The sequence below is a fragment of the Phoenix dactylifera genome, chromosome 10 (genome assembly GCF_051530095.1).
Source record: "Phoenix dactylifera cultivar Ajwa chromosome 10, Ajwa_hap1_PhDact_Kaust_v1.1, whole genome shotgun sequence".
In the NCBI taxonomy this organism is placed as follows: Eukaryota; Viridiplantae; Streptophyta; class Magnoliopsida; order Arecales; family Arecaceae; genus Phoenix; species Phoenix dactylifera.
This window is the reverse complement of record NC_143199.1, coordinates 21,851,918-21,924,006: the sequence shown is the minus strand read 5'-3', so window position 1 is coordinate 21,924,006 and position 72,089 is coordinate 21,851,918. Positions and strand designations below refer to the sequence as shown.

Genomic DNA, 72,089 nt, shown 5'->3' with positions numbered 1-72,089 from the left:
GCAATAGGGGGCCTTCTTGATGTCTATTGCCGTGGCTTTGGAGCAAGTGCAAGTGTCTATGAAGCAGAGCTGTGGCTCTCAAGAAATTCCAGCCATTAAAAAATGTAGAACTACTCAATGATAAGGGATAAACAAACAAGATGCATACATTAACTGAAAAGCATTGCAACATTGTGAAGCTCTATGGTTCTGTTTGTATTTTGAATTGGTGCTTCTTTGTGTATGAATACACTGAAAGAGGAACTTGCCAATATCTTTTAGACAACGATGAAAGGGCTAGGAAATTGGATTGGCAAGAAGGGTGAGGTCTATAAAAGATGTCGCAGATGCCTTACCTACATTGATCATTACTGAACCCATCAATGGTACATCAAGGCATATCGAGCAAGAACACATTTTTTGATTTACAGTTCATTTGATTTTGGTATTGCAAAATTCCTGAAATTTGATTCATCTAACAGGTCAATTCTTGCAACCACTTGTGGATACCTTGCTCCACTCGAACATAGCTCGGTGCCAATACTTTGTCAATTACTTCTCTATCACTTTGCACATCACTATTTAGTTTAGTTATTTTAAGCAAAGGAAAAAGAAGAAAGAGGAGAAGAAGATGCAAAATGGTTGTGCCCATATGATCAATGCAATTTCCATGCACTAGCTTGGATGGTATCCCTCCTTTCAATTTGGGCAAAAGGACAATAGTTCGATTCTTGTGGGAGTTGGATTTAGAGATATAGGTTGGATATAGGATTGAAGACATGGATTAATCTCCTCTTAATAAAATTAAATTCTTACTGTGAGGCATCTCTGAAAGGTAGTGTAAAGAAGAGAATGATCTCTACATCAAGTTCCGATCAGATTTTCCTTTCCATTTTTTCATTTCTTTTGTTCTGTTGACAAACTTTATTTTTGTTACTTTGTGCATTAGAGAGCCATATTTCAATCAAATTCACATCTATTACTCTACCTGATTTTAACAACCTTCTGTCACATGTGAATTTTTTATTTGCAAGATCTTTGTTTGAAATTGATTTCTACAAGCAATGGCAAGAATCATTTAGGACTTCCTCAATGATTACTTTGAAGCTAAATAGTTTAACAATTCATCATGGTCAATCACCAAAAGTAAAAATCATGAATTTTCGGTTTGCGGAGAGCTTGCTTATCCATTGAGGGTTGCTGAAAAATGTGAAGTTTATAGCTTTGGATTGTTGTAATAAAAGTGATGATTGGTAGAAATCCAGGAGAACTCATGTTTATCTTCATCAGGTGGACTGTTTACCATTGTAAAAGATGTGTTGGACCAACTTCTCCCACATCCCAAAATTCATGCCATAACGGAAATTGTCACCATGCTTATGCTAGCATTAGCATGCTTGTATGCTGATCCAAAATCTAGACCAACAATGCGATGCATATCTCAAGAAATCTCGAAACTCGGATGGTTTTTACTTAACCGATGAAGGTGATTACTTTGAGCCATTTAATGAATCTTGAAATATATATCTGATGATCGCAAGGATGCGCAAGAAGCTGAAATAATAATGATATATCATCTCATTCGAAATCTCGAAACTTGGATCGTTTTTACTTAACTAATGGAGGCAATTACTTAGAGCCATGTGATGAATCTTGAAATATGTATCTGATGATCGCAATGATGCGCAAGAAGCTGAATAACAGTGAGATATCATCTCATTGTTTACTCATCTATTTCCCAGGAAAAAGATGTAATAAACTAGCTGGATCATATACTCTTACCGTAAGAATGGCTGCATCATTTAGCAGCACCCCCTAATCAAATGCAGCAGTGAAATTACTAATTCTTTCAAAAGAAAATTAATTGTTGTTTTTACAAGAGTATCATTTATGCAATGGCTGCCAAAACACCACAATCAAACGCATGATTCAAGCAATGGTATTAGTTGTTGTTGCATAAAGGTTGGTCCAAAAAAACATGTATTGCTTTGTATTATTTAAGTTGTCCAATTTTTTAACTTCATATCTAGGCTAGGGAACTCCAAATCGCATGATTTTTGTTATGGAATTAGTTAAGTGATAGTAAATTACATCAAATAGCTTTGAGCGAACAATCATTCATCATTCAAGTGGAGCCAAATCTCTCTCTCTCTCTCACGCACATGTTTATGCTTTATCTTAACTTGATTTGTACATAAACTTAATTAAATTGTCATTTTGAATCAACTTGGAGTGTGTGTGATCCAACCTGATGGAGAATAAGGCTAAATCTCACCCTATTAAATGACACTTTAAATTGAACGATGAATTACTTGGATAAGTTGATCAATGCCATGAGAAGTGGAATGATATAGGCTTTCTTTGTAAGTGCCAAAAAGCTCTTTAGCAAGAAAAGTATGAAAAGCTCTTAACCATTAAAAAGTCATCTCTATTTGTCCACAGCTAAAATGGTTAATTCCTTGCCATCAGTGGAAGTGCTAAATTTCTACAATTATATTGATGGATATCCAATCTGAATGTTGTTGTGCAAAACATCCACCACTGGATCATCATCAGGTTTAAACTTAAAAAGTTACTACAAACAAATAGTTGTTATCAAATGGTGCACTAATGATGGTCCATCATTCAATGGGTGTCGGATGATCATAAATAATTGAATTGGCTTAAAATTTAAACACAGAGAACTTGATGAGTATATTACCATATGTTTTATGGATCACTGACCAAAAGACAAGTGTATCTGAGAGATCATTAGATCGACCTAGAATCGGACTTCTCAAAAAGGTGACTGCAGAAAGGGGCAGCCTTTGAATTTATGCATGATCTTAAGTAGATTAGTTAATTGGTTGTCCAGATTAAGGAAGACCTTTTCTTTGGAGAAAAAATGTTGGCTTTGGTTGCTTCCACTGTTCATTCCTTTACCATTGGAATGTTGACCGACAAACGGAATGAACTTGGACCATTGTTATGCCCCTAAATTGCAAAATTTATGATCTAGTAATAGAGTGATGAGATTAAGGATGGAATAGGCAATTTTGTCAAAGTTGTATAAAACTTTCATACAAAGGATCAAGGCCATTGGTTTTGATGTAGAGAAAACTTTTTGATTGGATTTAACCAATTACTAATTATCTTGTTTTGTCTCAAATATCTCAAATAGTTAGAAATAGAGGTGGCTTGGCTATGAGCCTATGAGGCCAAGGTAGTGCTAGATTGGATCGCAATTGCAGGCCAGATCTGGCCCACCATAGCCCATGTATCTATGAGCCCCGCACAAAATTAAGGGTGGCAATTGGGTCGGATCGGATCATATACGAGTCGGGTTTAATTCTGGAGCTAATACATGTAACAAACCTCAACTTCCGCAAGGGATGCATTTAGTAGATAAAAGATCGGTACGAGCTCTGCTCGGCATTCCGATGATTCATGATAACTTGACGAACGGCACGACCTATGTGCTAGCGGCGCATCATTCAAATTTCTGCACTATCAACTTTCGATGGTAGTATAGGGGCCTACCATGGTGGTGACGGGTGACAAAGAATTAGGGTTCGATTCCGAAAAAGGAGCCTAAGAAACGGCTACCACATTCAAGAAAAGCAGCAGGCACGCAAATTATCCAATTCTAACACAGAAAAGTAGTGACAATCAATAATAATAGTGGGCTCTTTGAGTCTCGTAATTAGAATGAGTACAATCTAAATTAATTCAAATCCGATCTATTAGTTAAACAGATCAAAATTTTAGATCCGAATCCAACCTATTTAAACAGATAACTTGATTCGGGTTATATAGTCCCACGTCAAGTGGGGTTAAACAAAAATTTAACAAATTAAATAGATTTAAGCAAGTAGAACGATTTTAGCGGTTCAGGTTAAATCGTTCAAAAAAAATTAAGCATGTTAAATAGGTTAAATAGCTTGGATTTTAATTTAAATTAATTATTAAATAGGTTAAGATATATTAAACGAGTCAAAAGCCTGCATCTGAATCCTATCTATGTAATAAATAGATTTTTATGATTCAAATTCTCAAAATGGATCATTCGCCTTGTAAGTGGGGTACTTAGGGGTGCAAACGGGTCGGGTCGGGTCGGATTCTGGATGACCCCGATTCGATCCGGTTTTTTGTTCGGGTCCTAATTTTGGACCCAGATCCGATTCGGTTGAAGATCGGGTCGGGTCAGGTCCGAGTCGGGTCCGGGTCCGAATCGGATTAGGTTCGGTCTAAATCGGGTCCATTTTTTTGTGCTTTTGGGAAAGAATTTGGGCAAATCTAATTTGGTCATATCATACTTATGAGGTGCTGGGCAACCCATGACTCGAAAGACTTGCAATTGACCTCCAGTCAGAACAGATGACCCCTGATTAAGTCGGTCTACAAGGCAAATTTCATATCACACTATTTTTTGTCCATATGACTGATTGGACGGAACCTGGTGTCTCCCGGCTCCCCTCTCACGAGGACAAAAAAAAATCCCAAACCTTCTTCCAAAATCCAATTCCATTGCAGAAAACTGGCACATGACCCATATTCAGTTCGGTGTTCCCTCACTTCCTCCCTGCAAAAGTTAAAAAAAACAGAAACCAAAAAACAGAAGGAAAAAAAGAAAAAAAAAGCCTGCTACGGAGACACCAGAGGTATCAACAATGCAATAGACCGAGAGAGAGGATCCTCACGACCAATAGTGCCACGAACCAAAAAAAAAAAAAAAAAAAAAAAACTCTCTTTTGTTTTTTTCCTCCTCTTTCTTTCTCTCTTCGGATCCATTCGGGATGAGTCGGATCCGTTCGGTGAAGAAAATAATTCAGGTCCAATTTTAGAATCCGACCCGGACCCGCGGGTCCTAAAATTTGGGTCGGGTCGGGTCTACGCGGGTCAGGCCGGGTCGGGTCTCGGATCGACCCGACCCATTTGCAGCCTTAGGGGTACTAAGTTATAAATTGCGGTTCCTTAAAATTTTTTTATTAATCCTCCCGGTGCTACAAAGAAAGAAAAAAAAGTTTCACCCTTTGCTCCGAAATATCTGAACAATGGTGAGGAATGGAGAGACTTTTCAGACCACGCATGTCTTCCGTGAAGCTAATGAGGCTACGGACTGGATGGCTGCTTATATAGCCAGTCATTCAGATAGTATCCTATGGGTTGGAGATGGAGAGTTGCTCATGGCGGTTTGAGGTATTTTGTTTTTTAATTTTATTGGATGCATTTGCACTTATCCGTCTTAGAAAAAAAAAAAAAAACTTTTTTATTAATCTTCCCGGTGCCAAAAAACAAAACCCTAACCACAAACTAAGAGTGAGCACCGGTCCGGCACGCATAAATCCTTCCATCGCCGCCAAAACCTCGCCTTTCTCCTGCTGTCGAAACCCTAGCTTTTTTCCGTCTCAGATCTCGGGTAACCTCTCTTTCTCTCTTTTCTCTTCCGTCTTCTTTTCTTGCCTTCTCTCTAGTTTCTTGCGGAATCTTAGAGAAACCCCTTCGATTTGCTCGTAGATCGTTCCGTCTTGGCGCCATGTCCACCGCAGAGCTCGCCTGCACCTACGCCGCCCTCATCCTCCACGATGATGGCATCTCCATCACGGTTAGTCTCCCTCCCCCTTTTTCTCTATGGCTTCTAGGATTTTGATGTCGTCCCAGTTTGTAAAACTAGGGTTTTTGATCGATTACTTATTTTGTGATGATTAGGCGGAGAAGATTATGACCCTGGTGAAGGCCGCGGGCTTGAAGATCGACTCCTACTGGGCGCCCCTCTTCGCCAAGCTCCTCGAGAACAGGAACGTCGATGACCTCATCTTGAGCGTTGGATCCGGTATCACCCTATTTCTCTTCCATTCGTCATATATTTCTTTCTTTTTGCAACAAAAAAATCCATTTTTTGAATTGATCTTGTATATCTGTTACTTGTATATTCGTAGGAGGAGGCGGTGCTGTCGCTTTCTCTGCTGCCCCGGCCGGTGGTGCTGATGGCGCTGCTGCCCCTGACGCTGCCCCTGCGGCCGAGGAGAAGAAGGTGAATCTTTCTTCTTTTCCTATTTTGTTATTGTGTTATTGTAAGATGTGTGTATTGGGATTCTCGAAGTTTTTAATTCTAACATGTGTTTTCATGTTATCGCAGGAGGAGCCAAAGGAAGAGAGTGACGACGACATGGGATTCAGTTTGTTTGATTAGAGAGAGAGAGAGGCGTTCCGGCTTCTTTGTTATGCTTTTCTATATGAAGATTAGGTACTGATATAGGTGGTAAATGTGTCTTTCTTTTAGGTTTTTTTGGTGTTAAAATGTTTGGTTATGGTTGGATACCTTTGAATAGGACACTATGATTAAGCATGGTTTTGTCTAATGGAAGTTTCAATTTATTTCTGTTGGTCTTTTATGTCTCTTCTATTGAAGTTATGTGCATGAAAATGGCTGCTCTTGGGGTTTATAAACCATATGAGTGCTGACAGAAAGCCACTGTCTATTGCTTTATATAGTGCTGTGAAGTTCCTTCTATTTTTATTTCAGTGTGATTATCAACTTATCGTAAGCATTGCACAGTTCAAACTACAGGTGGGTGATGTTCTTACTTGTGATAGATTATGTTCCCCTGAGTAGTTTTTTTTTTTTAATAATTAATCTCATCAGCATATGTAGTTCAGAATGGATGGTTAGTGTTTATTATCATACTTGTCCCTATTTGTTCTTTTGTCTGGCGCACATTTGTAGAAATTTGCTCAATTCTGACATTATATTTTAGGACCTCATATTTTTGGAAGAGGCTTGGTGGTGTTGATGTTTTCTCAAAATGATTATTATGATTTATGAGAACAATGTCCAGCATTGCACATGCAGTGTTGTTCTACGAATCAGAGTCATCCTTTATGGTACTGTGAGTAATGATATCTCAATCCTAGACATATAGAATTAGGTTTATTCATGAAAATAGAGAATTCATGTATTAGAGGTATCTATAGACAATTGAAGTGCTGCTAATGTTAAGAGGAAGGAAATTGAGTGTTTTGCAGTTAGGTTGTGTATGTTCATGACTTAGTATTGTGTGAGTTAGCTTTCAGGTCTCTCTTCTAGTGTTATAGAACTAGTTTACCTGTTGATCTTAAATTTTTATTCGTTTTGTTGAATGCTGATGTTGTGTTAGGATTTGTAACATTGAGTATGAAAAATGTGCCTAGTAACAAAAACCACCTGTACCTTATTTCATTGAGTGGGTATTTGTCTAACCTAGAAGTTCTAGGTTACTTTTTCCTTTTTTTTAATCTTTATATTTATTACTGTTGTTGGAAATATTTAATGGACTAGGTGCTCTTGAGATTTGTAGCAGGAAAAGGCCACTTGCTGAAATCTGTGCACATAATACTCGGTCAACTGTCTTGATTTGTCTGTTTTTTGCTCTCCTTTTAGTTTCTTTTCTTCCTCTGATGATGTGGGAGAGTGGAATGCTTGAAATAAGTTCAGAATCTATTTGACAGAACCAAATTATTGAGACAAGACTGGATGGATATGATTATGGTTGTCACACTGGAGATTTATGCAAGTCCTTATATGTTATAGTTGGGGTATTACTGTGTGTTTGTTGGCTTCACATCACCCTCCAACCTGTTAACATTACTGCCACCATTTCTCTAATTGTGGGTGGTAAAATTTTCTGCATTCTATTATATTTTTACATAATGCGGTGCTCACGTGTTCTATTTTTTGGATAAAAGAGAAGCCAAGGAATTTGGAGTTCTGGTGCTTTAATTTCATTCGCATCTGTGCTGGACAATCTGCATTCATAGAAACAAAGTCTTTTTATCAATGAAACTACTTTGGCCAGACACTTTTGTCCTGCTATGAGATTGGTCAGGCCAATGTTTACTAATAAAACTAAAACCAGTACTCTCTTCTGATTGTGCCTAGTTTTCTCTCGTCCTCTCTTTTTGTTGGTCCTTTGTAGTGCTGCTTTTATCTTGTAAATTGGCCTCAAATTTGTTTCCATGTTACTTGTACTTTCTTTTACTTAATCCGGCCTTATCTAATCTCTCTCTCTCAAAAAAAAATTCACATCTGTCCATGTGTTTAATTTTTAAAAAAATCTAAGAGGTGTGTGCCTAGAATCAAAGCGATTTTTGTCTTCTACTTTCGTATGTGCTTCACCTCCATCCAACATTTTCTGAGGACATTCAAAAGCAGTCCTCGCATGCAATTTGATTTTATTATATTGACTGGTAAATTTGTGTTGTTGGTTGAATATTTTTTTTGTATCCTGAAACATCAGGTTTTTTTTTGGGCGTGTTCAATTTCAATTTTTTACAGCTCAATAGTTAGATTTGTTATTGATGATTGGGAAGCGTAAAGTCTAAATTCAAGGTTTGATATGTTATGACTACTATAATGAGATGATATTGGAGAAAGACGAATGGAAAGAATTTGTTCCTTGTTACTGTTTATGCCTCCAATTTTTATAATAAGTTAAATTTAATCTTGTTCCTGTGCGCAGGTAAGTTGAGAGATACAATTCGTTGTTTCCATCATTCTCAGACATTGGCATGTTCTGTAATTTGCAGGAGATGCCATGCACCATTGTGTTTAATTAAAAATTAATCTATTGCTTAAATTTCTTTTTGTTTTTGTTGAAGAATATAGGATTTGATATTCAAATATTATCAATTAAAGAAAAATAATTTAATATTAAATATTTGAACGAGGTTGTACCAAGAAAGACATTTAACAAAAGGACCTATAGGAGTATCAGAAAGGTACCCAAACTAATGCAGTGGAATGTGGAGAAATTGGAGCATTTAGATGTGAACAATTGGAGCAAGGAAGTAAAGATTTCAGCAAATGTAGTGTGAGATCTGTGAAAAGAATTGAAGAATGCCTGGAGCTCTGGAGTTGGAGATACAATACAATTTAAGCAGTATTGCAATTTAAGTTGCAGGAAGCTCATTTTTTGTTTTTGGAGGAGGGTTTTGGCAAAAGAGGAGCCTGTTGGACAGACATTCCATTGACACCTTGCGCGCAAATGATAGGTTGAAGCACTCATTGTACATGATAATAAGAATGGTTAAGATGAATTGGTTGGCATTGAAGCTACAGGTGGTGAGGGCTCAGTTGCTTAGGGCCTGGTGCTTGTTAGATGCCAGGCCTTGAGTAGGGCAGAGAAGACGAAGGAAAAGAGCTAGGTTGGTTGTTAGAGGTGGTGCATGGTAGTGTCGAGGTGAGGATGGGTGATTGACTATGGATCAATCTATCACAAGATAGTGCAAAGTTGCAGTTTAATAAGCAATTCAACTTATTGTGCAATTTAAGTGGTAGGCATCTAAGTATATAGGTTGACTTATACTTGAAGCTTGTGTTGCATACAACTCCACTTATCGAACTCCAAATAGTCTAATATTTGCATTATAGAAATGAAAAGTCATTAGACACTTGCACAAAAAAAGAAGGCCTATCTATTGATCTACTCACCAACTATAAGTACCATGACCGGCTCGCGGTCTATCCGGAAAGGTTCTATGCTTCATTATCCATAGTCGCACGCATGGGTTATAGGGTAGGTTGACTCGAATACAATTTATAATGGCTTAAAATCTTATCCAAAAAAGTTAATTAGAAGATATTATTTAGATTTCTTGATCTTGTATATATATTCAATATCTCTTCAATACACAACTAATGTGAGATTAAATGTGTGCCTGTTTAGGTTGTTACATACTCTGTCCGTTTAAATCTTATTATTCTAGCTAGGCTAAGATTTAAAATTAAATAACAAAAGCTATGATCAGCTTGCGGTCATTTCTAAAAGGGATATGTTGTATCCATCCTCTAGTTTATATGGGCTATAGGTTAGTTTTGCGTTGATATTATTTGCCACAACACAGTATTTCATTTAAAAAAGGCTAGCTAGAAGTTATTATTTTGATTTTTTGGCTTTGTGCTCAAGATTTTTCTGGCGCACAGCTAATGTAGGACTTAATATGGTGCGAACACTAGTGCTAGGTCACCCGTCACTCGGGTCTACAGTTGCCGCAAGAGGATGGTCCAGTCAGTTTAATTCTATTTTGGAGTGATCTTATGTTATTTTATTTTATTTTATTTCATGTTGATTGGGCATATTTGCATATTGTTATTTTATGGCCTTTATAGAATTGTTTTCTTTGTAGGGGTCTTTTTGTTATTTCTTGTCCCTATATATATGGGTCCATGCACTTATTTAGGGTTATTGAATGATTGAAAAAAATAGTCTCCTTTTCTTTGAAACGCAGGTGAGAAGTCTGGTTCTTCTACTTCCCCCTTCTCTTCTGTTTTTCTTTCTCCTTCCCTCTCCTCCCTGTAGTTGTCCCCCATCAACTTTGGTATCAGAGTAGGGAGGAAATTTTCTGGGTTCCTGTGACATTGTTCTTCACGTGAGGGCTCAGACTTCACACGTTTGGGTGATTTCTTCCTCGGCTGAGAAGGGTGCCGATCCCTCCTTCGTCTGAAGCATACTGCCACGTCGCCTCACTGACCGTCCCGTGGGAATCAAGCCTCATAGGGAAGCAACAGAAAAAAAAAACCCTAGCTGCTATGGGCTGTGGCCACCCCGTGGGCCTCAGGCTTCATAGAGGAAACAAAAGGAAAACCTAATCTTTCAGTTCTCGTGGACAACTGCTAATCTTTTTCCCCTCCCCGTGACCCAACAAAGAAGACCGCTGCCGCAGCCTGATCCCTAGCCGCAACCACCATCCGAGGTCGGGTTCGGGAAGAGGAGTGTTCCGTGTCCGAGGCCGCCGCGTGCCACCTGTAGCGCCGCACTCGGCCACCACCGCAGGTAATCCTTCCCCTCAAATCCCACGAAGGAACCCAATCCAATTTGGATTGGAAAAAAAAGAAAAAAAAAAGAAAAAAAAAAAGACAAAAAAAGGAGAAAAAAAAAGATGCACGTGACTTGCACGTTGTTGGGAATTGTATCCTAAATGTCAATCGTCAGCATATTGATGATTGAATTTTGTAAATGAATTGATAAATTAATAAAGTATTATTTGGCATTATTCATCATTTCATCTTCAAATGAACTCTTATATATTGAAGTCTTTAGAACTTCTATTATGATAAAGAAGGATTTATCTTTGAGTCCTTAAATTTGTTCGCGACCAAATGATATGTTGTTACTAGGATGACAACATTATCGAGATTAGGTCGTTATGTGGCATATACGTTGGTTGTCCTCTTAACCAAGGAGTATGGAGACACTGATATGCCATACAGGTGAAGTGTAGGAGTACATTTCACTGAACGTGACCAATTCCGGAACGCTCTACTGTCAAGAGATGTTCCGAGTGGATATGGGTATAAGTTTGGCCCTCTGACCGTGACTAGCAAACAACTCACTGTACTTTGGTATCAGACTACCTGAATTTCTAATTCAGTGACGGAAGGTCACTGGGTGCAGTCAAGTACTTGCGTAGTCAGTTCTGAATCGAGATGGAATTGACGCCTCCTGTAAACAGAAGATAATGTCTTGTAATTAATTTAGCAAAACCTTGGCCAGGGTAATCCCAGTGAGGAGTCACGGGATATCTAAAGTTAATCACATAATGGATGTACTAATTATAGGGTTGACAATGAGCTCTAAGTCATTCTGGCATCAGGAGTCAAAGGGATTGAATTATACGGTAACCATAGTCCAGGGTTCCAGAATATTTGCTTCGCATATATTCGGCCTATCCGGATGTCGGGTACCATTGCTAGATGGTCACATCGATTAGTATAGGAAGACGTTCCTATACTACCGACTTAGGTTCGAACCTATGAGGTCACATGCATAGAAGTTTCTAGGTTGATCAAATGGCTGATTGATGATTAAGAATCATTCAGGGGTAATTTGGTCAATTTGATTGACAAATTATCCAAAGCAAAAGTTGCATTAAAATAATTATTGAATTATTGGAGGACTAATTAGCAATTAGATTGCTAATGAACTCAATTTAATTGAGTAATTGGGCTTAGGTTGAGCCAAATTGAATAGGATTCAATTTGGGCTGCATCAGGGTTTGACCTAATTGGATTGGGTTCAACCCAAGTAGATTGAGCTTGACCCAATTGATGGAACTTGACCCAATTGGATTGGGCTTGATCCAAATCAATTAGAAGACCTTATTTGATGAGGATTATTGTTGCCCAAGGTGACAAGCCAAGAGGGGGGGGTGAATTGGTTTCTTCTTTACTTTAGTGCTTTTAAAACTTTCTTAGTTAACTGCGATGGATGCTTACTTAGGTTATTAGAGTGAGTTAAACTAATGCAAGAATAGAAAGTAAAGCAAGAGAGAATGAAAGCACAAACACAATCCAAACACAACAATATATAGTGGTTCGGTGCTCTCCTTAGCACCTACGTCCACTCCCCAAGCGTACCCTTGGGAATTCACTATAATCTCGCGGATTACAGTTGGATTGTTTTCCGGGCTCACAATCCAAAAACCTTGTTGGTTTTATGGGATCACCAACGAACCTATACAACTTTGGTTTTCCGGGTTCACCAAAAACCTTGTTGGTTTTGCGGGCTTACCAACGAACCTTTACAACTTTGGTTTTCCGGGTTTACCAAAAACCTTTGTTGGTTTTGCGGGCTCACCAACGAACCTTTACAAAGTTTTCAAACAAATGAAAAGAAAAGATTTAAACTCCTAAATGAGCATATAGAACAATATGAGCAATGAAGAAGAGTTAGAAAGAAATTATCGCTTTGAAGTCGCTTGGCTCTTCTTTGTCAAGGAAGCTTCACTCTTCAATGGGGGAAGGAGCTCTTGATGCCTCTTTGAATCTGCTCAATCCCTTTCTTTGATTTTTGAATGAAGCTCTTGATGAAGAAGATTAGGGCTCTTTGGTTTTCTTGTGTATTCTTTGATTTCCCACTCAAAAGTTATTTATTCTGATGAATAGTGCCCCTTTAAATAGTTTTCAACCTTCCTTGGACAAGCCCCATTGGTCAGATTTGAAAAACTAGCCGTTACTTGCCTTGGGAAGGACAAAAAGTACATCTGCAGAACTAGCCGTTACTGTTCAGCCCGTGTTTGGGTCGGCTCAACCTGTCCTTGGGTCGACCCAACTTGGCCTTGGGTCGACTCAAACATTCCTTGGGTCGACCCTCTCAGAGAACACAGAAACATGAATTTCAAACTTCCTTCACTTGGGTCGACCCAACCATTCTTTGGGTCGACTCAAAGTTCACTTGGGTCGACTCAACTTCTTCTTGGGTCGACCCTCTCAGTAATTCCAGAGAGCCATTTTCTGTCTGTCTTTCTGTCTTCCATTTGGGTCGACCCTCTCAGGGTTTGGGTCGACTCAAAGTTCACTTGGGTCGACTCAACTTCTTCTTGGGTCGACCCTCTCAGTAATTTTAGAGAACCATTTTCTGTCTGTCTTTTTGTCTTGCCTTTGGGTCGACCCTCTCAGGGTTTGGGTCGACTCAAGCTTGGGTCGACTCAACCACTGTGTGGGTCGACCCTCTCAGTAAATCCAGAGAGCATTTTTCCTTTGCATTTTGAGGTTCTTTGGAGGTTGGGTCGACTCATGCCTACCTTGGGTCGACCCAACTCACTGTTCATTTGTGCTGTTTTTGCAGGAGTGTGCCAGATGATTCCTTTAAGTTCCGGGGTCGACCCAATCAACCTATGGGTCGACTCAATTCACACTTTGCTGCATTCTCAAGATTAGATCCATCCAAATGAACAAGACCATATATATATTTTCAATTAAACAAATATACTGAGAGTAATGAACTTATAAATGAAGTATCAATTTAACTTATAGCAAGCTCTAGATAATTGCTTGTTAATCATCAAAATAACACTATCATCCTCAATCTCCCCCTTTTTGATGATTACAAAATAAAGAGTATAAGCCTATTGATACTTGTCTTTAAAATCAGTTTATAAAAGGGATTGAATTTCTGAATTTCAGCTTTTCATATATATAAGTGAAATCTCCCCCTATATTATTCAAAATTTGCCAATTTGACTTTTTGAATGGCTCCCCCTTTCATTTATAATTCATTAGCAATGAAACTTCAAAAATTTGAGATAAAATATGAGTTTCAGCTTATGTATCGGGGTGAGAGAGGAGCGTGCCAAATTTTGAATTTATATGTGCCAAATTCTGAATTATGATAGAAATTTTTGATTTGATGGTTTTCATTGTTACAAATTGCTCCCCCTTAGATATATAAGCTTTCTTATATGATTTTCAATTTGTTTGCCCATTTATTTCTCTTTTCTTTTCATAACTTCTTTACTCACTCTTTCTCACAAAATTAATATTTTTTTTTTTTAAACACTATCTTTGCTTCTCCCAAAATCAATACTCTTTCTTAACTTGTCAAATGAAATACTCTTTCTTTTCTCGAAGTGAATACTCTATCTTTTCTTCTCCCCCTTTATATACTCTTTTCTTCTCGTTTCCTTTATATACTCTTTCCTTCTCTTCTCCCCCTTTTTGTTATCATCAAAAAACATATATATGGGAAAAGATGCAATAAAGAACAAACTTCAGACTTCATTGATCAAAATAGGAACATTTTCATACAATAATGCCCAAAATAAAGATAAGTACAATGTTCCTCAATCAAGATTTAAAGATATAAGGCAAAAGCAAGATACATATGAGAAAAAGCAAGATACATATGAGAAAAAGCAAGATACATATGAGAACTAGATTTCTAGCCTAGGCTCTAAACATAGATACTAAGATCAGCCTAGGGGGAATCTAATGGCTGGGATCTAGTCCTCATCCTCCTAGCATACGTGGCGAGGGGAGGTCGAGCCTGGTGAGACTGAGTCTGGCGTGGAGCACGTCGAGCTGGATGACTCTGTGCCGATATCTCTGACTCAGCAGCCTGTGGCACAGATGGTCCATGTGTCTCCCTCTCTCTCCGGAGTGCTCCAATCTGCTGCCTCAGATCACTGATATCAGCAGACATGACATCCAACCGGGCGTCTAATCGGCTCGTGAGCCCGTCAGTAATAGTCCTCGCCTGAGCTGACATGAGCTCTGTCATCCTGCTCCAGAAGTCATCCGTATCTGTCGGAGGAGCAGATGACGATGGTCCAGCCTCTGAGGGTGCAGTAGGATGATCCATAGGCTCCTCATCCTCACCCTCTGGTGCCTCTCCCTCTGGTGCTTCACCCTGAATGCCTGCACCAGTATGTATCCACTGCCCGTTCACTTTCTCATAACCCATGCGTATGAGTGACCGTGCAGTGTACGTGTCTGTGGGTTGCAGATTCTTGAATGCTTCCTCCTCGAGAGGTAACCCGTGCTGACGGAAGATCAATGTAAGTATCATGCCATAAGGCAATGATACCCTGTTGCTGCTTATTACCTTTCTCATTTGCCTCAATATCATGGCCGGAAGATTTAGGGGAATCCCCCTAATCATGCACTCCATAACTGCAAGATCTCGTTCTGAGATGAGATCGAATCTCCCGGTCTTCGGAAATAAAATTCTATTTATCATATTAAGCAACAACCTCATCTCGGCGGAAAGAGAACTAGCTATTACCTTCTGAGAGAAATCGAAGTTCTCATTTTCCATGATCAGCTGAAGAGCTCTCATTTTGTTATCTGATCTTTCCGGAATAGCTCCCGTGCAAGGTAGGTGTAGAAGCTCACTCAAGCTCTCCTCGGATACACGGATCCGAACCCCTCTAACATCTGAAACAAGCCCTCCCATACTAGTCTTGAGGAAGGCGTAGAATTCTTGGACTAACCCGGGGTATATCACCACATCAAGGGAGCAAAGATACTCCCATCCTTGTCTTTGGATCCATTCCCAAATTCGAAATCCTTCTTGGTTGAAAAACTCCGAATGGATCCTTCTTCCGGTAGTAACCGGCCTCCCCGCAAATCTTGCAAGGAGCACTGAGGGGGAAGGAGGAGGAGGGACCTCCGCACGTGCCTCACGCGGTGGAGACACGGGAGAAGGCTCGGTAGGGCGCCTTTCCTCTTGTTGGACTCGGCTCACTCTTCCGGATCTTTTGGCTACGGCTCGTTTGGGACCCATTTCTCCAAGATCTTAAAGAAATCTACTGTTTGGAGGAGTCTAGTGGAGATTGGAGAGTGGGGACAAGGATTTTCGGAAGAAGACAAAGGGCAAACAGTGCCCTAGATGAGCTCTCGGGCCCCCTTTTAACAGTGGGGTCCCGACGTTGGGTCGACTCAAGAATTTTCTTGGGTCGACTCAACGTTGGGTCGACCCTTGTTCTGGGTTGGGTCGACCCAAGTGCAGAACTTGGTTTTCTCTCCCTTTTTGCTTCTAAAAAGTTTTCCTCGCTTTTAATCCTTATAAGCTCCTTATGGGACATTGATACATGAGTGAGAAATTTATAGACAATAAATTTGACTCATGTTTCATGGGATTTTTGAAGTTAGAAGAATGTATCATGAGACTACTAACTTCCTTTCATATTCATTCAATAAAAGGATCACATATACCTAATTCCCTTCTGAGCATACAGAATCTATCTTCACTCAGTGGTTTTGTGAATATATCGGCCAATTGTTTTTCCGTGCATATATGCTCAATGCATACATTTCCATTTTGCACATGATCCCTAATGAAATGGTACCTTATTTCTATGTGTTTGGCCTTAGAGTGCTGAACTGGATTTTTAGTGAGATTGATAGCACTCGTATTGTCACACTTAATAGGAATATTTTCTAGTTTAACACCATAGTCCTCTAGTTGTTGCTTGAGCCATAATACTTGAGCACAACAGCTACCAGCAGCTATGTATTCAGCTTCGGCTGTGGATAGTGCTACTGAATTCTGCTTTTTACTAAACCATGATACTAAATTGTTTCCTAAGAATTGGCATGTGCCACTTGTGCTATTTCTATCTAATTTGCATCCGGCAAAATCTGCATCTGAGTATGCGAGCAAATCTAGACATGAGTCTCTCGAGTACCATAATCCAATGGTGGTGGTTCCTCTTAAATATCTAAGGATCCTCTTAACTGCACTTAAATGTGACTCCTTAGGATCCGATTGATATCTAGCACATATCCCTACACTAAATACAATGTCGGGTCTACTAGCCGTAAGATAGAGCAAGGATCCAATTAGTCCTCTATAGAGCTTAATATCTACACTTTTCCCTTTTTCATCCTTGTCTAGCTTATTAGTGGGATTCATTGGAGTGCCAATTCCCTTATGATTTTCATTACCAAACTTCTTCAGTATTTCCCTTGTATACTTAGTTTGATGAATGAAAATACCTTCTTTGGTTTGTTTGATTTGTAATCCTAAAAAGAAGCTTAATTCTCCCATCAAACTCATCTCAAATTCTCCATGCATTAAATCAGCAAATTCTTTGCATAGAGTATCGTTAGTGGCACCAAAGATTATGTCATCTACATATATTTGTACCACTAGTAGATTTTTGTCCTTTCTTTTGAGAAATAGAGTTTTATCTACATTTCCTCTACAAAAGTCATTATCAATGAGAAACTTACTTAGTCTATCATACCAAGCCCTAGGTGCTTGCTTTAATCCATATAATGCCTTATGCAATTTAAACACATGATTTGGTAATTCATGATTTTCAAATCCTGGAGGTTGTTCTACATATACTTCCTCTTCAATAATACCATTTAAAAATGCACTCTTCACATCCATTTGATATAATTTAAAGTCCATAAAGCATGCAAATGCTAGAAGTAATCTTATAGCTTCTAATCTAGCTACAGGAGCAAACGTCTCATCATAATCTATTTCTTCTTCCTGATTGTATCCTTTAGCTACAAGTCTAGCCTTATTTCTTATAACTACTCCATTTTCATCTAATTTATTTCTAAATACCCATTTTGTTCCAATTACTGAATTATGCTTTGGTCTTTCAGTTAATGTCCATACATTACTTCTTTTAAATTGATTTAATTCCTCTTGCATGGCATTTATCCAGTTAGTATCTTTTTCAGCTTCTTCATAAGTTTTAGGTTCTAATTGTGAAACAAAAGCAAGATAATCATTTAAATTCCTAAGAGAAGATCGAGTTCTTACCCCTTGAGATGGATCACCAATAATTAAGTCTTTGGGATGTCCATGTGCATACCTCCATTCTTTTGGCACGTCTTGGGGTTGTGGTGGCAGGCAATCTTCTCCCTTATCTTGATTTGGCACGTCATCTATATTCAACTTTTCAAAGTCTATAATTCCTGTATCATCATCAACAATACTTTCTTTCCTAGCAGACTCACTATCAGACTCATCAAATATAATATTGACCGACTCTTCCACTACTAAGGTTCTTTTGTTGAATACTCTGTATGCCTTGCTAGATGTGGAGTATCCTAAGAAGATACCTTCATCTGACTTGGCATCAAATTTACTTAAGTCCTCCTTGCCATTATTTAAGATAAAACATCTACATCCAAATACTTTAAAATATTTTGCAGTTGGTTTTCTATTGTTCCAAAGTTCATAAGGAGTTTTCTTAGTTATAGGTCGTATTAAGACTCGATTTAGAATATGGCAAGAAGTGTTTATAGCTTCAGCCCAAAAGTACTTTGGAAGATTTGACTCGCACAACATTGTGCGTGCCATTTCTGCCAATGTCCTATTTTTCCTTTCAACAACCCCATTTTGTTGAGGCGTTCTAGGTGCTGAAAATTGATGTGATATTCCATTTTTAGTGCAGAATTCCTCGAAGTGTTGATTTTCAAATTCCGTGCCATGATCACTTCGAATTGCTACCAATGTGAGTTTCTTTTCATTTATGATTTTATTGTATAGTTTCAAAAATTCTGAAAATGCTTCATTCTTATGTGCCAAAAATAAAACCCATGTGTACCTTGAAAAATCATCTACAATAACTAGTCCATACTTCTTCCCTCCTAGACTTGTAGTTCTAGTAGGTCCAAATAAATCCATATGTATGAGTTCAAATGGTCTAGTTGTTGAGACTACATTTTTCGATTTGAAGGATGACTTGGTTTGTTTTCCCAATGAACATGGTCCACATATTTTGTCTTTTTCAAAAGTCAATTTTGGCACATCTTTTATTAACTCCTTCTTAACTAGTTTTGATATTAATTCCATACTAGCATGTCCTAGTCTTCGATGCCAAAGCCAACTAGTTTCATTTTTCTTTTCTTCATTAGTAATTAAGCATAAACTATTTTTCTTGCCTAATTCTTGAAGATCTACTAAATAAATATTCCTTTGCCTTTGTCCTACAAGTACAATACTATTATCTTTAGGATTTGTGATTATACATACAGATGCTTCAAATGTAACTTTAAATCCTTTATCACAAAACTGACTTATGCTAAGAAGATTATGTTTCAAACCTTTAACTAATAAGACATTTTCTATAAAAACAGATGGAGCAATGAAAATTTTACCCTTTCCAATGATATACCCTTTACCATTGTCTCCATAGGTTACTACTCCACCATTCTTTGGTTCCAAGGTGACAAATTGATCTTCGTCACCAGTCATGTGTCTTGAACACCCGCTATCTAGATACCAACGTTTTTCAACTTTGTCAGCTGCAAGACACACCTGCAATCAAAATCAAGAAGAAACTTTAGGTACCCAAACTAAGTTGGGTCCTTTAGGGTTAGTACTCCATGTTCCTTTTGGAACCCAAACTTTTTTGAATTTTATCTTTTGATTATTACTTGATTTGTTTTGACTAGACTTTCTAAAGTTACATTCATATGCTCTATGTCCTAACTTATTGCAATAATAACAAGTAATATTTTCATTTTTAGCTTTCACAAAAATATTCTTTAATAATTTTTGTTTCCTATTTGTTTTATATCCTAAACCGGCCTTATCATATACAGCTTTTTGGCTATCAAGAATCAAATTTAATTTGGTAGAACTAAGAGTAAATTTATCTACCAAAGTTTTATATTTTTCAGCATCTTCTTTTAACTTAATATTTTCAGCAATTAAGTTCTTGGTTTCATTTTCAAGTTTCCTACTTAATGTTTCGTAGTTATGAGACAGTTTTATCTTATCTTTAATGAGAGATTGATTTTCTTCTTTTAGAGCTTTGTTTTTATTAATTACCTTTTTATGTTCTTCCATGAGTTCTAAAAATGCATCATGTAATTCATCAACAGTAAAATCGCAGTCAAGTTCAGAATCTACCTCATCGTCATTGGCCATATGACATATTTGGGCCGTGTCTTGATGATCTTCGTCCTCCGAACTTGATTCCTCACTCTCACTCCAATCGGCCATAAAATTCTTCTTTTTCAATTTTCTTGCCATCCACTTCAAATCTGGGCAATCTATCTTATAATGCCCGGGTTTGTTACACTCATAGCAAATGGGAGTTTCTTTCTCCTTTTCTTTGTCCTTACCCTTTTCTTTGCTTGAGTTACCTTTAATGAAGGGCTTCTTTTTATGGAATCTATTCTTACCTCTCATGAATTTTCTGAATTTTCTCCCAAGCACTGCCATCCCTTCTTCATCAATATCTTCATCATCATTTGAATCTTCCGATTCAGTTTGTTGTCTAGGGGTGGTAGTCTTTAGGGCAATAGGCTTTCTCCTCTTGACCTCATCTTCTGAATTTTGCCTCATTGTCAACTCATAGGTCATGAGTGATCCTAGAAGCTCCTCTAACTGCAGTGTGTTGAGGTCCTTTGCTTCTTGAATAGCGGTTACCTTGGCCTCCCAATTCCTTGGTAGAGACCTGAGAATTTTACGCACCAAATCAGAGTTAGAATAAGACTTTCCTAAACTCTTAAGCCCATTTATAATATCAGTAAAACGAGTAAACATATCAGTTATGGACTCAGTAGATTCCATTTTAAACAGTTCATACTTGTGTACTAATATGTTTATCTTAGACTCCTTAACTTGATTGGTCCCTTCATGTGTGACCTCAAGTCTATCCCAAATTTCTTTGGCGGTGGTGCAAGTGGATATTCTATTAAATTCATTTACATCTAAAGAGCAGTAAAGTATATTTACAGCTTTTGCATTTAACTGTGCTAATCTTCTATCATTTTCATTCCAATCCATTTCTGGTTTGGGTATGATAGTGCCCTCTATGTTAAGTGTGGGTGTGTGAGGTCCTCTAGTGATGATTTGCCATAGTTCATAATCTGAAGCTTGAATGAATATCCTCATTCTGGCTTTCCAATATGTGTAGTTTGTGCCATTAAATAGAGGAGGTCTATTTGTGGATTGTCCCTCACTCATTGCACATCCCACTTGGGTTGTCATGATCTTTAACTCTTGATTGTTAGATCAATGAGTACTATTAGAGCACCTTGCTCTGATACCACTTGTTGCCCAAGGTGACAAGCCAAGAGGGGGGGGGGGTGAATTGGTTTCTTCTTTACTTTAGTGCTTTTAATATTTCTTAGTTAACTGCGATGGATGCTTACTTAGGTTATTAGAGTGAGTTAAACTAATGCAAGAATAGAAAGTAAAGCAAGAGAGAATGAAAGCACAAACACAATCCAAACACAACAATATATAGTGGTTCGGTGCTCTCCTTAGCACCTACGTCCACTCCCCAAGCGTACCCTTGGGAATTCACTATAATCTCGCGGATTACAGTTGGATTATTTTCCGGGCTCACAATCCAAAAACCTTGTTGGTTTTACGGGATCACCAACGAACCTATACAACTTTGGTTTTCCGGGTTCACCAAAAACCTTGTTGGTTTTGCGGGCTTACCAACGAACCTTTACAACTTTGGTTTTCCGGGTTTACCAAAAACCTTTGTTGGTTTTGCGGGCTCACCAACGAACCTTTACAAAGTTTTCAAACAAATGAAAAGAAAAGATTTAAACTCCTAAATGAGCATATAGAACAATATGAGCAATGAAGAAGAGTTAGAAAGAAATTATCGCTTTGAAGTCGCTTGGCTCTTCTTTGTCAAGGAAGCTTCACTCTTCAATGGGGGAAGGAGCTCTTGATGCCTCTTTGAATCTGCTCAATCCCTTTCTTTGATTTTTGAATGAAGCTCTTGATGAAGAAGATTAGGGCTCTTTGGTTTTCTTGTGTATTCTTTGATTTCCCACTCAAAAGTTATTTATTCTGATGAATAGTGCCCCTTTAAATAGTTTTCAACCTTCCTTGGACAAGCCCCATTGGTCAGATTTGAAAAACTAGCCGTTACTTGCCTTGGGAAGGACAAAAAGTACATCTGCAGAACTAGCCGTTACTGTTCAGCCCGTGTTTGGGTCGGCTCAACCTGTCCTTGGGTCGACCCAACTTGGCCTTGGGTCGACTCAAACATTCCTTGGGTCGACCCTCTCAGAGAACACAGAAACATGAATTTCAAACTTCCTTCACTTGGGTCGACCCAACCATTCTTTGGGTCGACTCAAAGTTCACTTGGGTCGACTCAACTTCTTCTTGGGTCGACCCTCTCAGTAATTCCAGAGAGCCATTTTCTGTCTGTCTTTCTGTCTTCCATTTGGGTCGACCCTCTCAGGGTTTGGGTCGACTCAAAGTTCACTTGGGTCGACTCAACTTCTTCTTGGGTCGACCCTCTCAGTAATTTTAGAGAACCATTTTCTGTCTGTCTTTCTGTCTTGCCTTTGGGTCGACCCTCTCAGGGTTTGGGTCGACTCAAGCTTGGGTCGACTCAACCACTGTGTGGGTCGACCCTCTCAGTAAATCCAGAGAGCATTTTTCCTTTGCATTTTGAGGTTCTTTGGAGGTTGGGTCGACTCATGCCTACCTTGGGTCGACCCAACTCACTGTTCATTTGTGCTGTTTTTGCAGGAGTGTGCCAGATGATTCCTTTAAGTTCCGGGGTCGACCCAATCAACCTATGGGTCGACTCAATTCACACTTTGCTGCATTCTCAAGATTAGATCCATCCAAATGAACAAGACCATATATATATTTTCAATTAAACAAATATACTGAGAGTAATGAACTTATAAATGAAGTATCAATTTAACTTATAGCAAGCTCTAGATAATTGCTTGTTAATCATCAAAATAACACTATCATCCTCAATTATGAGTCCAAATAATCAGAATTGGATAAGGAGAAGAATCCCTAAATTTTAGGAACCCATCCTTATCTTCTTGGAGAAGAATGACACCTTAATTTATCTCCAATATTTTCTATGCCTATCCTCTTTATTTTTGGCCAAAAATTGGCATGAGAAGAGAGGAGGCATGGGGCTATATTTTCTATAAAAATGGCGCCTTAAATCTTTCTAGAAAGATTTAGATGAATTTCCTAATTTGAAGGGATTGCATGGTGCATGAAATAGGGTGGTCTGCGGCTGAACTTTGGACGTATGAATTCCTATCTTTTAGGGATCCAAAATGCATAAAATTTGGATATGTTTATCTGCTCTTAGCTGCCAAACCACCAAAAGTTTTTAGAAATTTTATCAGCCAAATTAGTTGGCTAAATTAGGTGTGAGGCATTGGGTGGTCTTTTGGCTATAAAAGACCCCCATGCCTTGGGTTCAAGATATACCATATTTAGAGGTTTCAAAAAATTCTGAAAAAATTCTCTGAGGGCCTCCATCCCTTCTTCTCCTTCTTCCTCACGTCCATCCTCCATCTCCTTGAAGAACAATCAAAGGTTGAGTGTTTAGAAGGAGAAAGCTTCAGCCATTGCAACGCTCCTGCGCGAGCTAGCACTCCCGCGAAAGACGATCTACCTAGGGCTTTGCGTGTACTTCTCATAGAGGACATTCGTGTGCGTGGCTGCGAAGTCAAGGATCAGATCCATAAGTTTCTTCCATTATAAAAGGTATTAATCCCACATCAATATTTTTTTTTGGAGTCAGGGTTTAGGTCTGATTTCCCGAGATTTTACCCTCCTTTGGGGCTTCTCATGGAGTTATCTCCAGAATCCATTCGATGGATATTCGGAGATTAATCGGAATAGAGTTCTTAAGTTTCAGATCTGATAGTTAATCATGCATGAAAGTTTTAGCATAATTGTTTAAACGATTCCGGCATAATTCTATGTATTCTTAAGGTGCTGTTTTCTAGATTTGATCTTGTAAGCATGCATGAAAAAATTGTTTGATTCGATTTTTCCGCTGCGTTTTAAAATTTAAAAGAACTACGTATGGCTTGATCCCCCTTATGAAGGGGTACGTAGGCAACCCGATCAGGTTCAGCCATGATTTTTTTTTTAAAAAAAAATTTAGCATGCTTAATACCGAAGAACCTAGGATTCATTTTCACACGTGACAGACCTGTAACAGGTTATCGGAGCGGGTTACACCCGATAACCTGAATCCTAACGGATTCGAGTTTTTTTAAAAAAAGAGAGAACTCACTGTTCATCTTCTTCTTCCGCGGCCGTCCGTAGCGCTGCTCCGCCCTTGCTGCGACTGCCTCCGCCTTCGCCGCTCCGTCGTCGCCGCTTCCGCCTTCGTAGCTCTGCCCTTGCCATCACTGCTTCATGCCCTCGCATTCGCTCGCCGCCCCAAACCCTATCGCCACCCCACAACCCTCTCCATCTCCGCCCCGCCTCCCTCGTCCCGGCTGCTCCCAGGGCTGCCTCCACCACACCCTCCACACCTGGCCTCTAATTCGAACCCTAGGGAAGCAACCCTGAGTTCGACCGCCTCCCCACCACCCCTCGTAGTCCCGATGGATGTAGGACATCTAATTTTAGAGAGACCCTAGTTGTTCAACCTTAATGTCATCATCTCTGGTCGATCCAATTCTTTTTCTTTCGTGTTCGAGGGCAAAAAGATTACGATCAATCCTTTGTCGCCCAAGCTACCTGACAAGAAACAGAGAACTGAAGTGTCAAAGGATAAGGATCTTCACATCCTGCATCCTACTGAATTTGAGCAGGAAGTGTTCCACAAATCTTTGGTGCCCGCTCTATTTGTCCAAGAAGTTCACCCCCACAATTCAGTCAACATGTCCATAGGCATGAGTCCATTTGAGGTAGTACATGGTTACAAAGCTAGAAAACCTTCAGATCCCTTACCCATGTCACTCGATGTTAGAATTTTTGAGTTTGCACATGCATTCGCACAACACATTCATGAATTGCATCAGAAAATCCACAAGTGCACTCATGCACTTAATGCTCAATATAAGCTGCAAGCTGATTCTCATGCTTAGAAATTTCAAACTAGGAATTACGTAATGATTTGTATTCGGCCTAAGCGGTTTCTTCCTGGAACCATTAAGAAATTGCAGGCTTATAGTGATGGGCCATTCAGGGTGTTGCATAGGGTTGGCACCAACGCCTATGTCACTGACCTTCCATTTGATTTTGGTATTAGCCCAACTTTTAATGTTGAAGATTTGGTTGCTTACAAGGGCCCACCAACAATTTTCGATGACCCTTTTATTGAGCCATCTAACGAGCCTGTTGATTCTCTTATTATTGATCCCATACCAGTTTCGATTCATTTACCCCTCCGCCGAGCACACTAAGAGCACATTGATGTTATTTTGGACGGTCAAACAATTTTTACTAGTGATGGAGGTATCCAGCACTTCTTGGTTCGTTGGCGGGGATGACCAGCGTTTGATTGCACTGGGCTCACGCACGAGGAGCTTCAGTAGATTGCCCCGGACCTGTTGGAGTACTATCAGAGCTATACCATGTCGCGTTCGTCGAGGTCGACTTCTTCCTATCCGGGGGGAGCTGGTGCGGACACCAGTGCCAGGTCACCTGTCACTCGGATCTACGGTCGCCGCAGGAGGATGGTCCAGCCAGTTTGATTCTATTTTAGAATGATTTTATTTTATTTTATTTTATTTTATGTTGATTGGGCTTGTTTGCATATTGTCATTTTAGAACCTTTATGAGATAGTTTTTTTTGTAGGGGTCTTTTTGTTATTTCTTGACCTTGTATATATGGGTCCATGCACTTGTTTAGGATAATTGAATGATTGAATAAAAATAGCCTCCTTTTCTCTGAAACCCAGATGAGAAGTTTGGTTCTTCTTCTTCCTCCTCCTCTTCTCTTCTTCTTCCTCCTTCCCTCTCCTCCCTGCAGTTGTCCTGCATTATAATACATGCTCGCATAGATCCTCACAACCTCCACCGTTGTCTCTCCTATCTATGCATCGGTCTCCCACCGCCTAGGCTAACCATCATCTCTGCAGCTTGGCCGCCCCTCTCTATTGCTGTCAACCATCTTCTCTGAGCCCCAGCACCATGGAGCTAGAGGAATCAGAGGGCGAAGAGCCTTGACTTCTTAGATCTCCGGCCAATCTCTCTGGAATGAGGTCGACTTAGCCAAATCTATTTGGATCTAGCATTTGATCAAGTTCAGTCAGTCCTAGAAAAGCATTTGGTTGATCTGAGTTGCATTTGGATCGGGTCAGGTTGGGTCTTTTGCCATACAATGAAGATTGGAGATTAATTTACAATATAAGGGCCAAAGTTTTGGTCTTAAAGCTTGTTGGAGGTGTGGGTGAAACATGGATCGAAAAGTTTGTTGGAGTTGGTGTTCTTGCAGCGTGGATGAGATCAGTTCATGTGGAGCGGAGGAGGAGATGATAGGAGGAAACAATCACACATAAGCTTTAAAGCAGGTTGTGAGGGCATTTGGGAGCATTTGGAAAGGTGGAGCAGCTAACTGGTTGTTCAGCTAAAATTTGTGCTGAGATCAAAGTCTAGAGCCACATCCAAGTGTTCATGTTGCTCATGGTCATGGATTTTATAAATTACCTACTCTAGTTGATAGGAATCTAAGAGGCAATTTAATGAAATTGAAATTGAACAGAGAGATCTAAGAAATCTACCAAGTTTTTTTTTTAAAAAAAAAACTATTTCTTTTTTTTTTGGCTAAAATTTTAAATCTATTTCTTTACATGTCAAATAGGGGAATGTTGGAGCAGAGATTTGTTTGTTTGTTTGTTTTTTTTTTTTGACTTTCCTTTTAAAAGTTTTGAACTTGAATCAACTTGACAGGGAAGGTACGTTGCTTTGGGACTGACTTCCTTTGCTTGTTTGTTTGTTTAATGGAAGAATAAATATTGTAGACACAGCTAGGATTGGCTTATTCTTTTTCTCAGTTACCTTTCAGCTCTACTAGTGTTTTGGTAAAATTTAACTAATGAATATAGGATAAATGTTAGAGAAAGGATTTATACCCCTATCAACACCCACTGGCTTTCCCTTCAACGCTCTTAGGATTAAAATCAATAAGTGATCATAAATTAAATATTTGCTCCATGGTTTTGATGGATCTTCATATAACTAAAGTACCTTCGACAGTTTAATTTAGTTTTAAATTAGTCGGCATCCTATCTCATCATACCTTCAAATGATTGATTGCATATTAGGTACACGTAATTGAATCTGATTGCATCAATGGAGTGATTATTCCCAAATTTCAACCCCAAATTCCCACTCCTTCTCATAATTCGTCCCACTTCACTCCATTCAAAATCTAACTTATTCTCTCTTCTACCAAAATTCAATCCCAATTGATGATTTGTAGGCTTAATTGGACAAAATATAACTCACCCTCTCACCAATTTTCTCGAACCACTTTAGCTCAATTTTTTTGATTTGGCTTGGTTGCTAACCCCACGCCGTTTCTTCTTTAAATTGATCTAATTCGATTTTTTCCCCCACTTCAATTAGTGTTCCATGGGTCTAATTAGTTTTAACTACAACCAATGTAATCAAAATCCCACACTTGCAATAGATCGCCAACCTTGTTCCTGTTTGAGTCTAATTTAGGCTAGTTTTCTGTACTTATGTCAAGTAAGCTCCAACAAGGCTAAAAATTGAGCCATGACCTCCTATCATAGCCAAGGTATTCTGTATCTAATTCTATAATTTTGGAGATCTTTATCCTCAATTTAAATCATAGTAGAATCCACCTAAAAATCCTTATAAATAATAAAAAAAAGAGAAATCAAATAAATTAGAGGAAGGAGTTCCTAGTCATCAGGAGAGCATTCAATCCCTCCCTTTCAAATTTGAATCCTTAACTCCTTGAGGACCAATAAATAAATGCCACTTGGTATTCTATTTCCAAATATAAAAAATTCAAAATTCAATCATTAGTCCACCCTCCTACCTTTACAAATAGCTCTCAAGAGAAAAGAATTGAATATTTTTGATCCTTTTAGTAATCCCCTCTTACTTTCATGGGGGAGTGCATCCAACTTTTCTTCTTGTATTGCATCTCGGCTCTGTAGATCGATAGGCAATAGTTTTGTCTCTTGAAAGTGATCCTGTTGCACCATATAGTTTAATAGCGGGAGCTATCTGAAGCCATACATCAATTCTAACTACAAATCTAAGCATTAGTGCATGCATGCACCCCCCCCCCCCCCCCCCCCTCTCTCTCTCTCTCTCTCTCTCTCTCTCTCTCTCTCTCTCCGCGCGCGCTTGTGCGCACATGTGCGCATGCTTGCGTGCATGCATGCAAGAATTTTTTTGCATGTGTCTGTTTGTATGCATGCTATCTATGTACCCACAAACCTTCTGAATGTCATATGAGGTCAAGCTAGAAAGAAAGGCACCCACAAACCCCTTAGACTCAGCTATTTTGTAACTGATCACACTCCTAATTAAACGTGCACCACAAACACTGTACGCTGCCTCCAAAGATGATTCAGTTCATTTTGTTGGAGTATTTCAAAATTCTAAGCCTATCCTTACTTTTCTTTTGTGTATTTTTTTTTAGACTCACATTAGAAAGAGATGAAACTCAAATGGTCTTTATATAGTCTTCAACCTTTTTAACCTAGTGAATCAAAAAAAAGTAAGAAACCCACGTACGCACGAGACAAATAGAGGCCCAAGGCGTACGCTTGGAGTGATCCTACTATATCGAGATCTATTCTTAAGAACAGTGATAACACGCCTATATGCCGTGGATTCATGTGAGGTTGGCCTCGCCTCTCTTGCTAATTCAGACCAAGAAATTTAGCCTCCAACCACAAGTTGGCATGGAGTTGATTGGACTACTGGCTCACGCAACTGTGGAGGTCTACTCGCTCGAAAGTAGACAAACCTTTTGTTTGCTTCGGGGACGAAATCACGAGCGCGAGGAGAGTATGCTGAAAGATCTGTCACCGAACGGCTCTCATTTCATTTCAGATTTTATTGTGGGCCCACACAAAAGAAAGATAGCCTCTGAACAAGACCTTGTGGCGTTCATCATTTTTCTTGTGTAAATTGGTAGCTGCTCCCTTCATTGGTTGTAACTTTTAATTCTTGTTGACTGAGATTAGATTTTAACATCTACCAATATCGCTCCATATTTGATTCATATCCGAATAATATTCTAGTATTATCCATATTTGGATAGAAAAATATAAATATAACTAATATATAATTTGTATCCGCTTTCGTTTAAAATATATATGAATATACTTAAAATTTGATTTGTATCAGTATCTATATTCACTGAAAAATAAGGATATAAATATAGATATATTAATATCTAGTTCATATTCGTTCCACTTTCTGCTCTAGTCCAAAAGTTGCCTGATTTGTAAGCAAAAGAAATTACATTGACTTACCTACCGTATCTATCTATTTGTGGTGAAGGCAGGATTTTAGCCCAATCAGGGAGCAGTGATATTCAATAATAGATGAATAAATGTCTAATTTTGATAGTCATTTTGAGTTCAATTGGGCTAGGATGGATTATACCTTATTTTAAAAATTTACATCAAGGTATCTTTCAATCAAATCTTGATTCAACAAAAAAAACCTACTAACCTTTTATCAGTTAAGTCTAATAGTCGAAGTCATAGTCAAATATACAAGACTAGATAAATAATACCATCTCCTTAAATTTTTTTCTACTTTCTTTTTGTTCATCTTGTTTTTGCAAATATTCATTTTATGAAGAGTTTTGAATATATAAAAATAATATTGCATGAAATATATATAAAAAAATATATCTAACTAGTTATGAATAGGGTTTTCAGTCCAACTATGTCTTAATGGCGACAAAACATATGGATTCTTGAAATCCCCACTGCACTACCAAGATCCAAATATTTGGGCCCCGGCTCCGTCCTGACCGAAACCATCAATTTACGTTAACAACGCATGAACACGTGCCGATGTGATCCTTTAACACGTATGTAATGACATCTCACGTGTGTAAAAAACTAGTGTGGGTAAATTCACATGACGAGTAAATTATCTCTCGAATTTCAAATTTCATTTGCCTCAATCCCTACCAAGCTCCCATCGATCCATCGGATCTCCACCAGAATATCCCTTGCTCGATCTCTTCAAATTGACCAAACTACCCCTCATATCGAGCCAAACCCTTCGGACCCCGCAACGTAAAGTAAGGGTAATCATGTAATTTGATGCAGAAGTCGGTTCCTTCCCCTCTCGATCCGGCGGTCGGTTTTGACGGAGACGTCACATCGGTGGGGCTCGCGCTGGCGACGTGTCCCGCTCTGGAACGTGAATTCCGCTGACGTGGCAGGATCTGCAGTGCTCCCCCGCGGCTGGCGGGCTTTTTTTTTTTTTTCCGAGAGAGAAGAAGGGACAAGCCCCCTCACCCCACCACAAGAATGTTTGATGCTGCAGAAATGACGTTATATTGAGCATTCCGATTGATTTTACTTATATCCTTCCTATTCGTGGGTTCAACTCAGTTATCCCTCTAAGCTTCAGCACAAATATCACATATAAGTATGTCACATCTGGCACCACCAAAATTATCAGCAAAGCAATACGTCCTTCCAAATCTCCATGTTTGAGCATGAAGTATTGGGTCCCATAATTTAATAGATGCTCATATTAGAGTTGGGCAACGGGCCGTGCCGGGCCGGCCCGGCCCAGGCCCCCCGGGCCCAAAGACTAAACAGGCACGGCCCGCTTACGAAGCGGGCCCGGCCCCAGGCCCGTCCAGCACGGAACTGCAGCCCGGCCCGGCCCCAGGCCCCTCTATTGGTGGGCCGGGCCGGGCACGGCACGACACGGGCCGTGCCAGGCACGGCCCGTAACGGGCGCAAACGGGCGGCCCGCAACGGCTCCGAACGGGCCGTGCCGGCACGGCCCGTAACGGCTCCAGACGGGCCGTGCCTGGAGAGGGGGAGGAAAATAGCCGTTTCCAACGGCTATTTTTGGGAAAAAGACGCTTTTACCCCTCCCAACAGTCCAATAACGGCTGAATTGAGGGGTATTTTGGGAAAAAATTTTTTTGGGCTTCTATAAATAGCCCATTCCTCCCTCATTCTCACCACACCAAACCTCTCATTCTCTCCTTCTCTACTGCTATTATTTCTCTCTTCTAAAGTGCTCTTCTAGCAATTTAATTTTTAGTTTGTTCAAGTGCTACACAAGAGGAGGTTCCTGTTGAGAAGAGAAGGTCGCTTCTGTTGAGAGCACAAGAGGAAGCTCGGAATCTCGGCTCTGCCTCTGCCCTCCGACCCTCTACTCAATTCCTCCTTGCGGTTAGTTTTTATTTTTTGAATTAATCATAGATATGTCATCTTTTGAGGAAAGTCAGTTTGGCATTCCTGTTTCTGAGGGAGAAGAAACTAATCCCCAACCCCCTGTTCCTAGTTCCTCTAGAACTGGTGAACCGAGTGAAGGTCAAACCTCTTCTCGTAAGAGGACTAGTACTGTATGGAATGAATTTGATAGAGTTATGGTTGAGGGAGTCTGGAAAGCTAGATGTAAAAAATGTGCCAAACTTTATAGTTGTAGTAGTAGTGGGGGAACAGGGCATTTAAAAAGACATCAAGAGAGTCATAGGATGCATGATTCTCATGCTCAAACTCAAAGTAGCCTTAATATACAAGGGGGATTACTTGTAGGTAATTTTGCATATAATCATGAAAATCAAAGAAAAGCACTTGTAAAATGGATAGTTAAGGATGAATTACCTTTTAGTTTATGTGAATCTTTTAATTTTGAAGAATATGTTCAATTAAACCTACAACCTGCTTACAAAAGAACTAGTAGGCGTACATTTAGAAGAGTAGCTATGACCAATTTTTTAGCAATGAAACAAAATTTAATTGAAACACTTTCTACTTTAAATGTAAAAATTTCATTAACTTCTGATATTTGGTCAGCATCTGTAGGTAGTAATTGTTTTATTGCCATTACTGCTCATTATATTGATAATGATTGGCAATTAAATAAACGTATTCTTGCTTTTCGTGCTTTTGATTTTCCACATTCTGGGCAACAAATTTCAAATATAATTTATCAAACTGCATGTTCATATAATATTAATGAAAAAATTATGTCTATTACTTTTGATAATGCATCTAATAATAATTCTGCTGTTGTATTATTAAAAGACTCATTGCATCCCATATTAGATGGAAATTTACTGCATATTAGATGTGCATGTCATATCTTAAATCTTTCTGTTCAAGCTGGCATGGGCATGATTCAAGATGTGATTTCAAAAATTAGAAATGCAGTTTCTTTTATTCATGCTTCTAGATCAAGACTTCAAGAATTTAAGGAATTATGCATAAATCATGGTAAACGTTTTAAAAAATTTAAACTTGATGTAATTACTCGTTGGAACTCCACATATAGCATGATACATGATGCATACCCATATAAAAATTTATTAAGTGCATATATTAATGATCGTGGATTAGGATTTACATTGACTGAAACTGATTGGAATAAAGGAAAAATTTTGGAAGATTTTTTGCTTAGTTTTTATAATGCTACCAATGTTCTTTCTGGTATTTATTACCCTACTTCATGTTCATTTTTTACAACAAGCATATATAATTAGTCAAAAATTTGCAGAACATAGATATGATGATGTTTTAATGCCTATTATTGAATTAATGGAATCTAAATGGAATGAGTATTGGGACAGGATATGTCCTATGCATAACTTAGCTGCTGTATTTGATCCTAGAGTTAAATTAAATGGCGTGCTAATTTTACTTGATGCATACTCTGAAAATATGAATCAAGATGCTGAATCTGCTAAAGATGAGGTAAGACAACTTCTTTATGATATTTATGCTATATATGATGAAAAAATTCGTGGATCTAGAACACAAATACAAACCTCTATTCCTCCTTCTAGTAGTTCTCGTTCGTCATCTATTTTTTCATTCATTGCACAGAGAAGACACACACATGCTTCAAGTTCCTCTTCATCTTCTTCATCTTTAAGTAGTGAACTAGAATTTTATTTACGAAATGATCTTCATTCTGCATATGATGAAAATCAAATAGAGAATCTAGATGTATTATCTTGGTGGAAGAGTGTTAGAAATCAATATCCTGTTATGTCTGCAATTGCACGCGATATTTTAGCTGTGCCGATGTCCACGGTAGCATCGGAATCCGCTTTTAGTGCAGGTCGGCGTGTTCTTGACGAAAAGAGAAGTAGGATGACGGGCGAAACGGTGGAGATGCTTCTCTGCTTCAAGGATTGGCTGGATGCTGAGGCAAGACTTCAAGATAAAGGTGGACATAATACAACATCCTCTGATGATGATGATACAAACACTACTGAAGACTGAAGACTGAAGACTGAAGAGTGAATACTGATTCACTGAATCACTGATGATTAGTAAGATTTCTTAATTTTTTATAATTGTACATTTTTATTGTATTCTGGAGGTCAGACCAAGGTCCAAACCTCGGCCCTTTCTTAGTTTCTTATTGTATTCTAGAGGTCAGACCAAGGTCCAAACCTCCCTTCATGTACCATTTTGATTTAAATTAATAAACTGGTAGGGGTCTATGCCAAACCCCCCACCATTAAGGTGGCTTTATATTCATAAATCAAGATTTCTTAGTGTTCAATATTTATTAATTTATTAAAAAAATTTATGAAGCATTAATTTTTATCGGGCCGAGCCGGGCCCAGGCCCGGACCGTGCCAGGCTCGCGTGCCAGCCCGGCCCAGGCCCTTATGGGCCGTGCCGTGCTGGCCCGCGGGCCGTACCGTGCTTGGCCCGCGGGCCTAGACCGGGCCGTGCCTGGCACGGCCCGCTGGCCAGGACCCTCTAGCCCAGCACGGCCCTATCAAAGGGGCCGTGCCAGGCACGGCCCGGCACTGTAGCTTGCGGGCCGTGCCTAGCACGGCCCGCTTCGTGCCGTGCCGTGCCGGGCCGCCCACACGGCCCGGCCTAGTGCCCATCTCATATGTTTCAAACTCGAAACCAAGTAAGACCGCGCTTTTACTGGACTACCACCTCAGTGGTGCCCCGCGCTCCATTTGCCACCGTCCGCTCCCCCCCTATGGGCCCCACGCCCCCGTCCCCGTGACCCCAACGGCACGACCGTGAAGCGTCAGTGAGAGGACCGCTAGTATGGAGCCACGTGTCGTTATTGGGCGTCTTCTCATTGTCTCCTGTACAAATACCCAGGCGTCAGCTGGCTCGCAGCAAGCGCCAGTGTCCACTGCGAGAGGAAGAGAGCTGAGCGCCTGTTCTCCCCATCTCTACTTGTCTTCGTGGTCCTTGAAACCTAGCTTTAGCCCTTCCATTGAGGAGAAAAAGGTGATCTCTGAAAAATCTCTACCCATTCTTCTACGAAGTTTTTTTTGAAATTTAATTAATTCTTCGTTATTTGGGTTTACGCGGTTTTTGATCTCTTTAGAACTTGAGTAATGTGTTCTTTAGCTTGATTTCACTGGTCTCTTTCTCTCTTTTTTTCAAAAAATAAAGGAAAATTCATTATAGGTGGTTACTTCCTGCTTTTTCATAATTTTTTTTTTGGAGAAAAAGGCTTGGATGATATAGTTTTAGATGTCATTTAAGACTAGTAAAAGAACAATGGATGTTCGCTCAAAGCATGCTGATATGGTTTCTACTGGTTTTCGAGAACTTTTTATTCTGATGTCATCATCTGAAGCAGTGTTTTGATGCTGTTGGTGTTTATTTAGTGAGCATCTGCCAATGGCTGCTGTGACGGCATCGCACCTCGTCTTAAAGAGCTCTTATGGCAAGAATGGGGGAGTACTCGAATCGGAGCCGAAAATGTTCCAGAACAGAAGGATTCCATACTTGAGGAATGAGTCCACCGCTTACCATGGGCTGAGATCTCAAAATATGGTGGATTTGCTTCAGATGAAGAGCAGCGCAAGAGCAACATCGAGGCAAGCTAAGGGTCATGCTAACTGTAGGCCCCGGGCTGTCGTCGTATGTGGAAGTGGGATGAGTATAATCTTTGTGGGAGCTGAGGTGGCTCCATGGAGCAAGACTGGGGGGCTTGGTGATGTTCTTGGAGGACTTCCCCCGGCAATGGCGGTAATTATCGGCTAACTGTTGTTCGCCGCTAGGTTGTGCTTTAGGATTCATCTGTTTGTTAGTCAGGGAACGGCTTTGTTGATGAGTACTTATAGGTATTTATGGTGCTGGTCCTTCTGTAGGCAAATGGACACCGAGTCATGACTGTTTCACCACGTTATGATCAATACAAGGATGGATGGGATGCCAATGTTTTGGTTGAGGTATGTCTGTTTTGAGGATGGAAAGGTTATCATGTGAAGTATCTTCACTGTTTTGATTAGCCATGATCGTCTCTATATGATTCTGCTTGACTTTTGATGCTCTGTACAGCTAAAAGTTGGGGATCGAACTGAAATTGTTCGCTTCTTCCACTCTTATAAAAGAGGAGTTGATCGGGTTTTTGTTGATCATCCTGCATTTCTTGAGAAGGTTTTTTCTTCATCTCTACCCTTAAGCTCCTTTTCCTTCGTACATAGAGTTAAAGCATCAGAAAGTGTGGCACTTCATGTGACATATCACTTGCTCTTAATCTGAAAATTTAAGGTTTGGGGAAAAACTGGCGGAAAAATATATGGCCCCGTCACTGGAACAGATTATCAGGACAACCAGCTACGGTTCAGCCTCTTGTGCCTGGTTAGTGATCTCCATCTAAATGACAAAGAACCTTTTTTTCATCCTTTATTTGGATTCTTCTGACAAATCGTCAATGATATTGGTCTCGATAAAGGAGAAGATAAGTCAAAAAATGTAACCTAACTGTTAATTTTTGCACCAGGTCTGTAATATTTATATTGCATAAATGCTCGTGCTATTGTTTTTCAAACTACTGCTCTTTAAAGTTAAACTCAACAGTTCTTCAATTAATTCGTGGGAAAGAAGGTCAGAAGCTTGCTCTGGTGCATGTCTGCTTGGATGGCAGGCTTCCTGTGAAAACTTTATGTGTATTAGATTAAAAAGGAATATTTGCTCTGTAGTGCTGCTGTAAGAATTTTGCAGGACATTGTTTTCACTCACTGAAATTTAATGTTCATATGACTGATGTCTCTACTAGGTTGTTATTTTCCACCATCTGGCTAGAACCTGTGCTGAGTGCTCATAGCTATCCTTAACCTGCACATTGGATGTAATGATTTTTGAATGATAATACAGTATTTTTCCATTGGTTTTGCATGCTATCATCTTATCTTCTGGATTTACTAATGTCATATTTAATTATGTACTACTGAGTTGTTTCATCTGTCCTTCGCAATAGTTTCTTTAGTCCGTGTTGATTTCTATAGGACAATCATCTTTTGTTCAATTTGATCCTAATTCTGCAAAAAATACCTTTAACTTTTTGTTTCCATTGGCAAAATAACTAAAATTTCAACTAATTAATGATGAATTTTGAAATTTCTAATATGCTCATAAGTCATAACATTACAGGCAGCTTTGGAAGCTCCAAGAGTACTGAATCTCAACAACAGCGAATATTACTCGGGACCATATGGTATGAATCATGTTTGTTACTTTGGGATGCTACTGAATCACTTCTGGTCACGACTTTTTTTGCATCACCTGTGATTTCTTGATGCAGGGGAAGATGTTGTCTTTATTGCTAATGATTGGCACACTGGTCCTCTTCCATGCTACTTAAAGAGCATGTACAAATCGCATGGTATTTACAAGAGTGCCAAGGTAATCCTTCATTGTGGTGTGATTCTGATCATATTTTTAAGAACTGTTACTGATGTGGAGCAGTCATGGCTGACTCGGTTCGACATGGTTGTTAGGTTGCTTTCTGCATTCACAATATTGCCTACCAGGGGCGCTTCGGCTTATCGGATTTTGCAGTTCTCAACCTCCCAGATAAATTTAAATCTTCATTTGAATTTATTGATGGGTACGCGACTATGAATTTCAACTTATTTTACAAGAAAGAAGCTAATCTTCATTGTTTGCATGGGGCATTTATTTTTTATGAGCATATTCTATATGCTCTACTCTTTGATTTTGCAGGTATGACAAACCTGTGAAAGGATGGAAAATAAACTGGATGAAAGCTGGAATACTAGAATCAGACAGGGTTGTAACTGTGAGCCCATATTATGCCCAAGAGCTTGTTTCGGGGGTAGAAAAGGGTGTTGAGTTGGATAACATTATACGCATGACCGGCATCACTGGAATAGTAAATGGAATGGATGTTCTGGAGTGGAATCCAATGACCGACAAATATATCTTTGTCAACTATGATGCAACAACTGTGAGAGCTTCCCAAGATTTTCTTTTGCATTAATTTCTGAGGAAATTAATACTGATAGATGGACACTTTTCAGGTAATGGATGCAAAGCCTTTAAATAAGGAAGCTCTACAAGCTGAGGTTGGGTTGCCTGTAGATCGAAACATCCCTGTCATAGCTTTCATTGGAAGACTAGAAGAGCAGAAAGGCTCAGATATTCTAGCAGCAGCCATCCCAGAATTCATTAATGAAAATGTTCAAGTAATTGTACTAGTGAGTATTCGAACTTCTTTTGAGTTGGTTATAGGCATTCCTTGGTATAAATGAATTGAATAAATTGGGTTAATGACCCACTTTTGGTTTGTCTACAGGGAACTGGCAAGAAGAATCTGGAGCGTCAGCTTGTGGATTTAGAAGATATGTTTCCAGACAAGTTCAGAGCAATTATAAAATTCAATGTTGCCTTGGCTCATGAGATAATGGCAGGAGCTGATATTCTAGTACTTCCGAGTAGATTCGAACCATGTGGTCTTATTCAGTTACAAGGCATGCGATATGGATTGGTATGTTCCCTAATTTTTCTTTTGCGTCACATTGATAGAACCAATTTGAGTAGCCACCATCCTAGGTGCTAATGGAAGAGTAACATAATTTGGCAGATTTCTTATATCTTGAGAGAAATTCAACAATTTCTAGGCTTGGAAATGTTTGGTTGCTTTTTTCTAAGTTAACTTTAAACTTAACCCATGTAAGAGTGAAAGTAAAAAAATGACATTATTGCAATCTTACCTTTTCTTTTTTCCATAATAGTTTTTTGAGTTTAGAACAGGCAATCTTTCTTTTTTGAGGTTGGCTGGACAAAAATGGGTAACAATTGGAAAATTGCTAGCTGTGGTGGAAACACACTACATGGAGTTGACAAAGGGAAGACAGGAGGAAAATTGTTAAGGAGTGATCCTGGCTTATCATAGTGTGGAATTTAACCAACCAGACTAATTTTTGTTCCCTTAATATCATGAAAATGGGTAGTTTTTGCATTTTCAAACTCTATAATTGGCACATCTGTTTTCAGCAATTTTAATTGGATATTAGATTCTTTTGTTTGCTCTTGATAAAACTAAAACATACCGAGCATCCAAATATCGTTTTACTAATATGAGAAAGTAGGTACTGGTGATGTATGACAAAAATGCTGATGATAATTTTGTGGAATGTGCTGCAGACACCAGCATGTGCCACCACTGGTGGACTTGCTGACACAGTGAAAGAAGGCTTCACTGGATTTCATATGGGTGACTTCAGTGTTGAGGTAAGGATCTGCTCCTTTCAGGTAAATACCTAGTTATGTGGTGCTCCTATTCATGAGTATAAAACTCCTATCTTCTTCTTTCAGTGCGATGTTGTTGATCCTGCTGATGTGAAAAAAGTTGTGACGACTGTGAAGAGGGCTCTTGCAATGTATGGAACACCTGCTTTCGCTGAGATGATTCAGAACTGCATGGCCCAAGACTTCTCCTGGAACGTAAGCAATACACCAGTAGTCTCTCTCTCTCTCTCTCTCTCACACACACACACCCACACACACACACACACATATACACACACACACATGCACATACACAAACACGCATGCACATGCGTGCACACGTGCCCACCTGCTGTTGTTTCTGCAGTATGATTACAAGTTTCAGCATAAGCCCCTGAACAAGAAGATTGTTTGACATCATGAATACATCTTTCATCTCAGTTGCTGAACACTCTCTTGCTTTTTGCTTTTGCTGTATCCCAGGGACCTGCAAAGAAGTGGGAGCAGTTGCTTCTGAGCTTAGAGGTTGCTGGCAGTGAACCTGGAATTGATGGAGAGGAAATTGCTCCTCTTGCGAAGGAAAATGTGGCCGCTCCCTGAAAGCAAGATTATCTTTTTTTGCAGTGTTTCGGTAGCCTAGGGTCCTGTATAAACTAACGTCATCGTGAAACTCTTAAGTGTGCTAGTGCATGTTTTATCTATGTTTGGACGAGAGAGAGGGAGAAGAGCTTGGGTGTGATGGGAGTTTCAAATGACTGAATAAATGCTCGGGTGCCTTCTATTCTCTTGTTCTTGCGAGTATCAGTAATAGCGGTGGTTCTGGACGATTTTTCTCTGGAGCAATTCACTCAAACCATGATCTCCTAATCTTCTTTGCACCAGATAGACCGTCGCCTGCAGAGCTCTCGAAGCAACCATTTTGTGATTCGGCGGTGGATTGGCATGAAGGAAGGTCAATCCTTCACCCCCAACTCATGTACCTCGCAGGAATGAGTGTGATGCATGGGGTGGTTGAGCGAATGAGTTGCCAAGTCATCTTATATGGGGACAGATGGAACTTTCCATAGGCATCGATAGGTGCGTATATTCTTCTTCCATGATGCATGAGATTGGTTCATGAGAATGCTTGAATGCTTGAGTTGCCTGTTACACTGTATTTTCTTTCTCTGATGCATGTGGAGTTTTGAGTTGCCAAACCAACAAGATGTTGCCGCTCAGTTGGAACGGAGCTCGGCTTCTAACCAAGTGGTTCCAGGTTCGAAACGCGCGGGCGTCGATTAAATGTGGGGACCGGATGCCCCTAGCCTGGACACGGGGTCTAGAAGTGCTACTGGTCGGTGGTAGCCTTGGTGGTGCCAGGTGTGACGTACTCACACGTGGTTCTCGAGCCGGAGCCCAGAGGGGTAACCGAGCCGGGGTCACGGGTGGGGAGGGTATGAGTAATATATGGCTGGGGTCTGGTGAGCTGGGCCTATACCAAACGGCCATTCTGCCCGAATCGAACATAGTCCTGGCGGGGGCGGGGCCCGGTTGGGGTTGCTACGCGGGGTGGGCTTGTCCCCTCCCCCCTACCTCCTTTTGGTTTAGCAAAAAAAAAAAAAAAAAAACCAACAAGATGTTGGTTTATGGATATTTATAATGTTCTGTACTCAACAGGCGCTCCAGTGTGCATATTCCTTCTCCTTAATGGTGGATGTAGAACTCCAAAGTCTGACTGAAAACTTTTCACAGAAATATGTCTGATTGAAAGAGTGTTAATCAAACATTTAGCCATCCCCATGCTGTAAGAGTTTTCCAAAGCCGATGTCTTGCCCTAAGAATTTTCTAAAGCAAATGTTTTGGTTGTTTTGTTGTGTTAAGACTCAGTAGAAAATGATGGAACATGCTTAGTAATGTTCTGATCTTGATTTTACATGGATGAGGATCTCTTTCTCATTTCATGGTAGTAGATAAAAGAGGAGAAGCATATAACCGTTACTACTCTTTATTTTTGTTCTTTTTTTTTAAAAAAAAAGTAAAAAGTTTTTTTAATGCTAACAATTTTTAAATATTAGTAATGGTAGTAAAAAATTAAAATGGTGTTGCCGAATATATCTTGGAGCCTTACTAATTTTTCTTCTTTAATTTTTGAAAACAAAGAACAAGAAATAAAAGTTACCAATTGGGCCCTTAACATTTGGTTTTGCAGTCTTTTAAAATGAGCATTTAGATGTGGGTGGGACCGATATTTTCTTGTGCTGGTGTCATGAGGCATATATATTGCACATATTGAAATATTTAATGTTAACAAATTTCGAATGTAATTAAATTTAGAAAAAATAAATAAAATAAAATATCCATCACTGTCGAATTGTCTGAATTATAGCCGCTCTCTCTGCATGGGCTTTGAACAGGCAATCATATACATTGATTTAATAGACGTGCACTAAAATATAGAAATAAAAGAACAATATTAATCAAGCGGCAAAAGTTTTTTACTTGTGACATAACATATAGATACATATACAAGGTATGGATACCCTAGGGAGGGCCTCGGCATGTCCGAGTTTAGGGTTGCGATTGCTTCTTTTTTTAAAAAAAGAAACAAAAGAAAATCGAAAGATAAAGAGGTGGATATGATAGATCTAACCGAACCCAAGACTTGGTTAAGGTTTGAAGGTATTACTGGGGAAGGCCCAATGAAACTCCCCAAGCCTTGGATACAAGGGCTTAGGCCTATTTTTATTCAAATGGCTGGCACATAACTCATGAACCATGTGCCTATCGAATAGACACATGGTAACTGAGATCTAGAGATTAAGGTTTCTAGCCACGAACCAAGCTCTTTGATGCTTGATCTAGGGTAGGAATGATGCTTAGGGACCTCTAGTGGTCCAATCAGAGGGTATTACATTCTATCCTCCCATCTAAATATCCAATTTTGGAAAAAAAAAATCTACAAGCTACTGGCTAGTGTTGTAGTTCAAATCTGGCCCGAGGATGACCACGCTGAAGGAGTCGAGGGAGCTGCCGATGAGTGGAAGAAGAGGACGACCGCCACTTTCTGTGCGGCGGCGAACCTGCACAAAGCCTCATCGGTGGGGTTTCGGTGAGGGCCTTCCGACGCTCAAGTTAAAGTGGGGTTTAGTAGGCCCAGCCAAAAGTCTCCTTTAGGCGTTACCTGATGGGCTATTTATAGTTCCTATAAAGGTGTCCAAGTGGAGGAGATATGGCCCGTTCCCATCATGGAAGGAGATGGCGCGCAGTCAGAGCTTGCTTGTGGCGCGCAGTGTTGGGAACCCGCCCATGCCGCTGATATTTCAAAAATTAAATCAGATGGCAGCGGAATCGGCATGCACGGGTTCGACGTTCATCGCATGAACGTTGTTTCGAGATCTTTCGTAATTAGGTAAGAATTAAAACTTTTAAAACTATTAGGAAGATCAAATCTTCACCTTGCGCGGGTAGATGATCACCGCAAATCTGAATTCGTGGTTTTTGGAAGAGGGTTCGCTTGAAGCCGTTCAAACGTCCGGCCTCTGCGGGTATCCACACGAAGTAGAGGACCGATCAAATCTTTCTTGTCTTCCCGGGGTGCTAGCTCCCTTGCAAAGACTTCTTTTGATGGCTGATCTCCTCTCTTTCAATCAACCCTTGATTGTGCTTGAGAGGAGGAAGAGGAAGAAGGAACTCAAGGAAGAAGAACACAGCTTCTGCAGCCTTCTTTCTTTTCCCCGCGTTGGAAGAAGGATTGGAGGAAGAGGAGGCGGACAAGGCTCTCTTCTTTTTCCTTCTTGTTGGCGGCTGAACCAGGGAGTTGGGAGAGGGTGGCGGCAGCAAGGAGAAGAGGATTCCATTTCTTAGGGCGCCGGCCCCTAGTCCTCCTTATAAAGGGATTGGAGCTCCTAACTTTTAGGAGTTCCAATGACAACTTGCCTAAGAAGGGGGGGCGCCGGCACTAGCTTCTTCATGTCGCCCTAGCCAAGTGAGAGGGGCTGATGTCCCTCTTACTTGGTTAACCTAATCCTCTTCCAAAGAGGATTAGGTGCCTCTCTCATGGTTTAATCCCAATCCAATTAGGATTAGCCAAATTTGGTTCAATCTACGCTAGTCCTAATCCAATTAGGACTTGAATGAATCATGACTCAATTGAACTCTTCAATCCTAATCCTATTAGGAGTCATGTTGATTCATTAGATTAATAATTAATTTAGACTTAAAGAATCCTAATCTAATTAGGATGTATTTAATTTTAGTCCTAATCCAATTAGGACTCTTATTTGAATCCGAAGTCCTAATCCAATTAGGATTTCTAGGAATCCTACTCCAAGTAGGAATCCAATTTTAATTCAAAATTCCTAATCTCATTAGGATTGTAGGAATCCTATTCTAAGTAGGAATTCCAGTCCTACTCCAACTAGGATTCCCAGCCCTAATCCAATTAGGACTCTAGGAATCCTACCCGAAGTAGGATTTGTGTTTAAGTCTAATTAATTAATTCCCTTTGTTAACTTTTTCAACTTCTATCAATCAAATTGATTTCTTTGTGATTCCTAATCACGATTTCAACCATCGGATCGGTCAATACTTCTAGTGTGTGTGACCCCATAGGTTCTATTCTGACTGGTAGTGAGATATATTGTGATCTCTATCACTATATCATTGAAAACTCCTTTCAATGGGTTGGAACGATTCCAACTCAACTCATTAGGGTTTATCGATCATCAAGATAATCCCTATGAGTCCCACCATCCACCAGTGACACCTAGCAGCATGTAGTGGCTACCCAGCAGAATGGAATGATGAACCTCTAGGTGCAGTTAACATGTGATACAGTCCTACTATCGTGGATCCCTACAGGACGGAGGTCATGGACAACTCGTCAAACCCCATCGTCTGTCATATGTCAAGATTTATTCGACTTGAGTTCGCTAATGGAAAACTCTTTTTCCACTTTATATTACTGCCCTGGCCAAGGTCTTAGAACTCAGTCTAACAAATCACATAGGATCACTCCTCTTCTATCAAGGTCGATAGATTCCTTATAGGTGCATACCCTACTCCTACAGTGAACTTACTGCAGCCAATCTACACTGCATGGACCCATATGGCTAGAGACCATGTATGTGTGCAGTCAAACTACAATAACCTCACTGTGAGTAGCCGAAGCACCGCAGGTCAAAGGACCAGTCACACTACTGCAACATCAAGCAAGTCACTGACGAGTGGATAGACATCCAAGTGACTTCTTGTCTTGGTCACGCTCAGTACCCTTGTTCTCTAACAAGCACCTGCACTATCACTTCAGTGTCCCTACACTGTGGACTCAAGTCTCGTCCATCCAGAAGGAAAGTGATCTGTGCACTGATCGGATCGATCACCGTCCTCGTGATGATCCATTGATCAGGAGCATTTAGAAATTAATCACCAATGATACATGGCTCAAATTCTCAACTCTTGAGAATATGTATCATCATCTTATTAATTTCTTGGACGATTCATAGACACATAAACAATATGAATGAAAAGATGCCTTTTATTTATTCAATAATAAATAGTCAAGTACAAAATTATGTCCCTAGAATCAACAATGTGTCAGCCAAATTGGCTTCTAGGGCATACATCTAACAATCTCCCACTTGCACTAAAGCCAATTGGTCATATATCTTAGGCCCATCTTCTCAAGGTGGGCTTCAGTCTTTTGCTGACTCAGCTGCTTAGTGAACGGGTCTGCCACGTTATCCGCGGAGTCTACTCTCTGCACCTCTACATATTTCTTCTCCACATAGTCGCGTATGAGGTGAAAGCGCCGCTCTATATGCTTAGACTTCTGATGAGACCTTGGCTCCTTAGCAAGGGCTATGGCGCCATTATTATCGCAGTAGAGTGTTATGGCATCTGATGTCATCACATCCAACTCTGCAATGAATTTCTTGAACTAGAAGCCTTCCTTAGCAGCTTCAGAGGCGGCGATGTATTCAGCTTCCATAGTAGAATCAGCAATGATCGGTTGTTTAGAACTCTTCCAATTCACCGCACCACCATTGCACAACAACACGTATCCAGATGTTGACTTCCTGTCATCGACATCAGTCATGAAGTCTGAATCTGTGTACCCTTCTACCTTTAACTCTGATGATCCTCCAAAAACCAAGAATAAATCTTTAGTTCTTCTCAAGTACTTAAGAATATTCTTCACAGCTGTCCAGTGTTCTTCACCTGGATTCGACTGATATCTGCTTGTGACACTCACAGCAAGAGCTATATCAGGTCGTGTACATAGCATGGCATACATGAGGCTTCCTATTGCCGATGCATAAGGAATCTTGCTCATGCGTTGAATCTCTTCAGATGTGTTGGGGCACATCTTCTTGGAGAGATGAATTCCATGCCTTAGGGGTAAGAGACCCCTCTTGGAGTTTTCCATGCTGAACCTCTTCAGCACCTCCTCTATGTACATTTTCTGTGACAGGCCAAGCATCCTTTTAGATCTATCTCTATAGACCTTTATTTCCAAAATATAGGATGCTTCCCCAAGGTCTTTCATGAAGAATTCTTTTGACAACCAGACCTTGACCGAGGTTAGCATGGGAATATCATTCCCAATCAGGAGAATGTCATCTACGTACAGTACGAGAAAAACTACAGCACTCCCACTAACCTTTTTGTAAACACATGGTTCCTCTTCGTTTTTGATGAAATCAAACGTTTTGATTGCGTCATCGAAATGAGTGTTCCAACTCCGAGATGCTTGCTTTAGTCCATAGATGGACCTTTGCAGCTTGCAGACCTTGTGATCTCCATCACTGGAAGTGAAACCCAAAGGCTGTTCCATATAGATATCTTCATCAAGATATCCATTCAGGAAAGCAGTTTTCACATCCATCTGCCAGATTTCATAATCATGAAATGCTGCAATGGCAAGCAATGTTCGGATGGATTTTAGCATGGCTACAGGTGAAAAGGTCTCCTGATAGTCAATGCCTTCGCGCTGACTATACCCTTTCGCCACAAGCCTTGCCTTATAGGTCTCTACCTCTCCATCCGAACCTATCTTCCTTTTGTAGATCCATTTGCATCCAATAGGTACAATACCTTCTGGTGGATCTACTAAGGTCCAGACTTGGTTGGAATGCATGGAGTCTAACTCTGACTTCATAGCTTCCAGCCATTTCTCGGAATCGATATCAGATATCGCCTCGTTGTAGGTTTTGGGATCCTGTATGTGATCCCTATCTCCCACTAGGAACATTTCCTCGGTATCCTCTTCTAGTATACCTAAGTATCTATCGGGAGGATGGGAGATCCTACTAGATCTACGAGGTGGTTGAGGGACATCGTGTACTGGCTCTTTATGAATGGGTTCTATAGGATCCATGACTCGTTGCTTTTCAGAGACTCTCTCTTCAAGCTCAATTTTTCTCCCACTGCCTCTATCAAGGATAAACTGATTTTCCAAGAAGATGGCATGACGGCTCACAAACACATTGTGATCCTCTGAGATGTAGAAATTGTATCCTAATGACTCTTTAGGATATCCTATAAAACGAGCACTTATGGTCCTAGCCTCTAACTTGTCCGCCTGTAGTCTCTTGACGTGGGCCGGACATCCCCAAATCTTGAGATGACCCAGACTTGGTTTCTTACCATGCCATATCTCATACGGTGTGGTAGGAACGGATTTAGAGGGAACTCTATTCAATAAATAAATCGCTGTGAGTAAGGCATCTCCCCAAAGGAACATAGGTAAATCAGTGAAGCTCATCATGGACCTGACCATATCCAATAGGGTCCGATTCCTCCTCTCTGACACCCCGTTGAGTTGAGGTGTACCCGGAGGTGTCCATTGTGAGACTATGCCGTTTTCTTTGAGATAGTCCCGAAATTTCCCACTAAGGTATTCTCCTCCTCGATCTGATCGAAGAGCCTTAAGAGGTTTTCCAGTTTGTTTTTCTACTTCATTCTTGAACTCTTTGAACTTTTCAAAGGATTCAGACTTGTGTCTCATAAGATACACATACCCATACCGTGAATAATCATCGGTAAAGGTAATGAAGTAAGAATAACGTCCCCTGGCTAGCACATCGAATGGGCCACATACATCTGTATGTACTAGGGTAAGTATTTCAGTGGTCCTCTCCCCATGTCCTACAAAGGGCAGTCTAGCCATTTTTCCTTGAAGACAGGACTCGCAAACTGGATATGACTCGGAAGTCAATGAGCCGAGAAGCCCATCTTTATCCATTTTGTTCATCCTATCCTCTCCAATATGGCCAAGTCTGAGGTGCCACAAATATCTTTGGTTTATCTCATCTCTGGATCTTTTGGATCCTTTGGCACTCACATCTTGCTCGGTAACATTCACAGATACATCCATATGTAAATGATAGAGACTGTCAATCATGAAACCACGTGCGACTATTTTATTTCTCAAATAAATAGAACAGCAGTCTTTGTCAAATGTAAAAACATGACCTTCCTGTGCTAGACAAGAGACAGAAATCAAATTTCTGCTAGCAGCAGGTACATAATAGCAGTCTCTAAGTATTAAACTAAATCCAGACGGTAGTCGCAGATGGTAGGTGCCCACAGCCACAGCAGCAACTTTTGCCCCGTTGCCAACCCGAAGGGTTACCGCACCTTCCGCCAGCCTTCTACTTTCCTTTAGACCCTGCATGGTAGTGCACAAATGAGCACTAGAACCAGAATCTATAACCCAACTAGAAGTAGAAGAAACCGTTAGATTAGTTTCAAATATGAGCAAGTCTATACCTTCTGAAGGTATGTCACCTTTCTTGTTCTTCAGGCTCTCGAGGTATGAAGGACAGTTTCTCTTCCAGTGGCCTTCGACATTGCAGTGGAAACATTTTCCTTTGTCGTTAGCCTTTTTCTTTTGAACTTCCTTCTTTGGCTTCTTGTCTTTCTTCTGCTTCTTAGCAGGCTTCTTTTTCTTCCAAGTAGACTTTCTCTTGGAACCAGAAGTCAACTCAGCAGCAAGGACATTGCCCCTTGAACCTTTCAAGGCTCCCTCAGCAGTTACCAACATGTTTATGAGTTCAGTCTTAGTGCATTCAATCTTATTCATGTGGTAGTTTACTATAAACTGACCAAATGAATCAGGAAGTGACTGTAGAATCAAATCCACTTGTAATTCCTTGTGCATGTCCATACCGAGCTTCTCAAGCTCCTCTAGGTCCTTGATCATGGTCAGACCGTGATCATGGACAGACTGCCCTTCGCGCATCTTCGCTTTGAAAAGCCTCTTGGACACTTCAAAATGAGCCGTGCGACTCTGCTCACCATACAACTCTTGCAGATGTGCCAGTATGTCCCTAGCAGTCTTTATATTTTCATGCTGGCATTGGAGTTCATTAGACATAGATGCCATCATATAGCATTTTACTCTAATGTCATCATCCAACCACTTTTTATGCATCTCACGCTGAACATCAGTAGGACGTGCTGGTAGTGTGGGGATATCAGAATCGAGTATATAGCCTATTTTCTCACAGTCCAAAACAATTTTGAGATTTCTAAGTCAGTCCTTGTAATTGGTTCCGGTCAGTCGGTTGGTCTCAAGAATACGGGTCAAAGGGTTTGAAGCTGACATTGTATCTGCAGAGAGTAAAGATTCTAGTTAGACTTTTGTACTTGATCCTAATCTGTTCTAAGGTCTTTTAGAACAAATGTAACTCCCACTATTTTCTCGAATCCCTCACACTCCCCTGGTAGGAAAACGGAAATCCCACACGACTAGGGTTTCTAGTGGGTACTGCGGTCCCACCAATTTACATGCCACCTCACCTAACAGTTATTGGTGACACATAGATGGATGAGTGTACAACTCTTGTACAATGCTTCTCAAGCATGTTGCAGTGTAACTTGGTCTCTAAGCCATGAAGACCTCACCTAACAGTTATTGGTCCCATTTCTTAGTTAAGTCAGACCCACCGTATAACCGTAGGAATAAAGTCGTCATTGGGTCCTCACCTAACAGTTATTGGTGCCCAACCCCACCTTTACCCTACAACATCTCATGTCTATAGAGAGGTCCAGCCCCCCGATGCAACTTGACCACTGTGTCCAGCCGAGACAAATCAACATCAGAAAGGCCTTAGCAGCTCTACTACAGTGGAAGACCTATTGACTTAATATTGGTTAATCAGGTCTTAGTGTTTGCAACTTGAGCCCTTCATAAGAGGTAATCGAACAATTGGCCAGGTAAGCAGGTGGGAGGCTCCCCTTACTCAGAGAGTAAGGTCCTAATTAAGTAACCACCTTTCATGCTTTCCTAGACACCAATTAGATCAATTAATCTAATATGACTTGCTCATGTCGGTTCACTCTCGACTTGATTGAGGAGGTTTTGATTTAGGTCTCAATTGGGTTTGCTACATCACATGTAAACCTATCTACCCGACTCTCATTCACATCTCATGCAAACGGTACATCACAGGCAGTTATAATCGCAGCATCAAATAAAGTTAAACTTTAAATAGGTGATGATCATGGATTCTAATTAGGTCGTATTACAAGTACATGCACATCAATCGATCAAGGAGTCTTCAACTCTTGAATTCATTCTAAGCCTCCTTGATTCGATCCTTGATCAACTCTTGATCCCATCGCCATCAACCGCTTAGATCACCTTTCATCTCATGCCTTTGCTTCAACTTGATCGTTGATATACATCACATCACAGAAATACAACCAGATGTAAAATAAAAATAAAAATAAATTACATCTCCTTTTAGGAGGCACGCAGGCCTCTCAAAACATCAAATAAGATGCATGCAAGCATCTGAAAAATTACATGACATCGCAGATCACATCGCAGGTCATTACATTTGATACCAAAAGGGTTTGAATCCTATGATCATCACCATATGCAACAATTATAATTTTCAGATCTGAAAACTAACTGATTATATCATGACATAGGTCGCTGATCATGCTAATCATGATTCTAAACTTTGTAATCCCATTAACAATGCATTTAGAATCATCTTTTTATCACATAAAAATCAGCATGCAAAAAATCAGCACCCCTGAAAAATCTGCATGCAGAATTTTTCAGCATGCATGATCATTCAATTTTCAGATCTAATAAGCCTTTAGATATTTAATTCTTACCTTAATCTACGAAGCCTAGGCTCTGATACCACTGTTGGGAACCCGCCCATGCCGCTGATATTTCAAAAATTAAATCAGATGGCAGCGGAATCGGCATGCACGGGTTCGACGTTCATCGCATGAACGTTGTTTCGAGATCTTTCGTAATTAGGTAAGAATTAAAACTTTTAAAACTATTAGGAAGATCAAATCTTCACCTTGCGCGGGTAGATGATCACCGCAAATCTGAATTCGTGGTTTTTGGAAGAGGGTTCGCTTGAAGCCGTTCAAACGTCCGGCCTCTGCGGGTATCCACACGAAGTAGAGGACCGATCAAATCTTTCTTGTCTTCCCGGGGTGCTAGCTCCCTTGCAAAGACTTCTTTTGATGGCTGATCTCCTCTCTTTCAATCAACCCTTGATTGTGCTTGAGAGGAGGAAGAGGAAGAAGGAACTCAAGGAAGAAGAACACAGCTTCTGCAGCCTTCTTTCTTTTCCCCGCGTTGGAAGAAGGATTGGAGGAAGAGGAGGCGGACAAGGCTCTCTTCTTTTTCCTTCTTGTTGGCGGCTGAACCAGGGAGTTGGGAGAGGGTGGCGGCAGCAAGGAGAAGAGGATTCCATTTCTTAGGGCGCCGGCCCCTAGTCCTCCTTATAAAGGGATTGGAGCTCCTAACTTTTAGGAGTTCCAATGACAACTTGCCTAAGAAGGGGGGGCGCCGGCACTAGCTTCTTCATGTCGCCCTAGCCAAGTGAGAGGGGCTGATGTCCCTCTTACTTGGTTAACCTAATCCTCTTCCAAAGAGGATTAGGTGCCTCTCTCATGGTTTAATCCCAATCCAATTAGGATTAGCCAAATTTGGTTCAATCTACGCTAGTCCTAATCCAATTAGGACTTGAATGAATCATGACTCAATTGAACTCTTCAATCCTAATCCTATTAGGAGTCATGTTGATTCATTAGATTAATAATTAATTTAGACTTAAAGAATCCTAATCTAATTAGGATGTATTTAATTTTAGTCCTAATCCAATTAGGACTCTTATTTGAATCCGAAGTCCTAATCCAATTAGGATTTCTAGGAATCCTACTCCAAGTAGGAATCCAATTTTAATTTAAAATTTCTAATCTCATTAGGATTGTAGGAATCCTATTCTAAGTAGGAATTCCAGTCCTACTCCAACTAGGATTCCCAGCCCTAATCCAATTAGGACTCTAGGAATCCTACCCGAAGTAGGATTTGTGTTTAAGTCTAATTAATTAATTCCCTTTGTTCACTTTTTCAACTTCTATCAATCAAATTGATTTCTTTGTGATTCCTAATCACGATTTCAACCATCGGATCGGTCAATACTTCTAGTGTGTGTGACCCCATAGGTTCTATTCTGACTGGTAGTGAGATATATTGTGATCTCTATCACTATATCATTGAAAACTCCTTTCAATGGGTTGGAATGATTCCAACTCAACTCATTAGGGTTTATCGATCATCAAGATAATCCCTATGAGTCCCACCATCCACCAGTGACACCTAGCAGCATGTAGTGGCTACCCAGCAGAATGGAATGATGAACCTCTAGGTGCAGTTAACATGTGATACAGTCCTACTATCGTGGATCCCTACAGGACGGAGGTCATGGACAACTCGTCAAACCCCATCGTCTGTCATATGTCAAGATTTATTCGACTTGAGTTCGCTAATGGAAAACTCTTTTTCCACTTTATATTACTGCCCTGGCCAAGGTCTTAGAACTCAGTCTAACAAATCACATAGGATCACTCCTCTTCTATCAAGGTCGATAGATTCCTTATAGGTGCATACCCTACTCCTACAGTGAACTTACTGCAGCCAATCTACACTGCATGGACCCATATGGCTAGAGACCATGTATGTGTGCAGTCAAACTACAATAACCTCACTGTGAGTAGCCGAAGCACCGCAGGTCAAAGGACCAGTCACACTACTGCAACATCAAGCAAGTCACTGACGAGTGGATAGACATCCAAGTGACTTCTTATCTTGGTCACGCTCAGTACCCTTGTTCTCTAACAAGCACCTGCACTATCACTTCAGTGTTCCTACACTGTGGACTCAAGTCTCGTCCATCCAGAAGAAAAGTGATCTGTGCACTGATCGGATCGATCACCGTCCTCGTGATGATCCATTGATCAGGAGCGTTTAGAAATTAATCACCAATGATACATGGCTCAAATTCTCAACTCTTGAGAATATGTATCATCTTATTAATTTCTTGGACGATTCATAGACACATAAACAATATGAATGAAAAGATGCCTTTTATTTATTCAATAATAAATAGTCAAGTACAAAATTATGTCCCTAGAATCAACAATGTGTCAGCCAAATTGGCTTCTAGGGCATACATCTAACACGCAGTGCAGTCTATTCTTGGAAACGGTGAGGTGTTGACAGTTGTAGCAGGATATGGTCTCTGGTTGATATTCGTGGCGTGACCAGCAAGCAAAGCCTGGTGCGGTGAGGCTGCTGCAGGGCATGGCCGCAGCATGTGGACAACGAGGTCGGCCTTTTGAGGTCGGCTCGGTTTTTTGAGGTTGGCCTCCTGGTCTTGGCCTTCTGAGCTCGGTCTTCTGAGCTCGGCCTCTTGGTTTCGGCCTATTGAGCTCGGTCTTCTGAACTCGGCCTTCTGAGCTCGGCCTCGTGGTCTCGGCCTTCGGATCTCGGCCTACTGAGCTCGGCCTTCTGAGCTCATGCCTTCTGAGCTCGGCCTCCTGGTCTCGGTCTACTGAGCTCGGTCTTCTAAACTCGGCCTTCTGAGCTTGGACTTTTGAGCTCAGCTTTCTGAGGTCAGCCTTCTGAGCTCATGCCTTCTGAGCTCGGTCTTCTGAGGTCAGCATTCTGACATGTCTTCTGAGGTCAAGCTTGCTGTTGGATTCGGGTGCTTTAATTGTATTTATGAGGTGGTCCATTTTTTCCCCCAACTTCCGAGTTCGAGCTGTTTTTTGGCTCGGGCGAAGGAAGTAGTCCAATCGTCGATCGTCCTGTAATATAGCCAAATATCTATGGAGATGTACGTGCCAAGTAAGGTGTACATCTCATGCAGTCGGAGCTAACGGCCTTAAGCCGAGCTGTCCAAGCCGAGCTAAGCGACTTTGCTCTGAGGTCACCTTCAGCAGCCTTCTTTAGCTTGTGGTCGACTCAATAGGGTGCCTCCACTCAGATCGGGGCGTGTCGTCGTAGAAGACGTCGAAGTGGCGTCGAAATATCGTCGAAGTGGCGTCGAATGTCGTCAAAATATGTTATCGAAATGTCGTCGAAGTGGCGTCGAATGTCGTCGAAGTGGCGTCGAAATGTCGTTGAAATGGCGTCGAATTGGTGTCGAGAACTTAGATGAGCTTGAGTACGGAAGAGCTCGAGCACTTGGATGAGCTCGAGAATGGAAGAGCTCGAGCACTTGGATGAGCTCGAGTATAGAAGTGCTCGATCATTTGGATGAGCTCGAGAACGGAAGAGCTAGAGCACTTGGATGAGCTTGAGAACGAAAGAGCTCGATCACTTAGATGAACTCGAGAACAGAAGAATCCAGCTCGGAGGTAAGCATCAGCCCGAGAACATAGACGAGAAGGGGCGATGTTGGAGATGAAGGTACCTTTTGGAGATATATTGACAGCTCCCGAGCTTCGAGGTCCCCCAGGACTTGGCTCAGCACCGGCTGGGAGTCGTTGGAGGCCGTTAGGTGGCACGCGTTGAGCTCTGGGCCGCGCCGCTGCCCCTCGAGGTCGAGGAGCCATGATCATGCAGGATCCATGGCTACCCAAGAGTATTTTCTTTTGCCAGGCTGGACTCGATCTCGTTGTTGTCTTGGTTGGCCAAGAGTTGCATTATAGGCCGAGCTGACCTGGGCCATGAGAAGGTTTAACTTTATAGTACTTTTCTGAAATGGAATCTCCTGTGAATCTGGCCAGAGGAGTGCTCATCTTTTGGAAGGCATTACAAAATAAGGCGTCAGCCGAGCTTTCATTATATACTAAAATCCTTTTTAAAGCCTTGCAATGATGAAGGAAATAGCTACAACGTCGTCATAAAGAGGGCTCAACACCCTTTTGGTCTTCATTGGAAAAGGAGATGACTTTCGCAGTGCACGGATGCTTTGAGAAGCTCCTTCTTTTGAGCTTGATGCTTCAGGTGCCTCTACTCGCCCGCCCTTTGATGGTATTGATGATGTCCGCGAGAGGTCAGTTGTCGTTCCGCTCCTCATGTGGCACTGGGTTTTGTTCCTTGGGCTCTCTCTTATAGGCCTGATCACGGACAAAACAACTCAACCGACCTCGGCGGACAAGTGCCTCGATCTCATCACGAAGCTCATAGCAATCCTCCGTATCATGGCCGCGATCTCGGTGGAAGTGGCAGTACTTTTTCGAGTACTTCCGCGACTTTGTCGGTCGCATCCTCAATGAAGGTCGGACGTAGCCCTGACCTTCAATCTCCATGAGGATCTCTGCTTGGGTGGATGTGAGGGGAGTGTATGTCTGAAACTTTTGGAGGGGAGACTTCGGGCGAGCTAGGCTCTTGGGCCAAGGAGGCTCTTTCTCATGCCAGGGGAATATGCTGCTTGGTTGGAAGTGCTCCTCCTGACGCTTCTTCTACATCTTGGCAGGTCGTTCGGTTGCCTCCCGCTGAGAGGCCATGGCTTCCTCAGCCTTGGCGTACTTGCGAGCTCGGGCCAACATTTCTAGAAAGTCGGCGAGAAGCTCTTCTCTATGGAGAAGAAAAATTTGTAAGACCGAGCTCCAGTCTTCAATGCCGACATGGCGATTGACTGGTCGAGATCGCGAACCTCCCATATGGCCGAGGTAAAGCGATTGATGTAGTCTTTTAAGGATTCTCCCTCCTTCTGCTTGATGGCGAAGAGGGAGTCTGAGGTCCGGCGCTGACGCCGGCTAGCGGCAAAATGGGTGGCGAGCTGCCTGCCCAGTTGTTCAAAGGAGAGAATCGAGCTGGGCTTTAGTTCGGAGAACCAAAGACGAGCTGCCTTGCGGAGAGTCGCTGGGAAGGCTTTGCAGAGTAGAGCGTCTGTGGCTCCTTGGAGTGTCATAAGGGCTTTGTAGCTCTCCAAATGATCTGGAGGATCGGATGAGCCAGCTCAATCGGTGAGGCTACTGCAGGGCATGGCCGCAGCATGTGAACAACGAGGTCGGCCTCTTGGTCTTGTCCTTCTGAGCTTGGTCTTTGGAGCTCGGCCTTCTGAGCTCGATCTCCTGATCTCGGCTTTCTGAGCTCGGTCTTCTGAGCTCGGCCTCCTGGTCTCGGCCTTCTGAGCTCGGCCTCCTGGTCTCGGCCTTCTGAGCTCGATCTTCTGAGCTCGGCCTCCTGAACTCATGCCTTCTGAGGTCGGCCTCCTGGTCTCGGCCTACTGAGCTCGGTCTTTTGAGCTCGAACTTCTGAGCTCAGCCTTCTGAGGTCAGCCTTCTGAGATCAAGCTTTCTGAGCTCGGCCTTCTGAGGTCAGCCTTCTGAGCTCATGCCTTCTGAGGTTAGGCTTGTTGTCGGATTCGGGTGCTTTAATTGCATTTGTAGGGCGGTCCATTTTCCCCCCGAACAGCTAGTATTGAAGAAATTAAGTAAAAATAAAAAAAGGGCAAAAATCAATCTATCTTATCATCAAGGAGGAAAATTTCATTTAGTCAAAAGATAGTTACATGCTTGCATTCAAAATTACAAAGATCTAAGCAAAATAAGAAGAAAAAGGGCAGAGAACGCTTCTTCTATGGTCTCTTGAAATGCTTAAATACCTCCTTGCTTTTGACATACTTGGTTTTGAGATGAGATTGCTCCTTGACTTGAATGGACCTACATCTAGATCAATTGGAGAAGAGGAGAGGGAGGAGGAGGATGGCCTAAGGCTAGGAAGAAAGCTCTAAGCTTAGCCCCAACAAGTGACAAATCTAAGATTCTCCCTCATAGTTAACTTAATCCATTTGGATGTTAAATCTTTGATAAATTTTAGCTTAGTAATGATGCCCCATATTTGGTCCTCATATTTTACTTAAAGGCCTAAATAACTCTAAATCTTCCTAATATATTCACACCAACGCCACCATTCATCAACACTATTGGATTCTTTTGTCCTCCTATAAAATCCTAACAATTCATTCACCCTCCATCCATATCACTTATCCGTATGAAAGAGCAGAAGATCCAATTAGATTCCTCCATCTAGTTTCCTCCTCAACCTTAGATTAAACTCTCTCCTCTAACGCTAGCCCTCCCCTCTCTCTTCTATTCTTAGCTTCTAAAGAAATACATTCTATATCAAAGAAGCAGAATATTTGAGGAAGGAAAAAATGTTTTCTTTTGTGTTGCACCATATGATTACAAGGCTACTATATATACACTTCAATTGTAGGATAAGGATGAATACACAATTGCAGAACAAACAAATTAACTGCAGCTATTCAGGATAAGGATGAACACTAACTAATGTGTACTTTCCAATACTCCCCCTAAAGATAAGAGTAAATAGAATGAACTCTCATCTTGCCCAACAACTTGTTAAACTGTACAACACCAAGTGGTTTCATAAAAATGTTTACAACTTGTAAATCTGAAGCCACATGAGCGGGTTCCAATATTTTTTCTTGAATTTTCTCTCTAACGATATGACAATCCATTTCTATGTGCTTTGTTCTTTCATGGTAAGCTGAATTAGATCCAATATGAATTGTAGCTTAGTTGTCACAAAATAATTGAGCCGGTTTATCAAGATTAATGCCCATGTCATTGAGGAGGTTTTTAAACCAGTTTAACTCACAAGTAACTGCAGCCATTGATCTGTATTCTGCTTCCGTAGATGATCTAAATACAATGTGTTGCTTCTTGGACTTCCATGAAATCAGAGTTTGACCAAGAAACACACAAAACCATGTAATCAATCTCTTGGTCTCTGGACAAGCCCCCCAATCTACATCACAGTATTCCCTTAGATGAATTTGATTGGTTCTTGGAAAGAAAATACCTTGAGCAGGGGATTGCTTGATGTATTTTGCCACTCTGAGGGCTGCCAGCAGATGTGGCTCTCTAGAATTTTCCAAGAATTGGTTGAATACTTGGACTGCATAAGAAAGGTCAGGCCTGGTGACTGTCAAATATAGAAGCCTTCCCACTAGCCTTCTGTATTATGCAGCATCTAGAATTGGTTCACCATCATGCTTAGATAGCTTATGGTTCTGTTCAATAAAAAATTTGATAGCTCGTGCACCAAGTAGACCACAATCTTCTAGAATTTCTAAAGCATATTTTCTTTGACATATGGAAATCCCATGCTTTGATCTTGCAACTTCTATGCCTAGGAAGTATTTCATCAGTGCTGCCATTTTGGGTGTTTCGTCGATTGTTGACATTTGTATGTGAGGCTTTTGATGTAGAAGAATCCATGATAGAAAAGCAGAACATAGATCACCTTCACAGAACAGAGATCACCTTGGCAACAGGAGGGCGCTCGGATTGGAGCGCTCGTCTCCTCTTCTCCGAGGCTGGCTGCGGACTGCGACGGGAGCAACGCAGCACGCAGCGATGGTGGAGCGCTCGTCTCCTCTTCTCTCCGCAGAATCTAGTGGCAGATCTTCTCTCTTGCTCGCGTCCAGGGACAGGGACGCAGGCGCTTCTCTCCGCCAGATCTAGCGGCGAATCTTCTCTCTTGCTCGCGTCCGGGGACAGGGATGCAAGCGTTCGGGGAGTCCTTCTTTCTGGATCTCACGTGCGGCGGCGGTGGAGCGTTCAAGACTCTTTACTCTTCCTTCCATGCTGGAACCTCCAAACACAGTGAAGGGCAACAGGAGTGATGGAAGAATTGGATGGCTTGGGAAAGGGAAGGAAAGCTTTCTTGGAGATGACACCCTCTGATCCCCCCATGTGAAGAGAGAACTGTACTTAAGCCCCTTTGCAAGACAAGAAACGCCAACAGGACAGGCGCTCTGATACCATATCAAAGAAGCAAAATATTTGAGAAAAAAAAAATGTTTTCTTCTGTGTTGCACTAGATGATTATAAGGCTACTATATATATACATCAATTGCAGGATAAGAATGAATGCAAAACTGCAGAACAAACTAACTAACTTCTCAACTGTTCAGGATAAGGATGAATGCTAACTAACGTGCGCTTTCCAATATTCTAAACAAACATTTTCTTCTTAAATCTCCATCGTCCATCTGTTTAGTGTTGAAAAAAAAAACTTAAATGCGCACGCGGCCAAAATCTCGAGCCGCGTGCGCGTTTGAGAAAAAGGTAACGCCCAGCGGGCGTTACGCATTTGAAAACGGACGCGTTTGAAAATGCGTCCGCAAATGACCAAACGGCCCCTGTAAAAACCCCTATTTAAACCCTTTGATTTCATCTCTTTGGAAGCACGAAAAATTTCAAAAAAATAGTGAAAAAATTCTGGAAAAATTCTTCTCCCTCTTAGCCACTTCCAAATTTTATTTTTACATTTTTATTCAGTTTATTTAGTTCTTTTCATTCCGTTCTTTGCTGGATCTGCAAGTTCGATCGGGTTCGCTTTGACTTCTTCCGAGACGTGCCGAAGAAAAAGTTATAGGGTCGTCGTATCTCCGAGAAGGATTGCCGGGTGACCCGTACGTGGGGGCAAATACTTCTTTGGGACAGCGTCTACGCGCTTCGACCTGCCTTCAATCAGGCTACTTTCTTCTACTTTTATTTTTAATTTAATATTAGTAGATTTGTAGGATTTGAAATTCTATAATATAAATTTATTAAATACATAGATTTATTTTGTGCTAGAATAGATTTATTTTGCATTAAAATAGAATTATTTGGATGCCGAATAATATGCATGTATATTATTCCCTTTAAGATTTTCCATTAATTGAATTAATAGAATTATTGTTTATTTATATAATATATTGCTAACAATCCAAAGAAGTATTTTTCTTTTATTTTTTGTTAGTAATATGTAACTCATTAAATTCTTTATTACAATTGTGGCATATTAGATTTTAGTTGCAATAATCATTTTTGCTAGTACATAGTTAATAATAAATTATTCTGAAGAGGGTAATAATTTGTTTAACCTCCAAGAGGTTTATTATACCTCTATTTGGACTCCTCAAGGAGTAATTTCCAGATCCTATTCAAACGGAAAATTCGGAAATTGGTTGATACATAATAATTAATCTATTGAATTGACTTATTAGATCTCAATCAATTATTCTAATAAAGGAATAAATCTTATAATTCATTAAATTGACTTATTAGATCTCAATCAATTATTCTAATAAAGAAATAAATCTTCTAATTCATTGAATTGACATCTTAATTACAATAATTGATTTGCTACCACAAGATTACTAATCAATTATTCTAATAAGCAAATAAATCAACTCTAATATATATATATAATTCATTGAATTGATAAATTAGATTTTAATTACAATAATTGTTTGCTAGAATTAAATTTAGTAATCAATTGTTACTAATTCGAAAAGGTCAAACGAAAAAATTCAAAAATTAGTTAATTCGTTTAAATTTGCATTTAGGTTATTTTAAATTTTGAATTTGTGTGATTTCTAGTGATTATATCCACTAACTAATAGTGTCTAAGAAAAGCTTGTCAAAAAGGCATACGTGCCTAAGAAAGGCTGGTACTTAAGTGAGCCTAGTGCTCCACCACCGATCTGGAGCTGATCTGGCTATTAGTTTTTTGGATATATCAATTAGACATCCAAAGTTCAATATAAATATTAGTGCAACCTTTTGACATAGATTTTTTGCCTTCAATCAGGTTTCTGTCACTATTCTGTAACCCGGATCCTATGGCCTCAAACACTAGTGACCATCTTAGTGCCAAACCTGAAAAATTTGATGGCCATAACTTTAGGAGGTGGCAGAATCAAATGCGGTTCTGGCTCACCACATTAGGGTTAATCTCAGCCATAGGTGAAAGTACGACCGAAGTTGATAATGGGTCCAACCCAACTACCTCTTCCAACACTGAACATTCTGCCTCCACTAGCACACCCTCTAGGACACCTGATGAGATAGATTATCATTGTATCCATAGAATCCTAGGTGCTCTTTCTGAGAGGCTGTATGATATCTATTACACAGCCAAGAGTGCCAAAGAACTCTGGGACACCCTAGATAGCAAATATGGTCTTGATGATGCTGGGGTAAAGAGGTTCAAGGCCTCCGATTTCAATAAGTTTAGGATGGTGGACTCAAAGTCTATGAATGACCAAATTCATGAATTTGAAACCCTGATCCACCAGCTTAGGGCTAATGGAACCAATTTGGATGAATCATTCCAGGTAGCCTGTCTGATAGATAAACTACCTACTTTCTGGTCTGATTTTGCCAAGACCCTGAGCCATACCCAAGGAGTTCTCACCCTAACCCAAGTCTTAAACTCCATTAGGATTGAAGAGCAGCATAGGCTCAGAAATAATACCTCTACTGGACCCAAAAAATAATGCATATAATGTAGAAGCTCCTCCTAAGAAAAATCAGAACCGACCCTTCCGTAAGAATTTCAAGAAGAAACCCTACAACCCTAGAAACCCTAACCACCACTACAATGGGAAGCCTATTCAATCCCAGGAGCAGAAGAAGAAGAAAGAGGAAGGTGGTGCTCGTTTCTGTTATGTGTGTGGTCGGACCAACCATTTGTCTCCACAGTGCTCCTATAAGAAGACTGCACCTCTTCAATCTAAGAAGAAGGGTCCACACACATCCAGTGCTCAAGTCAACATGGTGACTTCCGGCGCTGGCTCATCTGAGACAGCTTTTAGGTCTGTTTCCTTCACTCCTGAAGTTAACATGACTTTACAATCACTAGATTGGTGGATTGATACCGGAGCTGGTATTCATATTTGTTCGGATCGTTCCTGGTTTTCTTCTTACCAGATCTCAAGTGGAGGAGCTGTGATCATGGCAAACAGCTCGGAGGCACGTGTGTTAGGAGTAGGACGTGTGGACTTAAAACTTACCTCTGGAAAAGTCCTGTCACTGCACGGCGTCCAACATGTTCCAGTTGTTAGGAGAAACCTCATTAGTGGTTCTTTGCTTGTCCAGCAAGGCTTTCGTCTTGTTTTTGAGTCCAATAAGGTTGTAATTTCTCATGGTGTTATGTTTATTGGAAAAGAATTCCTTAGTGAAGGATTGTTCAAATTGAATGTAATAGCTCATTCAATAAATGAAAATCCTTTGATTATGAATATAGAGCCTCCTTCTATTTGGCATGGTAGATTAGGTCATGTAAATTATAATTCAATTAAGCAACTTATGAACCTAAATCTAATACCAAAAAGTAATCTTAAGAACCATGAGAAATGTCAAATTTGTGTAGAAGCTAAACTCCCTAGGAAGCCTTTTAAATCCGTTAATAGGGATTCAGATCTATTAGAGTTGATCCATAGTGATGTTTGTGACTCTGGTAGAACTTCTAGAGGAGGTAACAAATATTTTGTGACCTTCATAGATGATCTATCCAAATTCTGTTATATCTATCTAATTAAAACCAAGAATGAGGTGCTCAGCAAATTTAAAATATTTAAGATCGAAGCTGAGAACCAACAAGAAAAGAAAATTAAAATTCTTAGATCAGATCGAGGAGGTGAATATACATCCAATGATATAACTCAATTTTGTGAAGATCGTGGAATCATTCATGAAGTGACTGCACCCTATTCTCTCCAATCAAATGGAGTAGCAGAAAGAAAGAATAGGACTTTAATGGATATGGTGAACTCCATGCTTATAAGCTCAGGAGTGCCAGAAAATTTATGGGGGGAAGCTCTTGTTTCAGCCTGTTATATCCTTAATAGGATTCCCTCTAAAAATAATGATCTAACCCCATATGAAGTTTGGAAACATAGAAAACCTAATCTTAGCTATTTAAAAGTGTGGGGGTGCTTGGCTGATGACCCAAAGATTGATTCATAGATTGATTTTGATGATCACAAAACCTTGAAGTATAGATACTAATATTTATGTTGCAAGGAGAAAGATATTTATTTTGCAAGGAACATAGCAAGTTGGGAGAACACAAGAAGGCCTCCAAAGCTCTCAAGTTGAAAGAAAGCTACAATTTATTGGCCCAAGCTTAAAGTTCAAAGGATTCAAATTGGAGGAGTAAAATCAAAAGAAAAATTCAAAAGAACAGTCTTCGAGTCGACTCCAGTGGAATTCGAGTCAACTCCGGAGAAGTATGAGTCGACTCCGGGGAAGTATGAGTCGACTCCTAGGAGTCACAGGCAGAAAAGTCAGAGAGCAGTTTTCGGGTCTGAGATTTGAGTCGACTCCAGTGGAACGCGAGTCGACTCCGATGGTTGGTAGGTCGACTCCAAAGAAAGCAAGAGTCGACTCTCAGCGGAACACAAGGAAAAAGTCAGAGAGCATTTTTGGGACTCTGAGATTCGAGTCGACTTCCGCATTGCACGAGTCGACTCCGAGACTCCGCGACCATCAACAGACAGAAAACCAAGTAGCCTCTGAGATTCGAGTCGACTCCCAGACAGCTCGAGTCGACTCCAGGGCAGCGCTACACCAAGATGGCAGAAGGCTGTGTTTCGCAAACTGAGAGCCGAGTCGACTCCAAGAAAGTTCGAGTCGACTCCAAGACTGGACGAGCCAAAAGACAGAGGATCGGGAGTTCGGGCTCTGAGATTCGAGTCGACTCCCAGGACAGTCGAGTCGACTCGAGAGGACAAAATTCAAAATTGGATCCACGGACTTCAGTGGATGAGCCGACTCCGAAATTGCCAGGTCAGTTCCAGAAGTTGGCGAGTCGACTCCAGGTTAAGCCGAGTCGACTCCCAGTCAAGGCATGCACTTTAATTCAAATTTGGAACAGTGGCCGAGTCGTCTCCAGTAAAGCATGAGCCGACTCCTGCAACAGGCGAGTCGACTCCTGATCGCGCGAGTCGACTCCGATCCCAACGGTAATATTGTCAGGAAGTGCAGACTGTGTCCAACGGCTCTATTTTTGTCTCTAACGGCTATATTCTTGTTTCCACGCCATCTAAAGCTATAAAAACAAGAAGAGAGCTAGGGGAGAAATCATGGAAGTGGGAGAGATCATTTAGGAAAGAGATTCCAAAGAGATTACAAGGGAAATCTCCCATAAGCACAAAAGGGCCATTCAAAGTGAAATAGAGAGAAGAAGAGCATCCAAGAGAATCCCAAAGCTTCCTCTCCATCCGTGTGCTGCCTCAGTGATCCTCTACCTCATGCCAAATCAGAAGAGGGTCAAGTAAAGAAGAAGCCGAACTCCTCCATCTTCAAAACTCGTTTGAGGGCTTCTCTTTACTCTATTTGTTTATATTGTCATATCTGCTTGTTTAAGAAGCTTTGATTTGTTTTTATTCTTTGTTTTAATATCTTGTAACTTGATTCAATCAAGGGATTGAATCAAGGGGTTAAAGGTTTGTTGGTGAGCCAAAGGAAAAACCAACGGGGTTTAGGTTTGTTGGTGAGCCGAGGGTAAAACCAACGTGTAAGGGTTTGATTGTGAGCCCGGAAAAACAATCGGGGTTGGTTCTAGTCGGTGAGCCTGGGAAAACCGACCGAGTTCGTTGTGCGCTCGTAAAAACAACAAGTTGGGTTGTGAGCTTGTAAAACAACCGGCTGTAATCGGTAGGATTATAGTGAAATTCCCAAGAGGTCTTGGGGAGTGGATGTAGGTGCTGGGGTGCACCGAACCACTATATGTCCTGTGTGTTTGTAATGCCTCTAGTTATTGTTTAACTAACACACTTACTTACTTAGATAAATTGCTTGCTTAATTCTTATCCGCACATCCTTTAGTTGCAAGCATATTTAATCAAGTCGAAGTCTATACATCAAACCCTTGCTAAGTTTAACTTTCACTGTGCATCTATACAACTTAGCATAGTTAATCAAAAAGTTTTAGAAGTAGCATAAAAGTTTTGAAAGACCCAATTCACCCCCCCCCCTCTTGGCTTGTATCTACTGGGCAACAAGTGGTATCAGAGCAGGTGCTCAAATATTATTTGTAGTCTTAACCGACTAGAGCCAAAGATCATGACAACTCAAATAGATAGTTTTCTAGAAGAAGGACAATCAATTAATACACCTCCACTATTTAATGGCATAAACTATACACATTGGAAAATACGCATGCGCATCTTTATTCAATCACAAAACTATTACTTATGGAAAATCATAATAAATGATCTTCACATACTCTCTCAAACTTTTGATGAAAAGGACTTAGCACAATTGAGTGCTGATGCTATGAACATATTATATTGTGCTATTCAAGAAACAAACTTTAATGAAATTTCTGCATGCTTATCTGCTAAGGAGATCTGGGATACTTTAGAAAATATTTATGATAAATCTCAGATTAGCTCTCATGTGCTTCAATTACATTCTAACAATGAGACTGCAGAAAAAGGTGTTGAATCTCCCACCTCAGTCGAGTCGACTCCAAGTATTTCAGAGTCGACCCTCAAGATAACCGAGTCGACTCCAATAAGGTCCGAGTCGACTCCGAGGCAAATCAGCTTCCTAAAGACAAAGAAAAAGAGGAAGCAAGAAGAAAGGAAGAAAGAGATAAAAAGGAAGAAAGCCTTGACCAAGAAAGAGTCAAGCCAGAAAATAAAAGTTAGGAGCAACAATGATGATATTAGCTCCAAGAAACTACAAGAGGTAACGGACTTGTGCTTTATGGCACAGGAAGACAAGGTAAAATCTGAATCTACTTTTACCTCAAATGATTTTCAAGACGAATTCTCTTATGATGAATTATTAAATACTTTTCACGATTTGTATAGTGAATGTAGAAAATTAGCTGTAAAGAATAAAAATCTTAAGAAACTAAATCTGAAAATTTCAAAAGAAAGAAATTCTAATGATGAAATACAAGAGAAACTAAATTCTGAAAATGAAAGCTTAAGCTCATTTTCAGAAGAATTAATTCAGAAAAATCATAGCTTAATTAGAGAAAATCAAAACTTAAGTAAAGAAATTAATCAATTAAAATCTTTTATTAACAAATTCACCGTAAGCTCAGAACGATTGAAAATGATGTTTGAAAGCCAATATGTTGCTTATGATAAATCAAAACTTGGCTTGACTCCTTTACTTAACAATAAACCTCTAGAGAAAAAGGTTATCAATTCACCATGCAAACCATTAAATAAGATAACTTATCTCAAACATGAAAAGAATGGGAATAACAACTTTACCTATCGTTCTAGTATAATTAAATCAAATGGTAAAATTATTACTATTAAACAGATATGGGTTCCAAAAGGAACCATATGTCCTAACTCTCAAGGACTCAAGCAAGCTTGGGTACCCAAAATGAGAAAATGAGGATGTACACATAGGTGTACCAAGGTACCTATGGAGCATAAAGAAACTTAAAAAGTTATTAACAAAAAAAAATAATAATGAAATCAGTAATTCTTGCATCTCATCATTATTTGTGCTTTAGTATTTGATATGATTTGCTAGTAGTGATCAATTTTGTGATATAGAAAAAACTTTTGGAAATATAATCAAATCTCTTCATTTTTTAGTATACTTTACTCACTATTGGATAAGTTGCAAAATGATTAATCAATTTATTAAGAATAACTCTATGAATTCTCTATATGCTTGATTGAGAGTTATTATCCATGGCATTATTGTTTATTGATCATAGATATGATAATGTGTACTTGGTATGCTTTTGAATATATACACTATGAATACCAAGAAACCATCCTTGGCATATAAAATCAATTCATGCTAGTATGTACTTAATCTCAAAAGACCTTGCCATAGGCTTACTTAGATTATCTACTTAAAGGTCAAAGTTTTGCTATGCATGCTAACTAAGGAAACAAACAAAAATCATTTCTAAATCTAAAGATGTTGTTTCCATCTCCAAGTTTTTCAAAAGCTTACATTGGATTTATTCTTGAAAAATAAAACTGAAGTATTTTTCTGTATTTACTAAATCTTGTAAAAGTGGTTCAAATGATAAAGGTTATACAGAAAATAATATTAAATCCAATGATTTCAGCACCAAGGACACCATAAGCAAAATAGGATTAATAGAATTCTTGAAGAAATGAAAAAGACAATTATGTATGATAGTCATCTACTTATAATTTTTAAAAGACTATCATCACTGCTTGTCATACATATGATTTCTATTTTTGATGAAAATTTTGATCTTCTGAAAAATGGAAAATGAACCATTGCATATCTTTCATATTTTTCAGTCGTACATGTTATGCTTGATATGCTCTTATGAAAATAATGCCAAATCTGATAGAGATATGTCTATCCTTGGATATCATTCATCAAGCAATGCATATAGAGTATTCAATGAAAAGTTTTTAGTTGCAAAAATATCAAGGTATCTTATTCTTTATGAGACTAATGATTTATTATCAAGATACTAAAATTAAATTATGTATGGTTAATCTTTTACATATAACAATCTGAAAAACTTGTTAATAATTAGAACCAACTTGGATTTTTCAGATATGCTCTTAATAAAGAAAAAGGGATGACTGTTAAAAGACTAAATCAAAAAAAAAAAAATGAAATAGATCTTGATAAGTTTCTTGCATAATTAAAAGTAAAAATCACCATTATCATTTGTTTGCTTAATGAGCTTTATTCTCTATCAAATGAATGTGTAGAATGCACTCCTATGTGGTTATTTCATTAAAAGGTAGATCTATGTTAAATAACCACCATATTTGAAAACACTCATTACAAATATGATAAAGCAATATATGGTTTGATACAAGCATCAAGAGCATGATATAAAAGCTTAAAATAACCTTTTTGATAGAAGGTAATAGTGATAATTCTTTGCATCAAAAAATGTGTGACACCTCACTCGCTCAAAGTATACATTAATGACATCATTTCTGGTTCTACTAATGAAGAGTTATATTGCAAGGTGAGTTTGAAATATGTATGATGAATGAATTAACATCTTCTCTCAAACTCCAAATTAAGACAAACAGGAAAGGGGATCTTCATTGACCAATGTTAGTCCACAAGAAAACTCTCATAGAAGATTGGCATGAAGAAGGTATGTCTATGACCCCATCTTGTAGAATTTGAAAAGAATGAGCAAAATAGATCTACTGTTTAAAGCTGTATTGAAGCATGATAGAATAATTATTTTATCATACAGCTAGTAGACCAGGTTGTATGCTCATTATGTGACCTTGTGCAAGACATCAATCTAACTTTAATGAATCATATTTTATTGATAAACAAATAAATCATAATCTGAATTGTGATAGAAACAACTGTTTAAGATAAGTTGATTAAAACTTAGCTAGCGTGCCTTATTGAATAAAATCTAAACTAAATTGATTTTGAAAATAAGAAATTGATTTGACCTTGATAAATCTACCTATTGCCTCACATGCTTGTCCTTGAACCATCTGATTTAATGAAACTATCTCTTTAGTTCAAGTGATATGTGCTTGCTTATATTTAGGGAATCTCTTGAGTAAAGTGACTCAACATGCAACTATTGTCATATCTTATATTGAGTCATCTAGTTAAAAAATATATATGTTGGATGAATGCTTTGTATCTTAAAGAAACTAATAACCTTCCTTCAAGAAAGAAAAATGAGAAATTTCAACTTGAAGGATATCTTCATGTAAGATACACTAAACATTCACATGCAAACAAGAGAGAGGATCTTCTTCAGCCAAAAGCTCACACATAAGAAATCTAGTTTGGCTTGAAGAACATACAATGAATAGGTAACTTTAGATACCTTTCTCACAAATTAATTGAGCTAAGTCAATAACTTAAATCCTATTATGGCATGATTAAATTCTTTAATTATTAATTTTTGATATCATGTCTATATGTGTATTGACTGATTTATACTTTTAGAAATTGTTTCATGGTTTGCTCAATCTAAAATATTTCTATGGCTGTATCATAACCATGAAATACACAAGTATATGATTAAAACTCTGATTTAGAATGACTTGTGAGAAGCTACGAATTCTTGGGCATAATGAAAATAGTGTTTGCATGATATACCTCTATACGATACATTTCGTTATTTCTTTATTCTGCTCTTTCATGTAAATTACTTGAGAATAACAAAAAGAGAGAGAGATAAAGAAAAGAAAATGGATATTATTCAAGAGAAGTAAAATCCAAGTAGAGGCAAACACTTCAACCTTAAGGAAAAGCAAAACAAACTTAATATATTCGACACATTTGTGAGACTTGTGTGAGCATTCTTTTGGAAGAGATAAAATCCATAATTAATTACACTTAAACAGGGAGGTTTTGAAGTAAACATTTTAACCTTTCTATATTGCTCATCATAGGGATGGTGCCAATGGGGAGGCTAGTGGTAGTACCCGACACTATTTGACCCAACTATTCGGTGTAGGGCATATTAGGGACGGCACAAGAGGGAGGCTAGTGGTAGTACCTCGTGCCCCTTCCCAACTCCACCGGATAGGGAGCAAATAGAGTATAGAGCATAAGAAAGTTATAAATGAAAAACAAAGTAAATGAAAGTAGAATTAAGTCAAATTTTTAATCACTTGAAAACACACTTTAAGGATGAAATCATTGCAAGATTATATTTAAATAGGGGGAGTTTATTTGAAAAGAATTGATTTTGATCCTTGACATTCTTGTTCTTAGTATTTTAATGCATGACTTAACACATGGTATATTTTGCATATGGTATGATGTCTTGATTTATGGGTTCTCAATATTTTGTAATGTTTCATACTTGAACAATTTGATTGAATGTTTGAATTGCTACATAACATCTTTTGTTTAGTTTTATTGAAAAGAAATTTCAGATTTGTCATTCACAATCATTGTTAAAATCTGAAAGCTAAATAAAATTGTAGAAAGGAGAAGAGAAGAACATCTCTATTTAGGAAAAATAAATTGATATTGATCTATCTTTCTACTTGCCTAACTTTGATACATAATGTCCTAATACTTGTTAAAATATCCTTTATTTTGTATCGAAACTCAAAATTAAACACAGAGATTCTGAAAGTGCATTATTGAAATATGTATTTTTCAATCGTAACAATTTAAGATGAGCTACATTGTGAAAGATACATATCTCATATTATGACTTAGAAAGCTTCTATTGAAAATCCTATGTAATTCAGAATCCGATTTTGTATAAAAGTTTAAACTCCATATGATTACTAAATAAAATGTTAATGTAAAAAAAAAAGAATTTGTTTTGATTGCTCCGATACGCATCCGAAACATATCATTTCTTACCTTCAAAGTATACTAATTTTGATTCAAATGATGTGTCTTACGATGATCTTGATTGCAAGTAAATATTTTTAAAATATATGACTTTATCTTAATATTTAAAAATTTTATTGAGCTTCATGTATACATTGCTGAAAAACTGTGATTAGGAAATTGAGTTCTATAAATACACATACCTCAATGATCATCTATATGTTTTTCTCTCCTACATTCTTAGAAACTATCATTAGAATATATATATATAGAGTGAATACTATAAATTTTGAATAATTCTAGATCACTCTACATTCTCGATAACATAGAATTTCAGTTTTATTCACGTTTATTATTAAATTCTGAAATTCAACCAAAGAAAAGAATGATTAAAGAAGAATGCATCTTTTGAGGGGGAGCTTTAGATATTCAGTATCTTATCCTAAAGAAACTTTAATTTGATGCATACCTTGAATTTTATGGATTGATTTTGATGAACCTCCTTATATTGCAAGACATGCTTTAATTTTCTTGAGATGAGTTCTATAAAGGTTGTCTTATCTCAAACCTTGAGTCTTATGAAAATAAGCTGAAATATATTTTTGAGATTGACAATCTTATTGAACATTATCTTAGGATTCTAAATTCTTAAATAGAATGATCAATTGAGGGGAAGAAAGAAAATTTCAGAAGGAAAGGTCTTATGGAACTTAATCGCATAAATCTATAACTAAAGGAGAGAGAAAGAACACTAAATGAAAAGTGATTCTAATACTCTCCAATATGTATCATCTGAAATTTAAATCTGAAAATCTGTATAATACACCTTGAGGCGTGTTATTTGGTTAGTATATCTCATGCATCACTCTTGAACCAAATTGCAAATCTTAAGAGCCTCTAATTTAATGAAAAAGGGGGAGAATAATGTGTTAAATTTTCTTGAGTATCTCTTAGAAAATCTATTTTTGGAACTTCACTAATGAGCTCTAATTGGCTTGCTTTTTGGAACTTCAATTTTGTGCAAATTCATTATTTTATGTATCAAATTGTGCTTATTTTCTAAAGAAATAAAAGAAAGTCTTTAAAAGAGCTCTAAGATGTATCAAAAATTGCATGAATGTATATTTTGATATTTGTGCCCCAATGCTCCTATTATCATAAAAGAACTTTGAAGTCATTAAGAAAATTAATTAAATTGCTCTCATGGTTGATAAAATACGTAATAGATTGGGCAAAAGGTCTTAAACGAACAAGCTTTCATACTCAGTGAAGAGAGGTTAGATTTCCACTCATGTTTTTCCTTGAATATCATTTGTAGTACTTCTTGAATTAACCTAAGGAAGATTCCACCTACACTTGATTAGAAAACTATCTGTGGTATCAAATTAGAAAACCTCTTGAATTCACACTCGATGTGTTCTGCTCTGATCTTTGTGCTTAATGTTTCATTATCTTTTTGATGTTGTCAAAAAGGGGAAGAAATATCTAAGTATATGCTATATATACTCATAATGCTTTATTACTTTGAATTGAATACAAATCAGCTTAAAATTTAAATATGTTAATTGTGTTAAGCTGATGTTAATTAAATCTAAAGCATTATCATGAAGTATGTTTTTAAATATATATGTTTTCCACTTCATGCAACTTAGCTATGTATTACTTCTAGAAATCAATATCTTTTATATTGCATATACTCCAAGTTTTGTCATCATCAAAAAGGGGGAGATTGATGACCCAAAGATTGATTCATAGATTGATTTTGATGATCACAAAACCTTGAAGTATAGATACTAATGTTTATGTTGCAAGGAGAAAGATATTTATTTTGCAAGGAACATAGCAAGTTGGGAGAACACAAGAAGGCCTCCAAAGCTCTCAAGTTGGAAGAAAGCTACAATTTATTGGCCCAAGCTTAAAGTTCAAAGGATTCAAATTGGAGGAGTAAAATCAAAAGAAAAATTCAAAAGAACAGTCTTCGAGTCGACTCCAGTGGAATTCGAGTCGACTCCGGAGAAGTATGAGTCGACTCCGGGAAAGTATGAGTCGACTCCTAGGAGTCACAGGCAGAAAAGTCAGAGAGCAGTTTTCGGGTCTGAGATTCGAGTCGACTCCAGTGGAACGCGAGTCGACTCCGATGGTTGGTAGGTCGACTCCAAAGAAAGCAAGAGTCGACTCTCAGCGGAACACAAGGAAAAAGTCAGAGAGCATTTTTGGGACTCTGAGATTCGAGTCGACTCCCGCATTGCACGAGTCGACTCCGAGACTCCGCGACCATCAACAAACAGAAAACCAAGTAGCCTCTGAGATTCGAGTCGACTCCCAGACAGCTCGAGTCGACTCCAGGGCAGCGCTACACCAAGATGGCAGAAGGGTGTGTTTCGCAAACTGAGAGCCGAGTCGACTCCAAGACTGGACGAGCCAAAAGACAGAGGATCGGGAGTTCGGGCTCTGAGATTCGAGTCGACTCCCAGGACAGTCGAGTCGACTCGAGAGGACAAAATTCAAAATTGGATCCACGGACTTCAGTGGATGAGCCGACTCCGAAATTGCCAGGTCAGTTCCAGAAGTTGGCGAGTCGACTCCAGGTTAAGCCGAGTCGACTCCCAGTCAAGGCATGCACTTTAATTCAAATTTGGAACAGTGGCCGAGTCGTCTCCAGTAAAGCACGAGCCGACTCCTGCAACAGGCGAGTCGACTCCTGATCACGCGAGTCGACTCCGATCCCAACGGTAATATTGTCAGGAAGTGCAGACTGTGTCCAACGGCTCTATTTTTGTCTCTAACGGCTATATTCTTGTTTCCACGCCATCTAAAGCTATAAAAATAAGAAGAGAGCTAGGGGAGAAATCATGGAAGTGGGAGAGATCATTTAGGAAAGAGATTCCAAAGAGATTACAAGGGAAATCTCCCATAAGCACAAAAGGGCCATTCAAAGTGAAATAGAGAGAAGAAGAGCATCCAAGAGAATCCCAAAGCTTCCTCTCCATCCGTGTGCTGCCTCAGTGATCCTCTACCTCGTGCCAAATCAGAAGAGGGTCAAGTAAAGAAGAAGCCGAGCTCCTCCATCTTCAAAACTCGTTTGAGGGCTTCTCTTTACTTTATTTGTTTATATTGTCATATCTGCTTGTTTAAGAAGCTTTGATTTGTTTTT

At 39.7% G+C, this 72,089-nt stretch overlaps 2 protein-coding genes across 2 annotated transcripts; both read left to right on the top strand.

Moving 5' to 3' along the window:
* Positions 1–5,235: 5,235 nt before the first annotated feature.
* LOC103695687 (large ribosomal subunit protein P1-like) lies at positions 5,236–6,340 on the top strand. Its single transcript, XM_008777070.4, has 5 exons — positions 5,236–5,377; positions 5,476–5,563; positions 5,668–5,791; positions 5,898–5,992; positions 6,098–6,340. Exons 2-5 carry the CDS (start codon positions 5,495–5,497, stop codon positions 6,149–6,151), a joined length of 342 nt encoding a protein of 113 aa, XP_008775292.3. The 5' UTR covers positions 5,236–5,377; positions 5,476–5,494; the 3' UTR covers positions 6,152–6,340.
* A 27,884-nt stretch (positions 6,341–34,224) lies between these two features.
* Positions 34,225–39,395, top strand: GBSS1 (UDP-Glycosyltransferase superfamily protein). Its single transcript, XM_008777080.5, has 14 exons — positions 34,225–34,354; positions 34,741–35,104; positions 35,227–35,307; positions 35,417–35,515; positions 35,630–35,719; positions 36,512–36,575; positions 36,663–36,763; positions 36,859–36,968; positions 37,085–37,328; positions 37,402–37,578; positions 37,677–37,868; positions 38,528–38,614; positions 38,699–38,827; positions 39,095–39,395. The coding sequence occupies exons 2-14, from the start codon at positions 34,754–34,756 to the stop codon at positions 39,209–39,211; spliced, it is 1,842 nt and encodes a 613-aa protein (XP_008775302.3). The 5' UTR covers positions 34,225–34,354; positions 34,741–34,753; the 3' UTR covers positions 39,212–39,395.
* The last annotated feature ends 32,694 nt before the right edge of the window (positions 39,396–72,089 follow it).

Coding starts and splice junctions, on each gene's coding strand:
- LOC103695687 (XM_008777070.4), top strand. CDS start 5,495: ATGTCCACCGCAGAGCTCGCCTGCACCTACGCCGCCCTCATCCTCCAC. Junction 5,792..5,897: donor CATCTTGAGCGTTGGATCCG/GTATCACCCTAT, acceptor GTATATTCGTAG/GAGGAGGCGGTGCTGTCGCT. Junction 5,993..6,097: donor CTGCGGCCGAGGAGAAGAAG/GTGAATCTTTCT, acceptor ATGTTATCGCAG/GAGGAGCCAAAGGAAGAGAG.
- GBSS1 (XM_008777080.5), top strand. CDS start 34,754: ATGGCTGCTGTGACGGCATCGCACCTCGTCTTAAAGAGCTCTTATGGC. Junction 35,308..35,416: donor ATGCCAATGTTTTGGTTGAG/GTATGTCTGTTT, acceptor TGCTCTGTACAG/CTAAAAGTTGGGGATCGAAC. Junction 37,329..37,401: donor TCAACTATGATGCAACAACT/GTGAGAGCTTCC, acceptor GACACTTTTCAG/GTAATGGATGCAAAGCCTTT.